At 42.5% G+C, this 60,948-nt stretch overlaps 16 protein-coding genes across 16 annotated transcripts in view; 8 read left to right on the top strand and 8 right to left on the bottom strand.

The window, feature by feature from the left end:
* Positions 1 to 1,742: 1,742 nt before the first annotated feature.
* BDB00DRAFT_769795 (Pkinase-domain-containing protein) lies at positions 1,743 to 3,411 on the top strand (the record flags this gene model as incomplete). The annotated part of the gene is made up of 8 exons (XM_053119837.1): positions 1,743 to 1,855; positions 1,968 to 2,049; positions 2,124 to 2,214; positions 2,307 to 2,471; positions 2,548 to 2,731; positions 2,809 to 3,003; positions 3,089 to 3,223; positions 3,291 to 3,411. 8 exons carry the CDS (start codon positions 1,743 to 1,745, stop codon positions 3,409 to 3,411), a joined length of 1,086 nt encoding a protein of 361 aa, XP_052976154.1.
* A 19-nt stretch (positions 3,412 to 3,430) lies between these two features.
* Positions 3,431 to 5,820, top strand: BDB00DRAFT_918642 (serine incorporator/TMS membrane protein; the record flags this gene model as incomplete). The annotated part of the gene is made up of 9 exons (XM_053128729.1): positions 3,431 to 3,755; positions 3,835 to 3,877; positions 3,970 to 3,993; positions 4,076 to 4,183; positions 4,266 to 4,369; positions 4,457 to 4,683; positions 4,775 to 5,300; positions 5,370 to 5,531; positions 5,610 to 5,820. Exons 1-9 carry the CDS (start codon positions 3,652 to 3,654, stop codon positions 5,818 to 5,820), a joined length of 1,509 nt encoding a protein of 502 aa, XP_052976153.1. The 5' UTR covers positions 3,431 to 3,651.
* Positions 5,821 to 6,022: 202 nt separating this feature from the next.
* Positions 6,023 to 8,498, bottom strand: BDB00DRAFT_769779 (Oxysterol-binding protein-domain-containing protein; the record flags this gene model as incomplete). The annotated part of the gene is made up of 6 exons (XM_053119836.1): positions 6,023 to 6,285; positions 6,372 to 6,867; positions 6,952 to 7,026; positions 7,085 to 7,186; positions 7,276 to 7,604; positions 7,694 to 8,498. 6 exons carry the CDS (start codon positions 8,496 to 8,498, stop codon positions 6,023 to 6,025), a joined length of 2,070 nt encoding a protein of 689 aa, XP_052976152.1.
* Positions 8,499 to 9,696: 1,198 nt separating this feature from the next.
* BDB00DRAFT_840478 (uncharacterized protein) lies at positions 9,697 to 11,013 on the bottom strand. The gene is made up of 5 exons (XM_053124771.1): positions 10,800 to 11,013; positions 10,523 to 10,717; positions 10,246 to 10,446; positions 9,897 to 10,033; positions 9,697 to 9,809 (listed from the first exon to the last, which is right to left on the bottom strand). Exons 1-5 carry the CDS (start codon positions 10,831 to 10,833, stop codon positions 9,777 to 9,779), a joined length of 600 nt encoding a protein of 199 aa, XP_052976151.1. The 5' UTR covers positions 10,834 to 11,013; the 3' UTR covers positions 9,697 to 9,776.
* A 1,560-nt stretch (positions 11,014 to 12,573) lies between these two features.
* Positions 12,574 to 13,650, top strand: BDB00DRAFT_790716 (carbon-nitrogen hydrolase; the record flags this gene model as incomplete). Its single annotated transcript, XM_053120985.1, has 2 exons — positions 12,574 to 13,433; positions 13,557 to 13,650. The coding sequence occupies 2 exons, from the start codon at positions 12,574 to 12,576 to the stop codon at positions 13,648 to 13,650; spliced, it is 954 nt and encodes a 317-aa protein (XP_052976150.1).
* A 190-nt stretch (positions 13,651 to 13,840) lies between these two features.
* BDB00DRAFT_840463 (nucleolar protein 14) lies at positions 13,841 to 17,228 on the bottom strand. The gene is made up of 5 exons (XM_053124770.1): positions 16,796 to 17,228; positions 16,564 to 16,698; positions 14,830 to 16,464; positions 14,358 to 14,750; positions 13,841 to 14,282 (listed from the first exon to the last, which is right to left on the bottom strand). The coding sequence occupies exons 1-5, from the start codon at positions 17,093 to 17,095 to the stop codon at positions 13,893 to 13,895; spliced, it is 2,853 nt and encodes a 950-aa protein (XP_052976149.1). The 5' UTR covers positions 17,096 to 17,228; the 3' UTR covers positions 13,841 to 13,892.
* An 885-nt stretch (positions 17,229 to 18,113) lies between these two features.
* Positions 18,114 to 19,021, top strand: BDB00DRAFT_790714 (ricin B lectin domain-containing protein; the record flags this gene model as incomplete). The annotated part of the gene is made up of 5 exons (XM_053120984.1): positions 18,114 to 18,177; positions 18,252 to 18,289; positions 18,360 to 18,431; positions 18,513 to 18,878; positions 18,956 to 19,021. 5 exons carry the CDS (start codon positions 18,114 to 18,116, stop codon positions 19,019 to 19,021), a joined length of 606 nt encoding a protein of 201 aa, XP_052976148.1.
* Positions 19,022 to 24,208: 5,187 nt separating this feature from the next.
* On the top strand, positions 24,209 to 25,432 carry BDB00DRAFT_769815 (G-alpha protein; the record flags this gene model as incomplete). The annotated part of the gene is made up of 3 exons (XM_053119838.1): positions 24,209 to 24,326; positions 24,399 to 24,735; positions 24,829 to 25,432. The coding sequence occupies 3 exons, from the start codon at positions 24,209 to 24,211 to the stop codon at positions 25,430 to 25,432; spliced, it is 1,059 nt and encodes a 352-aa protein (XP_052976147.1).
* A 247-nt stretch (positions 25,433 to 25,679) lies between these two features.
* On the bottom strand, positions 25,680 to 29,198 carry BDB00DRAFT_931609 (uncharacterized protein). Its single transcript, XM_053129044.1, has 11 exons — positions 29,129 to 29,198; positions 28,895 to 29,044; positions 28,625 to 28,796; positions 28,329 to 28,529; positions 28,221 to 28,239; positions 27,456 to 28,148; positions 27,188 to 27,362; positions 27,049 to 27,123; positions 26,880 to 26,974; positions 26,413 to 26,776; positions 25,680 to 26,344 (listed from the first exon to the last, which is right to left on the bottom strand). Exons 1-11 carry the CDS (start codon positions 29,154 to 29,156, stop codon positions 25,746 to 25,748), a joined length of 2,571 nt encoding a protein of 856 aa, XP_052976146.1. The 5' UTR covers positions 29,157 to 29,198; the 3' UTR covers positions 25,680 to 25,745.
* Positions 29,199 to 30,386: 1,188 nt separating this feature from the next.
* On the bottom strand, positions 30,387 to 36,318 carry BDB00DRAFT_875847 (male sterility protein-domain-containing protein; the record flags this gene model as incomplete). Its single annotated transcript, XM_053127409.1, has 14 exons — positions 30,387 to 30,734; positions 30,828 to 31,346; positions 31,417 to 31,569; positions 31,656 to 31,813; positions 31,883 to 32,109; positions 32,197 to 32,887; positions 32,984 to 33,113; positions 33,168 to 33,293; positions 33,352 to 33,402; positions 33,487 to 34,773; positions 34,858 to 35,048; positions 35,108 to 35,297; positions 35,404 to 35,610; positions 35,764 to 36,318. The coding sequence occupies 14 exons, from the start codon at positions 36,316 to 36,318 to the stop codon at positions 30,387 to 30,389; spliced, it is 4,833 nt and encodes a 1,610-aa protein (XP_052976145.1).
* A 5,622-nt stretch (positions 36,319 to 41,940) lies between these two features.
* Positions 41,941 to 42,135, bottom strand: BDB00DRAFT_747469 (uncharacterized protein; the record flags this gene model as incomplete). The annotated part of the gene is made up of 1 exon (XM_053118564.1): positions 41,941 to 42,135. A coding segment is annotated over one exon (195 nt), but the record flags the coding sequence as incomplete, so codon positions are not given.
* A 2,582-nt stretch (positions 42,136 to 44,717) lies between these two features.
* Positions 44,718 to 45,828, top strand: BDB00DRAFT_884332 (l-3-hydroxyacyl-coenzyme a dehydrogenase; the record flags this gene model as incomplete). Its single annotated transcript, XM_053128319.1, has 3 exons — positions 44,718 to 45,364; positions 45,449 to 45,590; positions 45,667 to 45,828. 3 exons carry the CDS (start codon positions 44,718 to 44,720, stop codon positions 45,826 to 45,828), a joined length of 951 nt encoding a protein of 316 aa, XP_052976143.1.
* Positions 45,829 to 45,924: 96 nt separating this feature from the next.
* Positions 45,925 to 48,021, bottom strand: BDB00DRAFT_875844 (ubiquitin carboxyl-terminal hydrolase-domain-containing protein; the record flags this gene model as incomplete). The annotated part of the gene is made up of 4 exons (XM_053127408.1): positions 45,925 to 46,399; positions 46,509 to 47,188; positions 47,281 to 47,535; positions 47,629 to 48,021. 4 exons carry the CDS (start codon positions 48,019 to 48,021, stop codon positions 45,925 to 45,927), a joined length of 1,803 nt encoding a protein of 600 aa, XP_052976142.1.
* A 2,634-nt stretch (positions 48,022 to 50,655) lies between these two features.
* BDB00DRAFT_840436 (Sec34-like family-domain-containing protein) lies at positions 50,656 to 54,677 on the top strand. The gene is made up of 17 exons (XM_053124769.1): positions 50,656 to 50,877; positions 50,966 to 51,267; positions 51,354 to 51,519; positions 51,616 to 51,786; positions 51,881 to 52,018; positions 52,102 to 52,226; positions 52,305 to 52,425; positions 52,487 to 52,578; positions 52,646 to 52,785; positions 52,870 to 53,040; positions 53,117 to 53,379; positions 53,459 to 53,548; positions 53,616 to 53,736; positions 53,805 to 54,013; positions 54,086 to 54,140; positions 54,200 to 54,324; positions 54,422 to 54,677. The coding sequence occupies exons 1-17, from the start codon at positions 50,749 to 50,751 to the stop codon at positions 54,569 to 54,571; spliced, it is 2,568 nt and encodes an 855-aa protein (XP_052976141.1). The 5' UTR covers positions 50,656 to 50,748; the 3' UTR covers positions 54,572 to 54,677.
* Positions 54,678 to 57,740: 3,063 nt separating this feature from the next.
* BDB00DRAFT_918610 (uncharacterized protein) lies at positions 57,741 to 58,972 on the top strand (the record flags this gene model as incomplete). The annotated part of the gene is made up of 4 exons (XM_053128728.1): positions 57,741 to 57,930; positions 58,067 to 58,282; positions 58,369 to 58,703; positions 58,835 to 58,972. 4 exons carry the CDS (start codon positions 57,741 to 57,743, stop codon positions 58,970 to 58,972), a joined length of 879 nt encoding a protein of 292 aa, XP_052976140.1.
* A 1,099-nt stretch (positions 58,973 to 60,071) lies between these two features.
* Positions 60,072 to 60,948, bottom strand: part of BDB00DRAFT_840428 (alkaline-phosphatase-like protein) — a 2,849-nt gene continuing 1,972 nt past the window's right edge. The window contains exons 10-12 of the mRNA XM_053124768.1: positions 60,864 to 60,937; positions 60,554 to 60,789; positions 60,072 to 60,491 (exon numbers count right to left, since the gene is read on the bottom strand). Of these exons, the coding sequence (XP_052976139.1) occupies positions 60,135 to 60,491; positions 60,554 to 60,789; positions 60,864 to 60,937 (667 nt within the window). The 3' untranslated portion in view covers positions 60,072 to 60,134. The remainder of the gene's footprint in view (positions 60,492 to 60,553; positions 60,790 to 60,863; positions 60,938 to 60,948) is intronic.

Raw genomic sequence — 60,948 nt, 5'->3', positions numbered from 1 at the left:
TCGAACTTTGAAAGAAGCCAGTCGCTCTCGACGGGCAATCCAACACATTTGGAAACCGCGTTCTACTTTTTCTAAAAGCACGTAATGTATAGCCTCTTTTGAATTTCCCGTTCTTCTTGTATAATTCACGCACACAGCTGTTGTTTATCAGTATTTTTACAGCTTACACCCTTTTACATTTGTTAATTTTATATATTCTTTTCTCTGAAAGCAGTCTTAATCCTTTTTCAAATTATTAACACAAGAGCGGGCTCGAGATTTCATATTTTTTTATGGAGCAAAGCGGTACGGACGTTGATCGAGTCAAAAGTGCACCGGCAGCGGCAGCATCGGAAAGGACAGCCATTGCCACTACTACGACAAACGACTCGCCGAAATCAACGACGTCTCATATGCCAGAAGAAAAACCACGGGAATCTTCTGAAAAGCAAAAACACTCCTCGTCCTCACACCGATCCGAAACCAAATCGAATAGCAGTGCTGTTGGGGAAAAACGATCGAGAGACGATCACGATCATCGAAGTAGTAGTCGTCACAGAAGCAGCACTTACAGAGACGAAAAGCGGAGGAATTATGGAGACGACGGTTACAGGAGCAGCCACCATTCGTCATCACGGCACGATTCACGGCACGATTATGAACGATCGTCGCGTAGTAGCCGACGGTCATCTCGTTCACGACGATCAAGTCGAGAACGAAGGAGTGGCAGCACCAGCAAAGACCGGTCATCCTATAGTGACCGTTTTCATGATCGTTATCACGACTATCATTATGGCAGTAGCAGCAATCGAAGAGCATCAGGAGAACACCATCATAATTCTTCGTCGTCTCGTGGATACAGTAGCAGCAACAAGCGTGAGCATGATAAACAAGAAAACAGTAGCACTACTACTACTGCTTCTGCTGATAAGAAGCCATTACTCACTCCATCTGAAGCTCTGAACGGAGACAATGATTCCGCTCCCGTACCGCCATCACAAACGTCAAGCACTGTGACGACAAGCGGTACGACGACAGCAGCAGCAGCAGCAGCGCAAACACCACAGGCACCAGCTGCAGAAACAGGTGCTACATTACCAACCGCTCCTGCCGCGTTCTATCATCAGCAACCACCTCAACAACCAGCTGCACACCATCATCAAAATCAACATCACCATTATCAACAGCATTGGAACTATTACGGGAAGCACGACGAACATTCACAACAGCATCCATGGTCATCAAATGCGCATGAATCCGCATGGGCTGATTACAATACACAGCACGGATACTCAAGCGATCATTATCACCATTATGCATCCTATTACAGACACGACCCTGCATCGCAAGCTTATTACCAGCAATATTACCAGCAAAATTACTACGCGCCTCAACGCGCACATGGAATGCAACAACAACAACAGCAGGCAGCGACCGCGCCCCCTCCACCACCACCACCACCTCCTCCTCCTCCTCCTCCACCTGGTTCACAACCCGTACCAGGATCCTCCCAGAATAATCACCATCATCATCCCCCGACACGGCCATGGCATTATAACAACAACTATCCAGGTTCTCGGAGCACCGAAGATTCGAGAGTCCCTGATACTGGTAGATTACATGGCACTGCCGTTGCTACAAACACATCCAGCAATGCTACTATGCGACCAGGAAATAGTCCTCAGCAATTGACAGCATCACCGGAACGGATAGATACAAGCAAAGATCGTCGTATGCCACAACGACCTCTGAGTCCAACTCATATGGGTGGTGTGCCTGATTCGGTGTTGGACGATGTTGGCTATCCTTCTCGGACAGAGGATGATCCAGCTTCGTTATTTGAGAAGATCGGCCAAGTTGGAGAAGGAAACTATGGGTAAGTCATTATGTCTCAATGTGTCTTTGTAGATGGTTATGCGTCGTGTACTTTTTTCTTCTTCTTTGATAAAAACACCCGTTCTTCATACTAATCAATATTGCATACTCAGCAAGGTGTATAAAGCAAGAAACTGTAAAACTGGTAACCTGATGGCATTGAAGCGTATAAGGATGAAGGGTGATAAAGACGGAGTAAGTTATTTCTCGAATATCCGATGTTAACGACGATAAACTTGGTTGCCTTAGATGACTGATCTTCTCTTTAGTTCCCGATAACGGCTATGCGTGAGATTAAGTTGCTACAAAGACTCAAGCATGAGCGGATTGTCGAACTGCAACAAATCATGGTTGCACGGGGTAGGATTGTTGACGATTACCTTGAAAGAACGTATGCGTTTGTACGCAGCAATATGACCAAGGGTTAACAGCTACTTTAAATTGTTTGATAGGTTCGGTTTATATGGTCATGGAATATATGGATCACGATCTATCTGGTATATTAAGTCATCCTAATTTCAATTTTGAACCGGCACATGCGAAATTCTTGGTGAGGCAGATGTTGGAAGGCCTTGCCTATTTGCATCAAATGGGTATCTTACATCGAGACATCAAAGGTAATAGGAGGCGAAATGGGTGGAGGGAGGATGTCGAAAAATAGCACTGATAATAATCATATGTGTATATTTTAAGGCTCGAACTTGTTGGTCAACAACAAAGGAGAGCTAAAGATTGCTGATTTTGGACTTGCTCGAGCATTTCAAAAGAATTCATCCAATGATTATACCAACCGTGTGATAACATTATGGTATCGACCCCCTGAACTACTACTCGGTGCTACAGCATATGGACCTGCTGTTGATATCTGGAGCGTTGGGTAAGTGACTTTAAATTAGGAGGCAGAGGTGGGATAGTTATTGCAAAAGTATACTCAACCTACTATATACATTTTAGATGCATTATGGTTGAATTTTTTGCACGCAAGCCTGCTTTTAATGGAAGCGACGAAATTACACAGCTGGACTTGATATATCGAACCATGGGCACGCCGACTTTGGAATCATGGCCAACAATAAATCAGCTTCCGTGGTACGAGCTGGTCCGACCAAGAGAACAATACCCCAATAGATTCAAGGAACTGTATGAAAGGTTAGGAAATAAGAATTAATATCATAGACATATCAACTTTCATACTGCTGGATCAACACAATTAACCATGGCATATCGTCTTCAGCATGCTCTCGCCAGGAGCTTTGGAATTATTAGAAGCCATGTTATCCATGGATCCACAAAAACGACCTACTGCAACAAAGGCATTGGAATTCAAATATTTCACACAAGAAGAGCCGGAAGCTGTTGCTCCAGAAAAGTGAGTTTTTATTTTCGTCTTACTGCTATCGTTGGTAGAAATGGACAAATGTTAACCTTAAATCTAGCTTATTGGATATCCATGGTGACTGGCATGAGTTTGAATCCAAGCAACGGAAACGGGCATCAAAAGGTGCACCCGAGGTCCCCATGGCAACGTCTCGTAGCAGCACCCTTAAAAAAACTTGAATGTATAAAAAGATATTATAATCCGAGAATTCTTTCATTAATATGTTTTTTGTGTGCTTTGCGGCTCTTGTAAATAGCGAGGTATATAAAATATTGCCAATTTGCTCAGCCGGCAGTAGTAGTTTTGCGATTGATGCAGCACCCGCAGGAAGTGGGACGGAGTAACGATGAGCTTAAAAGAAGTCGTTATGCTAAATTTGGGAATTATCTGTTTCTTTTCACTTACTACATACAACAACAATGGGAGCTGCATTGAGTTGCATTGCATTGCCAGCGCTTGGATCAGTTGGAACATGGATAGCCAGTTGCTTTTCGGCTGCAGCATGCTCGCTTTTTTGTAAAAGGTTAGACAATCAAGTTGGAAACTTTATTATGCATTCACTTTTAATCGTTCTTGGCATTTACTGCTTCCTATGCTTATAGCTGCAACTGTAACAATTCTATCGCCACACGCATCGGCTACGCTGTACGTAAAAGAAAAACGAGACTTAGAGACTATCTGTTATAAACTATTTTCAATCGAGGAAATACTAACGTACAGTTTTATCGTATCAACAGATTATTTTCCTATTGAATTCAATCGTGAGTGTTTTCACTTTCTCTGCCTGAACGTTTAATATCTAGGAAGCTCATGGTTTATGCATAAAAACCAATGTACTGTTAGCTCGCTTGGCTCATGTTATCCAATTGGGCAATCAAACAACTACAACACCTTACACTTGACTATATGAAACTGGAATGTGCCGGTGGGACTTGTTATGGTATCATTGCAGTACGTATTTTCTCTTTATGCATGGGCAAAGAAAGAGAGTGAAAGCCATGTTTCTTACAAAAGAACCATACAATATATGTAGGTGCATCGAGTATGCTTTGCACTAGTATTGTTCCATGCGCTACTAGGTATCGTGTTACTTGGCGTTCGAGATAGCCGGCAAAAGCGAGCAAACCTTCAAAATGGGTGAGTCTACAATGCATCATAATTTCCGCTTCTTAGGAAACCGACAAGGCCTTTATCTTGAATTCTTATTCTTTATAATTATCGTAGATGGTGGGGACCAAAAGTGCTTATTTGGCTTGCATTGTTGACTGCATCGTTCTTTATCCCTAATGGCTTTTTCATGGTATGGGGCAATTACTTTGCTTTGATCGGTGCAGCAATTTTCATCCTGTTTGGCCTTGTTTTGCTGGTTGATTTCGCCCATAGTTGGACAGAACGATGTTTGGAAAACTATGAAATGAGCGATAATAACCGATGGAAGTACATCTTAATTGGTAAGACAAATTGGACAGACGAATATGGATGACTGGTAATGCTCTTTTATATTGAACCACATCGATTTGATTGTTGTCGAATTATATGTAGCTGGCACTCTATTGATGTTTTCAGGTGCTGTCACCTTGACTGGCATTATGTACGGGTTTTTTGCTACCAACGGCTGTTCTTTGAACCAATTTTTTGTCACATTAAACTTGATTCTTTGCCTGTTGGTCACCATCTTGTGCATTTCACCTTCGGTCCAATCCGCCAATCCTCGCTCTGGACTGTCACAAGCATCGATCGTTGTCATCTATTGTACTTACTTGGTCTTGTCGGCTGTCGCAAACGAGCCAAATGACAAACAATGTAACCCTCTTCGACGATCTCAAGGCCCACAAACAACATCTATTGTTCTCGGTGCTATCTTTACATTCTTGGCCGTTGCTTATTCTACTAGCAGGGCTGCTACGCAGGATAGTGCACTCATGAATAAGGCACGTCGCCAAAATTATGAACCCTTAGAAACTGAAAGCGCTGTCCCATTGATGGCTAATCAGGTTGAAGCTGGTGCACAGAGAATGAGCACTGATGGTTCGGCACGTGCTCGTTTGGTCGCTGCTGTGGAGAGCGGGTGAGTTGACTGCAAATAATGCCGTAGCTGGAGGAAATGGATATCAATACTTATGCTCCGCGTTTATAGTGCGCTCCCACGTTCAGCATTGGATGAAGATGATGACGACGATGATGACTACGATTTTGATGATAAGGATGATGAGCGATATGGGTCTGTCTACAACTACTCGTTCTTCCACTTTGTCTTTGCTATCGCTGCCATGTATATAGCCATGGTTCTGACCAACTGGTAACGACCGATCACTTTCCTTTGTTATAGTAGCCTCAGTGGCAAAGCGAATAATGACGAGACTTATATGCATTTAAGGAACACGATTTCCATGGAAGATGCTGAGGGCCCAAGTAACAACGACGATGGTGACTTTGTCCGAATTGGACAAAGTTACACTGCAGTTTGGGTCAAGATTGTCTCAGGCTGGTTGTGCCATATCTTTTATGGATGGTCACTTGTTGCACCGGTCGTTTTGCCCGACAGATTCTCAGTAAGTTGGTTAACAAAAAGAATATGGGAACAATAGTGGCTGTATATTTGCGTGCAAGCTTTTTTTAATCTTGTTCTCTATTCTTTAGGATTACTAAATTTGTCTCTGTTTTAAGAGGATTGGAGGCAGAGGAGGAGGAGGAGGAGAAAAGGATGGAGGATGAAGGAAGTTTTGCTTGTACAGTATAGTTTCTATAATATATCAAAAAACCAGGTATACATTAAAGTTGTTATTATTTTTACCACAATTCGAACATATCACTAGGCCATTGGCCTGATTCACGAGCTTGCCAATACTGTCCGGTATATTGGAAAGACTGGCCTTCACCTGAGGTGGGTTGACCTTCACTAGGTGGAATAAAAAGAGGGTCTGCATAATGATCAGGCTGAATAGTAAACCAGCGTGGGTTCCATGCAATCCCTTTGTCAGCAAACTCTTTTCGGCGTTCACGCTGCCTTTGCTCTATCCGTTGCTTCTCTGTGTCTGCCTCATCAGCCAATCCTAATTTTTCGTGTTATTAGTTTTTGTTCTATCGTGGTAAACATATTATGCTGTACAATAAGGAGGGTGGTGTAATCTCTTCCTACCATTTTCATATAAGCGCTGATCAGGTCGATATCGAGTATCAGTGATAGGCAGCTTATTACGTTCGATATCCGTAATTTCATTTAATTCGACACAGAACCGGGTGAATCCATAGTATTTGGTGTAATCTTCAATTCCAGGTGGGTTTGCAGTCCACAGCACTGAAAGTTTGCGCTTGTTCATGTCGACTTCCTCGGCCAGCTTGTCGCTCCACTTGCCCACAATACGTCTACACTTTTTGCCTTTGGCATCATAGAACGTCGCGACCACATCATTTCGGTTCGAAGGCGCGCCAAACAGACCACCGCCAGTACCTTCCTTGAATGCCACAGTAGCATATTCGCCAGTTGTATGGTTTGTTATTTGCATTTCACCAGCTGTCTCCAGATACTTTTCACCAGCAATCATGTTCCGCATCCAGCTGGATGGCTTATTATACGTAAAGTGGTCATCGTGGCCCGTCAACGTGACATGGAACACACCTTCAGTCATGAATTCCTGTTTTTAATCATAGCACGGGCGTGATTTTAAGCATACTTTGGTCAAATATTTAAAATTCCCTTGCAAAATGCAAATGCTTACCATAGACTTGCCCCAGAATTTACTCTTAATTTTGGTACATTGCCAGTATTTGTAGGCCTTTGCTTCGGCATGAGCCTAGGAAAAAGAAGTTAATAGTGTTCATTATTACGTCAAACAGACAGGAAAGACTTACAGCGATAATTAACGGGTTGTGTGAGACTTTCTCGGCTACGAAACGGAAGCCTTTATCCGGTCGTATGTTCTCATAAGTTTCATTCATCATTGGGTTAAACGGCTATATATAATTGATGTTAATTACTGGACAAGTTTCAAATAATGTAGCACAACTCTTTCCCTCTTGTTACGCGTGCTCAGTTTTCTTACCTTTCTGCCAGTACGATATTGCGAAGAAGCGAAGCTCGACACGGCAAAGATAGCGACATGCATAAGACGTTCCATCGAGTCGGACAACGTCGCTGCCTTGTTTAAGACTTCACTGTACTCCAAATCCTCGCATGCTCGTTGCAGCATATTAAGCGGCTCGTTCATGCTGATGGGCATAGCAATAGTGGACAAATCCTTGCCGACGTTCTTCCTAAACACGGAAAGTGCAGATCCAACATCACCAACAGCGTGCGATGGAAGTCGATTGCGACGAACACAGTCACCGGCAATGCTCAACTCCAAAGAACCTTCTGTATCATGGCCATTGACTTCAGGTTCTGTTTGATATACGTGACGTAAGTCTTTGTCTACCCTGCAATAGATAGTGTCATTTAAAATAAACCGCAGAAAAGCGTACCATCATCGTCGTCACTGCTATCTTCGTTGGTAGTGTCTTCAGCTTCTTCACCGCCGCCAAAGGAATCATTGTCATCACCTCCACTCAAGATAATATCCTCGGCGTCAAAAAATTGCTCTGAGACGGATGATCTGGCGCTCATGCTAGGATGAACACTGTCGTAGTTCGTAGGCTCAAAGTCATCCAAGTCGTCATTATGCTGGCCCGAGGAAGCGATACCGTTGCGGAAGGATGTCCAGTGCTTTTGTTGTTCTTCAGCGTTCGACTGGATTGACTTCTGGTCTCGTTCCAGCTGCTGGCTCAATGCGACGATTTTTTGCGACAAGTCCTTTGTGCCAGGCACATGCGACAGCTGATCCAGCAAGGCACGAAGCACATCAATATTGTCGCCCAGACGAATTGCGCTGTTCCTCAGGGCGGCAGCACTCTTGACGCCCTTTTCGATCGTGTCTTGCTGGTTTACTGGGTCATCTAACATGCCAGCAGCCGTGGGTAGATCATCTTGGATTTCAATGGAACCGCCCGAACGATATGCACGGAAGGCCGCGGTCCACTTGTCGTGATCTTCCGAAGTTAATGTCTTGAGGTGGTACAGCATAGTTCCAGAGTCAATATGGATAAGTCGCTGATCCGGGTTCGACGAGATCGTGGCAAGCATGATCTGGATGGATCCACGCGTCACACTGTTGGGGGATGTTGAGTATGAAAGCACGCCTGAGGGAGACAGTTGGAACCAGCGCTTGGCCCAGCCTAGTGTGTGTGTAATCTTGGCGTCAATATTCCTTTTCCTAAATTTTTCATGCATGACAAAAAACACGTTTCTTTCCACCCACCTTGCATTTTCTTGCGCTTTTTCTTGAGAAGCCAGCCAGACATGTCATTATGTTGCTGTGACAGCGTAGCTTTGACATGGGAATCCACCAGTGCTACCGAGAACGTCAAAGTCTTTGCCTTGTTTCTGGAAAATGTGTTATCTATGAGAGAAAACGTCTGAATAAGCCTCAGCTATAAAAAAGGAGGTGGGGAAATGAAGAAGGGAAAGTGGGGAACATGGTTCCTGAGCATCGATTTGACAACTTGCCAAAAACTATAACATAGTTTCCTGGTTCTTCTACAACATAGGTGCCCTCAATCTTGGTACTGCTTGAATTCATATGTTGAATCGGAATAATCTCGTCAAGACCTTGTTCCTTGAGTTTTGTTGAGGCTACCGATTTGGCACGAGGTCGACCTGCATTTGTTGCTCCAGACGTAACACTGAATTCAGACTCGTCATCGTCTTTGAGAATTTAGCAAGGGGTGGTGTGTTGTGTCATGTTAGATTTTCTAAGATTCCTGCATGGTGGACATTTAGAAGGTTCTATTATATTGGTGTTACCATGGTGTCTGCGACTGTTGCTGCTATTGCTGTCAGGAAGCAATTCGCCTGGAGGGGCAGAGAGTTGGCGTTGCTGCAATTGCTGCTGGGCACGAAAGATGATCTCGGAGGAGGAAGGCAATGGAGCCTGGCCGCGTCGTCGATAAACGCCAAAGGAGATATTGTTGCGTTTTGTGGTGAAGGACCAGCGTATGGCGGTGCCCTTGGTGGGCACATAGATATAGTGGAGGTACGAGTCTCTCGGCTGTACTTGGACGACCTCCATAAGATACAGGATTGAGATAGAGAGAAAAAAGGAGAGGAAAGGGGAGGGGCGTGTGTTTGTATTGTTTTAAGAACAACAGAAAAAGAGAGAGGGTGGGAATTGAAAGTAGCTAAGATATATATATCTTCTGCGCACGGGCTCAGCAGAGCCAAAACCTGCGAAAACGGAAAAACGAAACAGTAGAAAAAATGTCAGCAGCATCCTCCCCGAATAGGCTGCTGAAAAGGAAGACAGCAACCGCACTCTCACATGTCAGTCAAAGCTCAGCGACAAAAATCATGATAATATCACCATCGTTACCCCACCCCCCCCTACTCCACACCAGCACCATCGTCATAGCAGCAAAAAGGCAAGCGGATGTTTGAAATCCAAAACAGGCAAGCACTTTGCTCTTGGCCTGGCACATTATTTTATTAAGTCCCTTTCTTCTTTTATTATTCTTAACCGCGCTGGCGTACCACAAGCTCCAGGAACTGTATTTAATAAAGACGACGCACGGTCAGATTGACAGATAAACCACCCTTGAATAAACTCATCGTGTGTAACCCTGCTCTACTTACGTCTTCATACTTGATCTGGATCCAACCATCACCATCCGTATCGTACTGTCTGAACGAATCTGTCAGTGTCTTGACCGTGACACAGGCCTGCACAAAGTTGTCGAATGTCACGTCTCCTTTGCCTGCACTCCAGTGTCCTGTGTGAGTTGTGTTTTGTGTTTGTTCCATACAATTGTGTCATAAGTCCAACTCCTCTCTTTTTAATCTAATAGTGCATAGTGGGCAGCGGGGTGGCATAGGCATAGATGGAAGTGTTGGGTGGTGAAGGGGAATAATGATAACAAAAAGAAGGCTCTACTGAGGAAGCGACTTGCACATAACCAGACGAAAGAAAGGAAATAGAACTCACCGTATTTATCAAATTTGTTAATCAGGAGACTGATGAACTTGTCCGAAAGGTTGTATCCGAACGTTCTTAAAGCGTTGCCCATCTCACTACGATCAACGCTGCCGGAGCCATCCGCGTCAAACGTCTGGAAGCAGCGCTTCCAATCCTCAATGTACTTCCACAAACCAGAGAATTCCTGGAAATCGATCGTACCGGTTTGATCTATCATGTACAGGACCATCTACCCCTTTAGTTATCCTTTCCACCACGTTAGTACCCACCCTGACCTATTCCTTACCCTTGTCAAACATGGCCACCATTAAACGGACAGTTTCGATATTGAAGGGGCTCCAGTCACCGTTAATCAGGGCACGCTGCAACTCATCGACCGTCAATTGGCCGGAATTGTCAGTGTCGACGGCCTTGAACCAACCCCACAATTGTTGGTTGGCATTGGCTGGTGGTGCACCACCTTGAGGGGGAGGTGCTTGGCCTGTTTTATTTATAGTCAGGTATTCAGAACATGAGATGAGCACAGAGAAAGGAGTTTCATACTCGTCCTTTTTGACATTCACCATCAATCCCGAAACACTTTACCGTAGCCAGCATGTTGCTGATGCTGATAACCACCGGGTGCACCGCCCGGGGCACCACCGTAGCCGGGAGGAGGTGGCTGCTGATAGTTTTGGGCAGGAGAGCCGTATTGCTGTTGTTGATTGTAGCTCATTACTGTATGAGATGGGTTTTCAAGGGGGGAAAGAGTATGCTTAGGTTGAGGGAGAAAAAAAGTGTTCTTTGCTCTCGGGCTCTCGGGCACGCGCGCGATTTAGTGCTTGGCTAGCGGGCGCAGCATCCAATCACAAGGTTTCTTGTAGCACCTGACATGTCGGATTTGCTGTTGCATGTTTGTCTTATGGCTTTGGCTTGGTGCTACTATAAAGAATGTTGTAGAAAAGGAAAGAAAATCAGCTTGGCAGCAATGTCCGGTTACGTAGCTCTCAATGATGGAGTAAAGCACAGACCCACTTCAACAGGCACGCGCTGGATAAGGAAAATCCGTCAAACAGTTAGAGAGACGGAACTCTATTTTCGTAGCACTTGCGTCTCGTTTTGGGCTTTAATCCATTCAAGAAGTGAACACCCTTGTTGACAAAAAAGTTCTTGGTGCTAACACACTGTCACTGTATATTTTGGCACTTGATCGCATTGGTTTTATTTTGACAAGCCGAGTGTATATCAGCTTCAGTTAGGACCTCGAAACTCCTTGAACTGTCTGTCGATGACTAATTTGTATGTGTACAAATAACAGTTTGTTAAATCGTCGATCATGTTTAATTCACGGACTATCAATAATGTTGCTACTTAATTTCCTCTGCCTCTATTACGGAAACAGCTGTTTATTATGGTCAGGGCTATTCCAACGTCGGCATATGGGAAGATGATTCGAATAACTGTCGGTTAGTACGTATGGCTGGGTTGTTCTTGAACGTAGTTACGGACGATAATTTGTACTCAATAATGTTCATACTGTATTCAAATATTCAACATACATACTGCGTTCTGCAATCTTCAGTGTCCCTTTAAACGGGTGGCTGTCGTGAATTTCTTTAAGCAAATGTTTATAAAGTCAACATCACACGATCAATAACCATAGATGTATGTAGTAGTAGCCATGAACATATCCGTTACTTCGTGCATGTTCGCAAGTCGTAAACGGCCTTTTTATTATTAAGGATCTAGCATATTTGTTGTCATAATTGAGAGGTGTCTGCTTGCCGAACGACAGAAGTGACAGATTGATTGTTGAGTTCTCTGGGTAAGTGAGGATAAGTAGTTTGTTACGGTGTGTATTATCTATCCTTCGATTTTTAGTCATGTATTGTTTACTTCAGAGCGTTTCTTTAGAAAGATTGATGACTGCCATACTATTGGAATAAAGATTAATGATTAAATAAAATGTGGAGACATGATAAGCATAGTGAGCAGATAACCATTGTCTTGGGATAGAACTAGATGAATCGTCAGCTTGACTTACGAAGGAAAGAAGAAGACAGAGGCAGGTCGCATAATCAAAGGTACATTAGATCTACGTCAGTTACACCTCCGTTATTTGCAAATTTCACTATCATATATCAACATTTCCAAAAATCTATGAAAATATCAGCTATACAACTTACTGTTTATTGACTCATAACAAGCATGATCGGGCAATCTCTCAGCCGTTACAACAAAGTTTACTGGCACACTCCGCTTTTCCTGTGACAATTTGATCCTCTTCTCACCGTTTCTCACCCGTTTACGGCTTCTTCTTCTTCTTTCCTATCTTTGATACAAACGCCTTAAATAAAGATGGCGTCAACGGAACAAAAACTGAAAGTTGGTGTCGTGCAAGTTGGCACACCGCTATATAATTTGGACAAGACCCTCGAAAAACTCGAGAAATACGTGACCGAAGCGTCAGTGCAACAAGTGGATCTGCTAGTTTTCCCAGAAGCCTTCATAGGAGGCTACCCCAAGTACAGCACTTTTGGTATGCACTTGGGCGAGCGCACACCTGCAGGACGGGACGAGTATTTGAAGTATTACAGTAACGCGATTGAAGTGCCTGGCCCTGTTACCGGCCACCTAAGCGCGCTGGCGAGCAAGGCCAATATGTACCTGGTCATTGGGGTGATTGAAAAGGAAGCCAAGAGCGGCACACTGTTCTGCACCGCCATCCACATTGATCCAACGCACGGTTTGGTGGCCAAGCATCGCAAGATTATGCCTACTGCACAGGAGCGTACTGTTTGGGGGCTGGGTGACGGCACTACGCTCCCTGTCGTTACTTTTGAGCGCTCGTCCACGCTTTCGGCACGCGTATCGAGCACGATTTGCTGGGAAAACTACGTTCCCATGCTGCGTCAGCATTATTACAACAAGGGCACTCAAATTTACTGCGCACCGACCGTAGATACCCGTGAAGTCTGGACCTCCACCATGACCCACATTGCCCTCGAAGGCCGTTGTTTTGTACTGTCTGCCAACCAGTTCATGCGATGTAAGGATTTCCCTGAGGGTCATCCGTTGCCGGCAAACAGTAACCCTGAGAGCATTGCCCTTGCTGGCGGCAGTATGATTGTCACCCCTCTCGGCGAAGTATTGGCTGGTCCACTGCGTGAGAGAGAAGGTTTGCTTACCGCTGACATCGATTTGGATGATATTATCAGGTAAAATAAAGTGCACTTGAACAAACAAAAAAGGGACTAGTGTACTGCAACTTATGGTCTACAAGGCAAATTAGCATTGAATGCAAAACGTGCTAATATCTAGTATGATACATCAATATGTAGAAGTAAATTAGACATGGACAACTCTCCCACGGGTCACTATTCTCGGCCAGATATCTTCAGATTGCTGGTGAACGAGGCTGGTTTCCAGGGATGAATGGATGCAATAATATATACGCATGGCCATCTTTTAAACGGAACTTCCATATAGTGTCTCCCATGTACAAGCGCGTATACTTACACCGTTTCCGCTCACGTCTCTTAACTGGCACATACCCTTATCACGCGTTATTTGCCGTTTAATAAAGTCAGAGTTAACACATTATGACTGCTCAATACAAACGATTGGTCTAGTTACACAAAGTATAGATAATTTATTTTGTATGGATGTATTACTGTTTATCTTCTTTTTTCGCGCTCCTGTCGCTTCTTTTCGGCCTGATCACTCTCAAGGATATTCATGACACCCTTGATCATCTTATCATACTCGGCATCCTTCTGCTTACGCTCCTTTGCCTTTTCACGAGCCATAAACATATTGTCCTTGCGAAGTTCACGCATGGCACCCTTCTTTTCTTTCTTGATCTGTGCTTGAAGTTTGTTGTACTCAGATCGTTCGCGGTCAGGATCGTAATGCTTGTCGTATGAGTAGCCTTGTTCAAACTTGGGCAAGTGCTGCGCAATGGGTATGGGTCGATGCGATTGCATTCGTAATGGGGTCTTTGTGCGCTTATCCTTGCAGAACTTCATTTGTCGTTTCAGTCGATCTTGTAAAATACTTAATGATGACTGTGTAAAAATCGTCGATTTGTGCTCTTAGTAAGTACGTTCCTTTGGTACATACATCTAAAAATTAAAACTTACCTCGATATCCTTATGCCATGACACCGTCAACATTTGAGTTACTATGCTGTGCAAAGGCTCAAACACTTCTACCAATGCCTGCGTGGATGCGTATAACTGTAGGTATCGAGTCAATAATCGTAAAGCACCTTGCAATAATGATAGTCGCAGAAGATGGCTTTCGTCATGCTCGACGTTTTCGATTCCAAGCTGCTCCAAAGTCAAAGATGGAATCTCCTCGGCGCCTTCAAAGACAGAGTCTTCGATATGAAGTGATACACCGCTGCTGTCGCCAATGGGGAATGTACCGGGCAAGTCGTCGTTATTAAACAGATCTTTAGGTGAAAGAAGGACCAGAGACCGTTGCAAGAAGTTAAGGACTTCTGGAACAAAGCGTTTGGAAAATGATTGATACTATTGAGATTGGCAATGTTCAGTAAGCATACATTATCCGACTGCTTTGTTTTCCAACAGAAACATATCTTCTCGTTACCTCGTGGAACAAAAGACAAAGGAACAACCCCCGTCCAAGATCAATTTCTGATTGTACTCGACATAAAGCCAATGCCTGGCTCATGTAGATAGTGGCTGGCGTTACCACGGGATGTGTTAAGTCGGATGTAGGGAATACCTTACCAAGGCATCGTAACAGTGTGATTTCTTCAACGTCAGGAAATGCTGAGCCTTGTCGCTGGTTCATTTTTTGACCCATGGTACCGTGTAATTCCTTTAACTTGGCAACAAACACGTCTGCTGCTGTTGTCGGCAGTTGCTTGGCAATTCCAAAAGTGTGTGCGATGAGTGATTCCAACGTTTTGTGTGGAAGAGGAGTAACGGTCGATGCAATGTATCCAAGATGGTCGACAAGGACTCCAAGGAATGTGCTAAGCTTTGCCTTGTTGTCTGGGCCCAGTTTGGGATGATAAAGAACACGAATACGCTTGACAACTGTAGGCGCGTCGTCCACATTCAAACCTTTCATGATCTCTAAGAATTCTTCGTGTGTGCTTGGACATTCAAACGTGTAAGGGATTTCGCGCTTAATATCGCTTTGTACCGCTTTGGTTTGCTTGTCCTTGATTGCTTTAGCAGCTTTTTTGACGAGGCCACCACTTTCAAAATCGTTCATGTCATCGTCATCGTCACCAAACTCGGGAACCTCGTCTTCCTCCAAATCGCTGTAATCTTCTTCTTCATTTTCATCGCTTCCCTCTTCGTCTTCCTCCTCGTCTTCGTCAATTCCACTGCCTTCTTCGGCTTCGTCGTCTTCGCTATAGTCGTCGGCATTAAGAGCACCGTTTTGGATATCCTCCAGTGTCAGACCTTCACCGAGCTTACTGGCTTCATCTTCCAGGTCTTCCAAATAGTCGTCATCCAGATCGTCGCCCTCAGGTGCATTAGCGCCCTTGCGTTGGCGCTTACGGCCACGTCCACGCTTATTACCCTCGTCTTCGGATTCGGAGTCCAGGCCTTCCATACGTCGCTTCCGTGCACGTTCAGCCTTTTCCAACTTCTCCTTTTCTTCCAAAGCAATTTCTTCTTCAGTCTTGGTACGATCGGTGGCCATGGCACGCTTGTCACGAGTAAGCTCCTGGACCATGACATCGTAATCATCGTACTTATTCTTCTCCTTTTCGTCATTCTGCTCGTCGTCGTCGTCGTCCTTCTGCTCTGGTTTTTCAGCTTCAGATCTTGAGAACAGGGCCGTCTGTGACACCAAGGGCTTTCTCTTTGAGGACTGGGTGTCTAGCAATGCCTGTATGTCCTTGAACTCTTCATCCAATCCTTCACGCAGGTTTTCATCTTCTTCTTTGGCAGCCTGTCTTTCTTGTTTGTATACTTTGCTCTTCATGATGATCTCCTTCATGACTTCGGCGCGTGATTTGGGCCGATCTCCTTCTCCGTCACCGTTGTTTTCACCGGCCTTTTTGTTGTCATCGAAACCACCGAAATGCATTTGTGCGACAACGTTTCTATCCAACTGGCCACCACGTCCTTCTTCATCATCGCTCAAGCGTAAGCCAGTATCGTCAAAGTCGTCCATCTCGGCGAGCGATTGCCCATAATGCGTCAGTCCCATTTGATCGTCGTCGTCTTCCAGGTTGAACATGCTGCTTTTTGCGTTTTTCTATGTTGATATAACAAATCATAGTGTTAATAAGTTTTGCCATGGTGATCTACGCATTACACTCTCAGCCTAGAAAAATTTACTGCTTTTCTGTTTTACCTGCTTTTCTTTTGTGAAACGCTCAAGCATACGTTCTTCAGGTGTCAATTGGGGATTGTTCTCACCAAAACGCTTATCAAGAATACCACCCACATGGCCCTTGCTTTTCATTTCCAACAACAATGTCTTTTTACGCTATATACAAAAAGAATTGAGTGAGTAAGAGACACCCTCAGTTTTGTGTATGAGCTCACCACACCTCCCCCCTCCTTTTGAACATAAAAAAACCTACGTTTTCTTCACCAATCTGCTTATTTAATGCCGGTTTTCCACCAGTACCCTTAACTTTACGATTGATGACATCGAATTTGGTACGAGAAGTTTTGATTTCGAAAGGATTGAATTCGTCACGAATCACACTGAGCTTGTCAGCAGCCGAGTTCCTGCCAACTTCGGTTGGGATACCACGCTTTCTGTCCTTCTTCGATCGGCTCGCTTTTGATTCTTGGCCGACGACACCGGCAGTGGTGAGCGATTTTCTGAGTCGTTTGAGTGCCGATCCACCGGATCCCTGTTTCTTTGTGGCGGGCATGACGGAAAAGTTGATCAAAGCAGAGAGGTTGAATAAAAATTTATTTCGGGATGTTGTCAAAGAAAAATGCGGCTTTTCAAATGCAGCAGCATGTCAGGCGAGCACCAACGAGTACACTCAATCACCAAAGTTCCATCTACTAGACACTATTTATGATATGATCAGAGAGTTAGACTGGTGAGTAATGGAAAATATACAAAGGATATTATAGCACACTTAAGCCATTATGTTTCACCTGCCAAAGCTTGGCTTCTGATATATCTATCGGAAAGATGAATATGAACTGTTTAACGATGAAAGTCAAGTAAATAATTTACTTGCGGACAGGCTCTTATATCCTTTCTTCCTTTTCTAATACCTTGAAGAACTTCTCTTGCTACATAAACAGTAACATCGTCTGCTTTAGGATTGCAGTGGTAGCTCCAGCAACAGCTCCTGGTCCCCAACTTGGAGAATTATTATAAGAAGAATAATCAGGAGGACCCTGCACCACCTTTTTTTAAAATTAATATTTCTATTGAAGAATTTGTATTATATGGCAACAAGAAGGATTATCTGCTTTCGCATTTAATATCTTTAATATTCTTAGACAGTACCCATATATCTACAGTAAGCAACTTACACCGCCAGTGAAAACTAGCAACAAGAGAAGAGTCAAACCTGGTCGAAAAGGCACAAATTGACACCTGTCAAGCAAATGATTCAGGCAGGGATAAAGAACGCTGTAAATTGATGCCCGACGAAACAAAGACTAGTTGTAACAAGATGGGTATCGGAAAGAGGATGGTCCATTTTATTCTACTTGTCACAGTACTGCTACACACTGGCCACCCTTTACAATAACTAGCAATCGGAAATGATACAAAGTAATAGCTACTAGTCAGAAAAGATGTCATCTGTGCGTAGCCACTTGTAGAATATGAATTCAACTTCCACCTGCCACACTGACGTATGTGATAGTAGGAATACAATACCTAACGTTTCACTTTTTTTGTTTTCTGTCTTTTTCTTTGCCACCATGTCCGACTTTCCAGAAGGGTATTTTTACATTCGGTCACGACAAAATGGGAAAGTCATTGACGGTGAGAAAAAGGAATTTGCAAGGAGTGAAGGGGTGGGGGAAAGAACGTAAAACGTTGAAACACGGACAATCAAGCTCATTCTTTTGCTCAAGTTGACGGCGGTTATACCAAGGTGAGAGAAAGAACATCTCTCGTACAAAGAGTTTTTGCTTACTTGAACAAAAACGATTGAATCGTTACAGAATGATACCAAGATTCTGATATGGACTCCAAAACACACTGATGATCGAGACAATCAGTTATGGTATTACCAGGTAATAAGAATGTGTAGGAGTGCCAAGGGGCAGAAAAATTCCGCACGCATATAACTGGGCATTTTCTTAACAACTATATAGGATGGATTTATTGTAAACAAGAACTCCAACAAGGTGCTTGATGTACGTGGAGGAGCCCTACATGACAACACACCTGTTATCCAGTACGATCGAAAACTCGTTGTCGATGCACAAAATCAAAGATGGGGTTACAAAAGCCGGGATGGCGTGATCTATCTCCTGGCTGATCCCCGTATGGTTTTGGATATACGGGGAGATTCAGCTGACGACGGCGCCAAAGTAATTCTCTATCACCGAAAATCGGCGTCTGAAGACAATCTCAACCAGAACTGGGATCTCGTCAACGAGGTCTACTGCGAAGGACCATTGCTAAAGACGATTCAGCCTGCATCCCTCTATCCCAACTCTGAAACATTTGTCGAGAAAGTAATTAAAATTTTTATTTGTAAATGTGCTATTGTGTTTATATAATCTAATGTGTGGGATATGGTCGTATTTCTTAGCCGACATCCAAGCCCGTTGATCAAGTGCTGGCAGCATTTGGAGAAGTCAGAGAGAGTTCGCATTGACGGCGAAATCCGTAGCTTTGTCAACGATAACACTTTGGATAAGGGAGCCAAAGTGAGGCCGGTTATTCACATTGTGAGGAAAAAAGAAAAGGCATATATGTAGCACAATGAATTTAGAAAAGCTACCACCGTCAGTGATCGTCTTTACAACAAACTCACAAAGTGCTTTCGCGATATTTTTAGTGCCATTTTCTATTCTGGTTACTGTCTTTGCCGTCAGATCATTGCCCAATAATGTGGTCAAAGGGAGTTACCGTCATCATACTTCTGACAGAACGAGTCAGCAATCAATTACTTTTAAAACTTTGCCAGTTCTCTTCGTCTCATGCAACATAAATTCTGAAGCAGTGCTGTTCATGTATCTGTGTGTGGAATAAAAAATGCGGGTTGTGCTCAGTAAGATCACTCTTCATATCGACGCACTCGCAATATAGATAGCGAACTTGTTGGCTCAGCTACCATCGGTCCAGGTATCATCATCGTCGACAGTATCACGGGTGATCTTTTACTACACTTGAACTAATTGTGGCTCTTCAGAGCGTATCGTAATCATACAATAGAAAGAAAAAACCTGTAAAAAAGTTAGAAAGCTTCAATGATTTGAAAATTTGACAATATGGTTCTTCCTTGGAAACATAAGACCTATCGTTAAATCGGCCGAGATCTGACATCACCTGCAACATTATGTAATGATACTGTTCGAATTGAAATGAATGAGCTTAAACATAATAATAGAACATGGGTAATGAGACATATAAGAAGTATCTTTAGGATGATCTTTTATTCCAACAATAAAAACAAGCTTCATATTATATGATAGCTATGTATTAAGGCGGCCATGTCTATTGATCTAGCTTGTGGATAAACTATGTTTTATGATCACTGATCAAGGACGTCGTTATGTTATGTAATCGGGTCGGAGTTAGCTGGTGTGTGGCCGCGCTATGTATCTGCTGATAGGCTCATTGTTCAGCTTTTTCTTAAACTGGATCAACAGACTCGAAGCTTTCCATGCTTTACATAATACTTATGGATTGTTTCTTGCTACTGTGTTTAGTTGGTTGCCGTGGTCTTTATTTGTGTGTACTATGGATTGATGCTTAACCGACTATTTTATTACGAAGTCTTAGATAAGATATTAATGTGGCTCACACAGGGGGCATGCGTAATTATAACAAAAAACCTGATTCCTACTTACTCGGAAAATATAATACTCTACAGGTGCTAAATAGCACATGAGGTCTACGACCGAGCCAGCAATCCAAGTATTAAAGCCTGTCATTTTAAACATAGATAGCTGAATGGGTGACCTACTAGGTAAGATTGTTTTGTAAAATCTTGGAAGGAGATCGTTGATCAAAGCTCCCAAAGGGCTACAGTGGTCCCCCGCTTTTTGCAGCCCCACTTTTTGCAGATCCTCAGTTTTTGCAGATTTTTTTGGAGCACACCCGCTCATCACTTAATAAAATTGCATTTTGCAGGCCAAAAATGGGGACCTGCAATTTTCCGCTATTAACTCGGGAGCCTGGGACACAGAGTCTCGAACCAGTGACATCTACATGTAATGTTGATAGCTAGCATCGTTTTGCTATTCAGTAAGCTTTTGGTATTTCGCTTTTACTATAGTGGTGTGGAGGTGTTGATAGTGCAGTATATAAACATCAAGAGTGAGACGACAGCCTTTTATATAAGAGTTGAGTTATAATAAGTAGCCTCAGCACAGCACCGACACTTTTAATTGGTTTACTATCATTGACACTTGATTAACATAATAGACTCAGTCTGTGTAACATCTCATACTCATCCTCACTTTTTGCAGTTCCCCACTTTTTGCAGTTTTTTCCACCAAAAACCGCTGCTGCAAAAAGCGGGGGACCACTGTAACTCCTATCATAGACAGTTAAAATCGATAATGCAACATGCCATTCTATGCCATATCTCCGGATTATGACATATGCCTCCAGTTAAAACAATTTCAAACACTTCAATAAGATGAATGTTCCTCAATGGCATCGTATCCACAAACAGTGAGTTTAGTCTTACCATATATGATAGTACTTATCGCGAAACCACCGAGGCCTGTGCCAGCTGAATCAATTCCCATGGCTGTAGCCCGCATTTGCCTTTCAGGATAGACATTGGCAATATCGAATGGACAAAGTTAAAAAAAGCACATATGCAGAAAGTGCGCTAAACATTCGCAATGCCTTTTCTATATCGTATATAAATAGACTTATGTAGCGAAGGACACCAAGTCCTATGCATTTTTCAGATTGAACAACATATTAATAATAAGCGGTAGATTATTGATATGAATACTTATGGTAATACTGTTACTGTAGCGGGCGCAGTAGTAACACTCAAATTTGCTTCGAGCCCAACAACATATTAAGCAATTTAACAATAAGGTATACTTTTTAAATGAGTAAGCTGTACTGATAATGGAACTGGAGTCCTTTGCTTCTGAGACTCTAATTGATATCCCACATATATATTTTAAGTGTAGAAATTGTTATTAGATACTTGATTTACTGCCGTAATAAGTAACAGCTCAACGGTTTTTTCCGCAAAAATGCAAGTTACACTACGTACTGTATGTATGCGTTAAAACTCACTAACAACAATGACCCCATGAAATACGTATACCTCATGCAGTGTTATGCAGCCCTCTTCTTTTGAGTGAAAAGTAAAGCGGCACCCTGAATGCCGGCTGTGGATCACTATAATTATAACTCTTAACCTTATTTTTTGTTTCAAGTCTTTTTTTTCCTAGGCTACAAAAGGACGAATACCGGAAGGGGTCTCATTATTATTGATTGGAAACGAACAACAAGATGTAGAATAAGGGGTTACTATAGACGTGTACGTGTATATAATGCTCCGAGAATAAAGAATTTCCAATAACGATACGTATCAACAAGCTAATAATATTTTGTATGCAATTCATTTCCGATGATGGCGTTTTTTGCCTTTGTTCTAGCACGATCTCTTGTAATTTATTAGTAAGCCGGGTTTCTGACGATAGGTTAGGAGGGAAGAGTAAATCTAATACTCATGAACAAGCGTGCTTGATGGCAATGGGATCAAAAAAGTAAAAACTCCAATCATAATTGGTCAAAGCTAGCTGATCAAGAAAAGAGCTAAAATTGACGATGACGGTGCTAGTGTCCGGGAAGAGAGAGGATAACTCGACATATATCTATTTGCAAGCAGTTCTCAAAGTCTATACTTGCATGAAACGGCAGCAATCCAGGAGGAGGCGGCGGTGTAAGCAAATGTGCCTATTGCTACATCTAGAATGGCAGTTGCAAGAAGAGGATATTTTCCTCTTATAACTACTACGTGGTAGAAGTTGTTAGATTATATAGCACGTTCTGTCATGATCATCGCTCCCTCTTGTTCTTAATCTACATGATCTTCTACTTCCTCATCTCCCTCTGTTCTACAGTTGCTCCTCGGGTAATAAATTATATGTCCTCCTTTCCGCTCGCTCCTAGGGTGTAGAGTACCATCATCGTCACCGTTATCATCGTAATTTGCACGGTAAAGCACAAAGTGCTTGGTAAATGCATCCGAGAACTATCCCTTTACTACCGGCGAGCCTGCGTATCCGTGAGAGCAGGATCATAAGAGAAAAACCATGTTGTTTTTCCGTGTGCTAACAATCGAACCCTGTAGGCTCGATAACTAAAAATTACGCACAGTGTTAATAATCGTTATATGTAAAAGCGTAGGGTTATCGCTGCTTGAGCGGAAGAAAAACGAGAAAGAGAATGAAAGACGCTACTGAGCGAAGGGAGGGTTACGTGAAAAGGAGATAGTGAAAAAAAATGCAAAAAAAGGGACTCCTCCTCATCTTCCACTGCTCCTTACCATGATGTTTTCTTCACATTCACGCACTCTCTTCGATTCAAATACTTAATAGAAGAGGCAGTGAGAGATTCTGGATGCACTGGCATTGTTCCGAATAGGGAACAGGTTTTTTTTGGAGGGCAGCACAATGTAGGTAATTTCATTTCTCTCTCACATCCACTCGGTAGACTGGTTTAATATGAGAAGCCTCCTGTGCCGAAACAATGTGAGTGTATGCCTGTGTGTAATAAGAACGAGATGCAGGGCTTGACTCGCACACACACACACACACACACACTCACACACTCACATAGTGATACATATACATAATATCCACATCAGACCAAAAGAGAGAGACAGTTTAGCAAAAAAACGAGGTATCAGCCTTTTTACTCATGTGGGCAGGAGAATCCAACTCGGCAAGCAAAATGGATAATACAGAGAGAAAGAAAATTGACATGAGAGGGGCAAGTACACAAGGGATCTCTGCTAGGTATTGCTTTCTCGATGCCTTTATTGCTGTTGCTGTTCTAAAAGCAAACTACCACAACAAAGGTATATGCCATCCAACCTAGGGGATCGCTGATGACAACTGATGAGGCGAATGGATCGAAAAGAAAGGTAGCAGCGAAGAAGGATCGAAACCCGTGGAGCAGCTGGTGAATACTATGAGTAAGATAGTCATTGTCACTATTGGTGGCGATCCATATGTGAGTTTGTGTATAGTAAGCGTACGTACGCTGGTGTATAGGAGAAGATAAGGAAAAGAATATAGTCAAAATCTCAAACAAAACCCTACAGATGGGCATAATGCCAAGTGTATGGCCGTTCACGCATCTTGTGCAAGGGTGGAACCTCCCTTATTTTTTTCATCCTTCGTCCACAGATACCCTTTTTCTCATTTCTTTTATCTCACCCACCCCTTCGGATTACACTCCTATTTTGATCACCACATTTCTTCCGCGCTAAAAAAAGCATGAGAATCCAATGGATGCTTTCTTTTAGAACACGGAAGAGATTTAACTGGACTGCATGCCCATCTTAAGGTAAAACGAGAAGCTCGAGTTATTCGCAGCTTTTTGATCTTCCTTTCCCCATCTTTCCCCATCCCTCCTATCAACTTATGCACCCATTCAAAAGAGGAAAAAAGCTCCTAAATAGAGCAGAAAAAATTGAATAAATGCGACCTAGTGCAACGGCATGAAAAAGGCGCCTCTTTTTTACTTTCTAAATCTCAAACAATTACTACTATTCACCTTTAATTACAAAGTTATTCATACCGCACATCTACCAAAATATAATTAATACCCACACACAAGCAAACGATAAACGAAAATGGGCTGCTGTCAATCTACTGAACGTGTTCAAGAAAACAAGCGCAGTAATCAGATCGACTCGCAAATCAAGCGTGATCGAGTTAATTTGCGTTCCGAAATCAAAATGTTGCTGCTAGGTATGTACCACGGTCAACTATAAAGCTGTCAGTAATTGAAGATTGGAGGCTCATCTTTATCCATATCATCAGGTGCTGGAGAGTCTGGAAAATCCACTATTTTGAAGCAAATGAAGTTAATCCACGATGGTGGATATACATCCGACGAACGCGAAGGCTTCAAAGAAGTCATCTATAGCAACACCATCCAATCCATGCGAGTTACACTCGAAGCGATGCAAACCCTGGGTATTGTATTCCAAAACTCACAAAACGAATCCAGCCGACAATTGATTCTGGAGGCACCGCCCCAGATTGAGATGATGAGCCAAGAGCTGGTCCAAGCATTGGCATCGTTATGGGAAGACCGTAGTGTACGTGAATGCGTACGTCGCAGTAATGAATATCAACTTAATGATTCGGCAAGATAGTGAGTCTTCGTTCTTCTCTGATATTATGCGGCATATCTTTATCATAAATACTCGAGCAAAAACAGGAGTCTAACCTATAAAAAAAATTATAGCTATTTTGATTCGATTGTTCGTATTGGCGATCCAAACTACATGCCTAGTGATCAAGACGTTCTTCGATCACGTGTCAAGACCACTGGCATCACTGAAACAACCTTCGTCATCAACCAAATGACCTGCCGTATGTTTGACGTCGGTGGCCAACGATCCGAGCGCAAGAAGTGGATCCACTGCTTCGAAAACGTTACTGCAATCGTGTTCTTGGTCGCCATCTCCGAATACGACCAGGTGCTTGTCGAGGACTCCTCAATCAATCGTTTACAAGAGTCGTTGACTTTGTTCGACTCTATCTGTAACTCCAAATGGTTCACAAAGACATCGATCATTTTGTTCTTGAACAAGATCGATCTGTTTGCAGAAAAGTTACCCCGGAGCCCGCTAGCTAAATACTTTGCGGATTACATGGGTGGTAGCAAATATGAGGCAGCGTGCCAATATTTGCTTAATCGATTTGTTTCCTTGAATACCCGTGCTGATTCCAAGCAGATATACACGCACTTTACCTGTGCCACCGACACCAAGCAGATCAAGTTTGTCATGTCTGCAGTAAATGATATTTGTCTTCATGATAATCTGCGGAATGTGGGTCTTCTCTAAATCTTTTTTTTTTTGCTTTATCTTTTGTTCCCCTCTCTCATTTGTTCAGAAACAAAACTTCCCCTCACTTTTAGCTCATCCTCCAACCCCTCTTCATATATATATAATCCCTTAACTTTTTTTGTATAACACTAACATTAACACCACCACCCATATCCGCAGAGCAAAGGTATTCCTCCGGCTGGGCCTCGAGATATCAAGTGCCCTCGTCCTACTTCTTCAAATACTCCTTTCTGGTTCTACATTGAATCATTTGCTTTCTTTTGCTCTTATTTTATTGTACAAGTAATTACACATTTACATATAAATAATCTCAATCTATTCGATTATTCCCCACAATATCTTCGCGTTGCTGTTGCTCTGTTAATGATAAAGATGACAAGGATGAGGGTCCCATATACTGATTTGTGAGGAAATCAAATTCCTGATTCTGTAGTATGCCTTCGTATATATGCACAGGCACCAGCAGCTTCTCTGTCTGTGCTTCTCCTCGTTCATCCTCTTCCCCTTCCTCCTCATCATCCTCCTCCTCTTGCTCCTGCTCCTCTTGCTCCTGCTGACGCTGTTTCTGATATACATCCAGAGCCGATTGAAGTATTCGCTTGAGAAACACCCTGACCATCCCTGCAAATAAGCTACCAGTCACCAATCGTTGATCCATGGCTTCGACGATTTCAAAATCTCGTGTTGGGCCTCTCAACGTGCCATCGCGATCCTGGATCATGGCGTTTGCGACTACGCCCTTGAGCGGTAGTTGAGCAATAACAGACCAAATCCAGTCCACGTGTCCTTCATCAATCCCATTCTCTTGTTGAATGCTTTCACGTATTGTTTCAATTAATGCTTTTCCACTAGTTCGTTTACTTTCCCCGGTATTTGTCGTTTCGGAACCAATATCCACATCCATATCATCTACAATGACTTGAGTAACTACCCAGAAACTTCGTATTGGCACTATTTCTTTCTGAAGAATCGCTTACCTGCTTCTGATATAGTGTCCCAACCAGCCGGCAGTTTATCCAACAAAGTATCTACACTAGACATGCCATTTAATGCCCGTTTTCGTGGATTCCATCCCTGAGGCCGCTGACGACAATGGGCATCATCCGTACTATGATGACCACGGTAGCAGCCACAGAACTTGCAATAACCAAAGCCAACAGTATCTTGTTCAATTTGATCATCTGGGTTGATATCCGTCCTTTGTGGCGTAAATTGATTTTCACGACACCAGAGGATAACGTCCTTAGTAGATAGTGCAGCACCTGCAGATCTTAAAACGGGATCCATAGTGTCAAATGCGCATTGCTGTACCTTCACACGCAATAAGTGAGCTCGATGCCACTACCAGTAGTGTTTAAATAAGATAATTATTAGTCGTTTTTTTCCATCTGCATCATCGGAGGTGTGTGAGACAGAAAGAGGAAGGAAAGAAAAAATGGTTTACCTCCAAAGCTTTCCGACGACCAACAGACCATGAAAAATACTGTTTTGGTCCAATTGCGCAGGTATATGGCAGCACTGATATGTTCTGTTGCGATGCTAAATATATGAAAAGGATATGAATTGTCTTGAGGAATTTAGAGCAAGCAAATGGACCAATTACAAATACATACCTGGTCGGATGATGGGCAATCTGCGCACGCTATCTTTCAGGATTCCATGCAGCAAACTCATTTTTTGTTTCGATGCTGAGAATACGTTCGTATGAGACTTTATGCTAGCTCTTTGTGACAAAATAAATTTTCATCGTACCTATCGCTGCTGCCTGCTGCTTGGTATCTTCGGCGTTTAATTCTTCACGCGGTGTTGATGTTGCTCGTGGTACTGGTTTTGTAGATACATCATTGAAGTCTGTGTTTCTATCTAGCTCGATCTCGACGATCCGTTCACCACCTAGCATTTGGCGACCCGAATGCGTATAATCGAGCTATCAATTTATATTTTTGCAAAGGTTAAATAATTTCGACCTTATTCTACAAAGAAATTTACTGAACGCTTAAGAACCAAAAAGCAATCGTACCTTGACCTGGTGGATGAGATCCACGCTCTTGTTTCTCCGTTTATCGACAAAGAAAAGTTGGACACGTATTGGAAACTCGCCCCATCCCAAGCGTGTAAGTCGAAATGGTGGTTCTGTGACATCGACAACATCATGCGGCTTGTAGCTTGGATGCAAGTGAAATCGTACACCTGTAATAAACTTTGATACTTCTTGCGCTTGCGGCGGTTCGACGACGTAAACCATCCATTTATGCGTAAATTTGTTCAGAGTAGGGTCCCGCTTTTCGGGGAGGATGAATTTGCTGACATTTCCAACTACAACTTGGCGTTTAATATAAAATCGTGAGCCTGTCTCAGCGCCACCTGTGGGCGTAGATGGGGCAGATGATGATGACATTGCTGCAGCAAATGATTCCATTGGCTGTGGTTGCTGTTGTTGTTGTTCCTCTTGAGCAGTTGATGACGTTATGGAAGACGATGATGCTGATGGTTGCTGTTGTTGTTGTTGTTCTTGAGTAGCGGTATCCGGTATTGATTTCAATCCTTGTGTAGGATGAGCCGATGATCTTGGTGATGATGATGATGATGGTGATGTTGATGGTGGTGGCGGTGGTGGCGGTGGTGCCGGAGGTATAACATTTTCTCCTGTACCGTTTTGTGTCACACGATCCGATTCCAAATCCACATCCTCTTCAAACACTTTGATCGTAGGCTATAGAATGAAAATGTCTCCGGTCAACATTTGACAGATGTCAATGCCAATGCACGATCGAAAGAAACTTACGCGCTCCTTCTTCTTCATTCTAATAAGCAGAAAAATCATCCGACTGTAAGTACATAACATGTGTATCTGATCGATCGTATTCAATAAAAATTGAATCTTAGTTCGTACTTGACAGGGGGTATATGCATAGTTACTGGTCGCGACCTTGCAGGATCGTCAAGTGGCACTTCAGATTCATCCACAGGTGTTCCACAGCGTAACATTGTTTGTTCGTATGGGCCAAATTCCAGATCATGCGCCAGGCGACAATGATTCAGAAATCCTTGACGATTAGCAAAATCCTCCCGTTTACATGCAGGACAGGATAAACTAATGGTTGATAAGGAAGTTGTCAGATGCCTTCTGTTTTTTGTACAACCAGTTGCATGGCTTAATATCGTAGCCGTATATATCTATAGCTTTACCGCACATAGACACCATCTGCTCGTCGTCCATATAATACTTGGCCACTACGCGACTGCGTGGCTTTGTTACCATTAGGCAAGTATGACTGATAGAGGGCACTGGCCAAAGTGGCAGCCGAAGCAACGGCAGCAGATCGTCGCGTGTAATGTGGAGTATCGGTTGCTGCTGATTCTATAAACCATTGATGGTCAGCATGCACAATTGCTTCTTTGCATAATTTAACTAATGCAAAACTTAGAGCGAGTTGAATCGCAGTTATTGTAGGTTACCGCTTTCAATGGCTGCTTTTAGATCACGTAATGCTTCTTCTGCTTTGGTGATTTCCCTTCGAATCGTTGCTGCTTCGCGATGCTTTAAGTAAATCTCTAGATCGAACTGGTGATCTATGATATCTAGAATTCTTTTTTTGGTTGCATCGTCTGTACCGATCCAAAGAAAATGCAGATAAGAAAATAACTCTGCTTATTGTGAGCTTGTAATCCAGAAAAGTAAATGACTGATACCTCGTGGTATATCGTCAATTGAGCGCATAACAAGTGTTTACAAAGAAACCGGAAGAGTTGAAACAAACGTAAAATGTAGCCTGTGACACCGCATGGCTTTCATTGTCGCTCGCTAAATCAGGATGCTCCGTAATTCCGTTTCAGCTGTTTTTTTTTTCTTTTTCCATATCGCCCACCCAACAAAAGTCATGGGAGATTTCATATACACAAACAGTTGATATGACCCCATTTCTCACTATACTTTGGGAAAAGTAAACAATAAACAAAGTACATCTGTTTCATCTACAATACAATTGCCACGCTCGCAGTAGCTTCATTAAGAGGGAGGATGATGGGTGACCCCATGAGAGCATTAGGGGAGACGAAATGCCTGCATGTGTGTACACTGTAAGAAAGGAGGGAGAGGCGAGTAGCCCATCATACGCAGCACTGTTTTTTTATTTCCTTTCCACTAAGTCAACCGTGTACAACCCCCTCTCTCTTTCCTTCTTCCATTCTCTTTTGCAAACACCCTCCTTCAACTTTGCTCTCTTTCTTTCACTTGCACATAGTATCGTATAACCACTGCGAAGCACAATGCTTCAAAACGATAGACACCAGCCAAACGACGACGAGCCGAGACCCTCCTCAGGTGCTGCAAACACAACCGCTACTACCTCCAAATCATCACCTTCATTTTCGATACCTTGCTGTCAATCTCCACCACCAATCCAACCGCTTTCCTCGTCTACCACATCAGCATCATCTAGAAGCGTCCATAATAACACCAACACATACTACGACAACGAAGACGACGACAACGCTATTGCATTTCAACGCTATTCTGATTTCTGCGGCGATTGTGGTGTCGATGTCTTTCGTTTCTGCCACGAGCACTGGTGTAAAAACTTTCAGTAGTCCCATCGAGGCTTAGGCGCATACAAACAATGCAAGCCCAAGCCATCAACATATCTCTTTCCATATCACCACACATATTAAATACGTACATGCTTGTGCATATTACCATAATGCAACTTGATCAGTGTCATCCTACTCCGCCGCCTACGCTTTCCTTTACTCCACAGCAGCACTCTGATGAGATAGCATTGTGATCCTTGAAGTTTGTTTGTTTGAAAATTAAAAAAAAATATTACACACAAGAAAAAGAAAGAGAAAGAAAGAGAGAATTGTATATATGGGGTTGTGGAATGGCACAAAGCAAAGATAGGGGAGGAAAAACACATACAACTTAAAGAGAGAGAGAAACCCTATATAGAGATTAGTAATGTCGTAAATTATAAGCTTCAGAGACTCGCCGTAAAGCCCGTGCTTGTGCTGTAGAGGAGGATCGATCTACACTAGGGGCGCTGCTTGTACGAAGTGCATACACCAGCTGCACGAGCTTTTCTTCGTTCTCTGGTAGGTCTACTTGCCGCTTCTTGGCAAAGCTGGCTGTGTTTGCTTGGAGGATACCCTTGATCTGCTTCAAGCATTTCTGGAACACTTGTTTATTTTGGAACGTCTCGCGCTGGGTCATTGCACCCAGACGATACGTATCGATTTGCTGGCATAAATCTGCCATGTTAGAGTTGGCTCGGTTCATTTGGATCTGTGCCATGAGTGCTTTCTGTAATCATTACCATTGTTGTTGTTAAGCAGATAATTCTCAGTCAGCATATTGCGTCATGTTTTGTCAATCAACAGCGTCAACAATACTTACCATCATTCCTTCAGGGTCGACAGGGGAAACCTCGGTTTGGCCTCCATCGCTGTTCTGCCCTGAGAGCTGGATGAGCATCTCGGTAGTCGGGATACCAAGTTCATGCAAAAGAATTTGTGCATCCGGTGAAAGTTTCTCCTTGGCCTGGATCTCTGTCAAAAAGCCCAATGTCATGAACATGTCGGCCGCAGTCCGGCTCGACTCAGTCGACAAGACTTCGCGATAGATGGTTCGCCGGCCAGTGATCAAATGCGTAGCAATCCATTGTGCGAGTAGAGGCACAATACTACGTGGTAACATTGGCACCGCATCCAATGCAGAAAGTGAACAGGATGTGATCCAATACGAGTCGATGGTTGGGTATAAGAGCGACGCCAAGAAAATCAGTTGCTCGTAGCGTACGGGGTTGCTTTCCATATTGGCAGCAAGTATCAAGTGTGATGTGGTGCCAGTTTCGTCGGTTCTACTCCGTCGAATCACTTTACGTGCTTCATACATGCTGAGCACATTGTTGAATTGCTAAGGTACAAAAAGTGGAATTTCTGTAAGTATCGTGTCATTTGTAACGTTGTCTTTTTATAAAGCGTACCTGATCAATGTCCCATGTCAAAACGAACTCTCGTTCAAGCATCTGTGCTAGGAATCGGAAACGATCCATGAACTCGTCCTCGATAACCTTGTCTTCTGTGAAAGACAAATACACCACTGCAAAGAATGCGTCCAGCAGGAAAACATCAGTAGCCTAAGGTAACAAAACAAGCACACAGATTTTTAGCGGCCTATAATAACCTAATTTCCCGCATACATGCACAAAAAAAGATGTCCTACCTGATTGGCATAATACGAAAGTGTCATGACATTGTCAGCGTGATCATTCACGCGGATATTTGTATCATCCGTAATCTCTTTGCCTTCAACAATGATGTTTTTGGTTTCGTCCAACAGGCGGAACGCATACAAAACAACTGCATCCACATCTTCACCCTCTATAATATTATATGGATACGTCAATCATTACAGAAATCTAAGGCATACATCGTTTCTTTGTCTTTTACCTTGCCAATCAATTTGAAAATCTCGCATGATAACTTCAGCTCGGAGCCATTCTGCCATATCTTTCATTTTACCAAAGCAGACGCCACCAGTAGCTCGACCATAAAGAATAATACTAGCCACAAGTGATACAGGTGATACGATCAATGCCTTGCGTTGATTCGTCTGAATTTCCTCGGTAATTTTCTTCACAAGCATCGATTCTTCTGCGGGATCAACGACTGAGCCACTACGGATTTTTTCAAATTTTCAATGAATCAGTATCCCATTTCACCATTATATTGCTCTAATTCGCCCTTCCTCAACAAAATCTTACCTGCTTGAACGCTGCAGTTCCTCGGCAGCATCCTGCACACTCACGAGCGGGCCAATACCCATCAAAACACGACCAAATTTTCGTTGAACGTCGGGTCCATTCAGAGCATTGGTTCGCTTATCTTTGGCCTCACTTGGACGCATCACATTTTGCATTGGAGGCGCGGGAGCGTTTGATTGTTTTACCGAGGCTGGCTGATGCTGATCTAATAATTCATCCAGCAAATAAGGTAATTCGGGCATGTTCTCGTATGTAATGTTGATAGGTACGATAAACACGTCCTTGTGGGCCGATTTGCGTGTGAATCCATTGCCACCTGTTGAGCTGTCAATGCTCATTGTTGGGCTTCCAATGGAGCTCGGCGTGTCAGGTGATGCAGGTGGACTGCTGTTGCTGTTGCTCTCAAGACTTGCAACGCGAGATACTGCAGGTGACCGTGTTTGGTTGGATTGCAGGGTGGATTCAACAACCATCTCAATGAGTCCGTCATCATAAGGCTCTTGATATTTTCCGGTTCGACTTCGTGCTTTTTCCATGTATATCGACAGTGCCCCGTGCTCACGTAGCAGAACTTGAGTATATGCAGCCATGACAGCAGTGTTAAGTGGTGAGCGTTTCTGTCTGTCTCGCTTTATATAGTATGCACCTGCTAGACGGTAAATGTCGGATATGGGCCCAAGTTGTGCAAGTGCTGCATAGTTGATACATTTCCGTTAACTTCACTGTCGCCACTACTACTTTATCTGCTGCACGAAAAATAATATGCAAAAATTTAAACTATCCGTACCTTCATCACAGGCGAATGCAGGTACAGGCAGATGATAGCGAATAGCAATGTACCATACCAAGAGCGGATCCAGAATACTTTTCGTAACAGGCACATAAACGACACGTTTGCCTAAGGTAGCAGCTCGAATCTTTTTATCGATTAGCAACTGCGAATATCCTTAATTGTACAAACAATGACTTACTCGACGAATGCTCTCTTCTTGAATGCGGACATTATCAAACATGTCATCAAAGAGGTTCTTTAAGAAGTAGCTTGCGAACCAGACGAATTGAAGTTGTGTTCGTTCACTCATGCGCACCAGAATTTTCTAACAAAGCACTATCAGTTTTTTTGTATCATTCCTACATAATGATACCGAATCATACCATAGCTTCATTCACAGCAGTCTGTTTCTGTACGCCCGCATTCACTGTGATCTATATGTATTATCGCGGACTTGGTTAGCTTTACAGCGAATTACACATAGACGCCGGTGTATACTATATCTCTGCTTTGCTTACCTGATTGATGGCTTGATTGACACGCTTATCGTTCAAAACGACAATCTTGACGCGATCGTCATTACTTCCAACCTTTTTGCGCCATTTACCCAATACCATGCGTATCTCTTTATCCGAATTGAACACAGCACCATCCTGACACCAGTCATCCAAGCTATCATCCATGTCGCCTAACCACCGTTCATCATCCTGTGGTGTTCGTGACACTGCGTTTGTTTCAAGTGCATCCTTGACTTGCGCAACCATTCTTCCAATACGTCGAGAAATTTGATCTGCCGTAAAAACAGCACTTTGTGCGGGCCGATCAATCAGTCGTACACTGTCATTGCCTTGTACATAATCGTATGATTGCAACGCACAGCTCCATCCAGAAAGTGGGACAGGCAAACGCAGATCTGGCTCTAAGTGAATGAAATAATGGATACCGTAACTGGCGTTGAGAAAATAGTTGACCCAAAAACTGTGGTCAGCATCTTCTGGTACCAAGCAATATGGATCAAGTTCTGTCGACTGCAAATGGCGTCGTAGACCGGCGGCGTTTATATCGACAGCGTTGTTGGAGGATGGTTTGTAGAACGATTTCATTGTCCATGACAGTTTTGTCGCCTTGTCGATCTGTCTACTAAGTCGTTGTTGTGAACTTCTCTTCCTCGTGCGATCGGATGACGTTGATGCTGTAGGTGGTACGTTGCCGTTGTTGCCCATATACGATCGGATGGAGTTCATCACCGTGCGTGCTCGATTGAGTCCGCCGGCGCTAGATGTAAAGTAGCTTTGTGCGGGAGGCAGATTGATCTTGGTTGCTTTTGTCCAATATTGTCGGATAGGTTCATAAGCAATGCGCCAAGGCAAACATCGCATGTTGGCAGTTGTGATATGATACATGTATGGAAACACGGCACCCATAGGCCCCTCAATGCTCAACGGACGTACAGAGGTTTTTGATGAAGCACGGCTTTCCATGGACATATGGCTTACTGACGTTGCTTCTTCGGCAGATGACCCTGAGTCTCTTATTGCTGGTGCAGTTGAGTTGGTTGGTGATGATACCGTGGATGGCGTTGGTGTACTGCTACGTTGTTCGTTGAATGCATCTACGTCTGGGATTGGCGTATCAAAAGCACTAGATGATGGTGGTGTAATGCTGACGGCGCATCCAAGTATCATTCGTACGACGAAATCGACAGGTACGATATCAGCATTCGCATTACCGCCTCCTGGCTGTATTACTCTTACACCCCGCCCTGTAAGCAACAATGTACCGTTGGCGCCATTGACGCCATCTGCCTGTAATTTTATGGTACGCTTTTGTTAGTTTTTCCAGTCATTGTCGATAAGCAGTGGGAAGACACCGGAAAAGACGATACAAACCCATCCAACCAAAGGTTCGTTCGCACTGGGACCTATGGGACTGGATCGCATAATCGCAACTGGATATTGATATCCTCCGTTGCTCCGCTTTCTTTCCACTTCACTTATAATCAAATGCTCGACCAAGGATTTTGAAAACAAGTAAGTGTCGGGATAGTATCGTTTGTAATCGTCGAAAATAGCAGGTAGATCTATCATTAATAGTCAGTCTCTTTTCTCTTGCTGCGAAGCTCGCAAACGTATATCATACCTTCAAAACTAGAGGACAAAATAGTAGATAGAATGACGTGGGGCGACTCTTGTGAGGGTATAGGCAATAGACGATCTTCGAATGCGGATGATCCAGGCGCCATTTGCAGCGGTGACAGGTGGATAAAGGCTGTAAGTGTCATGCATTCATTTGCCAATTCGATAAGGTTAAGCGTTCCTAACACATTGACCTATCACCATTATCGATATCAAAATTAGTTTTGTTTTGCCATGAAAACTTTCTCGAAACCCTCCTCGCGTCTCCCTGTCTCCTTTTTTTTAATTTTTTCAAATTACCTTGACTGCCATATCAAGACGTTCATTTCCATCCACTGTCGCAGCACAATGCAAAACGATATTGGTATCTTTGACCAACGTCTTGCGATCTTCTTCAGATAGGCCTAACCCTGGCATGGCTAAGTCGCCTTCCATTGCGCATACTTTATCCCTTATCATTCGATCAAATAATGTTGGTCCCATGGATCGGCGTAACGCCACGAATGCCTGGAACACATAATTCCTCGTCTTGTCAGCTTCTTTTCTCATCCAAGCATAATAAAAAAAATAGATGGCCCAGGCTTTGTATCATCACCCCTTCTGACCCTCCTCACTCTCCTTGCAGCCCTCTATCATCACACGCCCCCTCTTACAACGTACCTTATTGGTCAATATGTCTTCTTTGATACGCTGAAAAGCTGAACCTGGTCGGCGTTGGCCTGTTCGCAGTAGAATGAAGATCTTGCGTACATCGAGTGAGAGTAATTTCCACAGCAACGCTTTGCCAACAAAGCCAGTTGCACCTGTAAGCAGAATTGCTTTGTTTTGATAGAATTCCCGAACGTTTAGAGACGGCTGATCTTGTGGATCGCTTTCGGTTACTGTAGGAGTTGTAGATTCAGTTGTTGGCGTTGATTCTTCTGGTGGATGCGGCGACTGGTGTTGTTGTTCTTGTTCCTGAGAAACTGGTGCGACCTGACTATCCGATTTATCGGCAGTGTGGTCGTGATTGGGTGTAGGTGTGGGTGTTTCCGGGAAATCGGCTGCTGTTGGGTCGTTTTCATACATATCATCCCTATCGAGGGCTTCCATGTTTTTTACAACGTCAAAGACAGTGGGCGATCCGGGCGGTGAAGGCGTCACTGGACTTGTCATGTTCAAGTCTTGACTCTCGAGTTCGGGATTGGTTATAGAAATGGTAGGTACTTCAGCCATCTTTTGTTCCTGTTTATTATATACACATTAAGTGAAAACGGCACTTCACCAAAGAAAGAAGGAAAAAAGGTACACGCTTTACACAGAGCAGGCTGTGCACGCACACAGCTACCAATTGATTCTTTCCTTACTAGGTTCTCCGAGGCCCCCTTCTTCCACTCAGATGCTTTCCCTCCGATCCAGTATATGATGGCCGTGACACAAGAGCAGCAGCAGCAGAAAGACAGAGCATGCACCTGTTTTCGTTTCCTGGATGAGAGGTGCTTAGGCGCATATATTGTCATGGATGAAAACAAGGAAGCAGCGCTGCTCACCATCACGACTCATAAACCTTCGTTTACTGACACGATATTATATATAGCTTTTGAAAGCAGAAAAGAGCACTACCATTTAACCACGGGTCTTGTGCGGTTACGCATCTTCTTCGGTCGTGAGCCCCGCCGCTTTGCTTTGCGTCAATACATGCGGGCCTTTCGGCTTGGGTGATTAGTTAAGAAACGATGAAGGAGAATCAATCAAATACATCAAGCGCTTCGGTATTTGGGGCCTGCGCAGTATTCAATTGCGTATTAACCCAATAGCATAAGCTGGAATTGTTGCTTTAGCTCTTTCCAAACATGCTCTTTGACAAATCGTCCTGCTTAACCGACAAAGTAGTAATATCATACTAATATATATACATCAATCAGAAGTTATCATAACATTCAGTCACTTTGAGAATAAAATATATGTTACTTTAAATGCACTAGGTCTCTGTAATGAACTAGTGAGGAGGTATGTAGCTGATCGTGTCATCATAGGAAGAATGGTCATCGGACACCAATTTAAGTACACAGAGCAGGTGTCCATATTTTGAAAGCATAATATAGCCTGAGTGTATTCAAGTACAGCGTAGTCTCCAGTGCTTGAAAACAGAAGCCCACAAAAAGAGGGTATCATTTCTATCGCACACTAAAGAAGCTGATGAATGAAAATGTGTATACGAGAGATGAAAGTAGTACGATATATAGTTTACTTTAAAAGGCTGCAAACCTGCTAACTCCATCTAAAACAAACATAACCTTTTCGTATGTAGTTATATTGGCTTTTGCCAAGTAACCTTTTGCAAGTGTTCAGAGCTTATCACAACCCAGCAAGGTAGCAAGAAGCTTATATAAGAGACTAAAGACTAATACGAGTTAAAACGGGTGCTTTCAGGATGTCGAGATATCTGTAATATACGTAGCTGCTGATAAGCAAACAAGATTAAGTGATGGTATGGTTACGCTTCTTTCTTGGTGATGCTGCTGCTGGTTGGTGATTAATGATGGCAGTGTTGTTGTTGGATTACTGTAATTGAGCTATTATCGTCAGCATTGATAGTCCTTGAGTTATCGCCATGCAACAATAATTGTAATAGGCGCATTAACATCCCATACACCACTATCAGCATCCTGTTGGCTGTTGTTTTGATTACTGTAATTTTATTCATCTGTTCGAGATATAGCGATACCTTAAGCGTGACACGAAACAAACAGTTAAATCAAATGTTCTTGAAACCTGGATAAAGTGGATTTAAAATAAATAATCTGTGTTTGTCTGGTTGTAGATAGTTTTTGAACACTCGGTGTAATTCGCTTGTGTGCCCTGCAAGATGATATCGTAGTAAAGAAACTTGAACCCGCGAACTATTTATGGGTGGTGCTTCTTTGAGCCCTTTTATTGTCCTTTCAAATAGCACTTGCTATCGGTCAACCGATGTCAAGTATTCGTGCAGAACAGTGCCACAGTTTCGGTGTTCTGATCTCTAGGGCGTAGCTAGAAACCCGGATTCACGCCTCATCTCTTTTCACAAAACCAACACCGACTGGGTTGTATCAATGCGTGTACTCTTCGGGAGGACAGACCATTACTTTTCAGAATGCCATAACTGTGATAAACATGGATCGTTAATAGGAAAGAGATAAGAGAAAGAGATTAAATAAAAGAGAAAATAAAATACAGTATGAAATTACAGTGAGAGTCAAATATCAGATGGATTTTATTGAACGAGTTCACGATTCTTTATATACTGTTGGAGATGCTGTAGAGACTTCCGTTTGAATGAACTGATGAAAAAATCGGGGACACGCCGGATATTGGAATCTTTCAAAACGAGGAAGAATGGAAAGGTGGAGTTTGGATGCCTTGATGATGGATGTTGTCTTCCGAGTGTACAGAGCTATCTTTGCCTTGAGCAGCGTGTTCCTTGATGTAGTGTCATTTTTGTCTGTGTTGGAATTTATTCATGCTTTTTGACACGTACGATTCACTCAATTCATATATTTAGATCGAAAGGAAGTGTTGACTATCTCGAGAACAGAGCAATGTTTACACAATGGTTGGTTCTGAGTTGTTCTCGATTGTGGCCCATGTTTGAGGAATTATTGATATGGTGCTGCTTATGTATAATCTATATTGGTTTATCCGTGTGTGGGGTGTTCCCTCTACTGCATTATAGTAGTTACGAAGACGGCGGAGTGGGTTGAGTTGTCCGGATCAATCTCGAAGTAGTGTGGTTTACCACAGCAACATATCGCTTTGACGTATATAGGATTTTGCATCCGACATCGATTAGTTTGCTGAAGTTGGGTAAAGTAAAGTTGACTGATATACAGCAAATAATATTACGGACGCCCTCTTATATCGCACCTAAAATCCGTATCATGTTTACCACCAAGTCGTACGAGAACCATCGACAATTGCATTCGCTTACAATATTACAGATTAAAGACTTACACTGTCAGCTAACAAACCTTTAATGCGTTTTCTCACCATTTGAGAACGCTCTAGCCTTCACACCGTGTTTCTAGCTGGCCTTGGCGAGTACGTAGCGTTAGTAGATAGCTAAAAGACGAGCAAAGTTCCAATTACTTCTAAAACGTTTCCGTGCTTCCTGGCTCATCACGAGTTTAATGGTGAGTCACTGGCCATATACGGATCGAAGAATATTTCGTAATTTTTATATAAGCATAATTATTGGCGCTATCGACGGTGGATTTAAGAGCCACGACACATTTGGCAATAATGATTACAAAGTTTTTTATTGTTGAAGATAACTATGCTGCTCGGAGGGAGAAGCAGTATTGTCGAAGGTACTATACATAATCACTTGTTGATACTTTGAGAAAGTATATACAAGCCATATACTACAGGGGAGGTTATTGATGCGACTAAGAAGACCTGGCTGCCGTACAGTTTTTTGAATAACCATAAGGAGCATCTGATCATCTCCATAGATTTCTCTTCTTTTTTCGTATATCCGCGAGAATCGTGCTCATACCATACGCACCGCTAAAGTCCTGTTCAACGCTATCATATGAAGAGCAATAAGTCGTGCTGTCACCGACTGCCACCCGTCAACTGAACGTCAAAAAACACTCTATCAACAAAATAGCAGCGCTATTCTTGTCCTACATCGCATCTTCACAGAGCTATCTAACCACGCGCGCTAAAGCATCAAACACGAATAAAAAGAAAGAAGGCAGACTAAAGTAACGGCAGCCAGCAGGCTCCATGATTAATCGTGACATTATCTGAAGCCCATAAAAAGGAAAAACATCGATTAAATTCTCATAAGTGGACTGCAGTTGAAAGAAAGCCCTTTCTGTAGCAGTTAGCGATGTGATTGTCAAAAGATGAAGAGGCAGACATGTCTTTTTACCAATAATAACACTATGATGACTGACCACAAATAGTTTGATCATGTTGTTGTTTTTTCTCCCCGGTTCCCGTGGGGGGAGGAGAACTTTATCGCCGACGGGTTGGAAAGGTCTCTAATAATTGCTGCTACAAGTAAATACATGAGATAATGAATCTCTGACAAGAGATAACGGTTCGTCTGGAGCAAAAAAATGCATTTCTCCGATACAACAAAACAGAATGCTGCTAAGTGCGATGAAGTGTCTGTTACTAAAATGGTCTTGCATTTATCCATTCCCCTCATCCCACCCTTCTCCCAGATATATTTTATTATTGACCCAGGGCCGCCGTTTTACAGTATATTTGATGTCAGTAATTTTCTATGAGCTTATTAAAAGACGCTGTTGCAAGAAAAGCACAGGCTAGTGTATAAACAGTGTGAAAAGTACTATAAAACACAATAAAACAACATACGGTGACCATGTTCCTGGATTTCCGTTATCATCATCGCAGTCATAGAAAAATTTGTATACACATCCTTCTGAAGTTCTTTCAATGCTTTCTATCTGTTTGTCATGGGTATGTAGTTAAAACAGTGTACATCACATGTATATGTGCATCCATCACTATCCTTGATCTCATGTCGTTGACTCGTCAGCACCCACATAAAGATTACCTCTAGCGACCCTGCTATATTCATTTGCTGTTAGGATACAAAATAGTGCTAATGATGTAGCATTTCGTACCAAAATGTTGTTGGTAGAACTGGAGCAAAGGACTATATGTGACAAGGCTTTATTCAGCGAAGTCCACTGCTCGATTCAATAGATCGCAGCAGCAAACTTCAGGATTCAGATAGTACACAGTCAGTATTGCTTTATAGCAAAAAGCTTTATATGTAACATTGTCCATCGGCCCACATATGACTAACTTATAAACTAGGATTCGTTTCAGCATCATCGTTATCACATCTGCGGGAGAAAACAAATGGGCGTGTAAATGCATAAAAATTTATAGTAAGATTAGGAAGCTTTGGAGATAACGAATAGCCAGATATGGCAACTTGGCTACAGTGTATGTATGGAGCTAGTTTTCGTAATAAACAAAGCAGTATGCTGGTGCATTTTATAGTTATTCAAAAGAAGCCGTGACCGAGGTGTGAGGCGAAAAAAACAAAGAGCTTAGTGTTGGAGGCCTGTACAAAGAGTAACTATTAGAGGACCCATCACAACAACAGCTATAGCCTTTTTTTCTGGGGTTATTTTCAATAGAGTGATGTTGGGAGAAGGCAAAAAGCTCGGAACCGTAACTTTGTGTTGTAGGTTAGCGTTGTTGGAAACGCCAATACCATTGGTGTAGACAGAAATGACTTTTTCTGATTCTGACCTCGAACTGCGTAACATCTGCGTTTGTTGCTGAAACAAGGTCTGCTTATACATTCCGCAAAAGAGACATAAAAACCACACACGTGCATGGGCTGCGTACTGTAGATTTGATGAAATGATTACATAAAAGAACTGAACACCGCGCCATCTCGCTTCTCCCCTTCATAAACCACAAAATACGAATAACTCATGCACTGTAGTTAATAGAGGGCTGTACAAAATGACTATCTTTTAGGGTTGCGAGTGCATATACAACAAAATAAAATTAACAATATGTAGTAAACAATATGCGATACTTGTGAAAGCGAGTGAATATTGGAAGAGGATGATAGGTGGAGCGATAATTACGAGCAATGACGAGCGTACAAGGTTGTGATGCTCCACATGCATGAATAAAATGTTTCAGTGGCTATATGCGAGAGCGAGAAAAGAAGAAGCATGATTTTTTAGATAGAAAAGGGAGGGAGTGAGCGAATGAGGTTGGGGCGAAGGAGAAAAGATAAAAGAATCAATGTTGCTGTTGCATTTGTTTTCCAGTGTTTGTCGTTGTTTGTGTTCCCTCCCCCACACGGACGATCCTCAAACAGCTCCGTCGGCCCCAAACAAAGTCATCTTCGCGCCTCTGGTGATAACGGCGGTTCCGCAGTGGCCGAGTAATTTTAGAGCCCCGTATCATGCTGCATTCAGCCGATAGCATTCGATACTCATCAGAGTTGACTCGTGTGTCACGAACATAAGAATGTGTGAGGGACCAAAGTGGCTGCTTTTGTTGTGCTGGTGAGCCTGGCTGAATGGCTAACGGGAGGTCGCCTCTGTCATCAGCCTTAGCTTTGGAAGTCATGGACCACAGCCATCGAGTATCGCTGCTGTCGTTGCTGGCCGGTTTTAAAGATGTCTCTCGACATAAAGGTACTGTCGTGGCCAAGACCTCATCTCGCTGTTTATTGGTACTGGTGCTGCTGCTACGACCATCACCAAGCGCAATTTCTGCACTGTTATTCTTTAATAATGGTAAGCTGTTTTTGGCGTCGTTGCCATCGTTATAATTTCCTTGACTACGATCTTTATTATTTTCTTCGTCAGTTTTGCTGCAATGGGGGGCGAATAAACTTTCCCTTGCTGTCAAAGATACTTGATCGGACGTTGTTGTTGTTGTATTAGAAGCAGCTTTCGTCGTCCTTTGCTGCTGCTGAGAGGTAGATGTATCAGCACTGCGTTGCTTCTTGTCGGTCAAAAGAGAGAGGACGTCGCGAATTGACTGCAGTATGATCGAGTAACCTGCTGAGTTGAATGTAGTCCATGTTTCTTCTGCATGTACAAAAGGATCAGCCGAAGTCGAACGCCCTGCTACACGAGCCGTTGCCGATGTACGCTGCTGTTGCTGGCATTGACGGTGAGAATGACGACCCTTATTAAGATGATGTTGCTGCTGGACTGATGCCGCTGACATAATGAATGACCGTTTTTCATCAATAACCTTGCCGTTATCATCGTGGCCACATGTCTGTGGATGAGATGACACCGGTGGAAGAACATGCAAAAGCGAAATGACCATTTTCGAAGTTGTTATATGTTATGAGAACGAAGAGAGAGCAAAGAAAGAAAAGGGAGGAAGAACGTTGATGCAACTGAGCATTTAGGGCTGGCAAGTATTTATATGCGTCAATCCTGTTTTTGCTTTAAGTTGATTTGTTATACACATGGGAAGCAATGGAGTTGGTAGAATAATAGCATGAGTGCGGGTTTGCCCTTTCGGCAGCGCATTCAAAAGATTATCAGTTTTTTTTTTGTTTATGATACGTACATATATGATAGTGGGCAACGTAAACATGTTTATGCGTACAGGACGTATTCCCCCACACCGAAACACATAAACAAGTAAACATCAATCCACACAGACACACACAATCCAGTTTGGAGCAGTTGCTATTAATGGAAAAGGCTGTTGGTTCTGTCAGGTCCGGAGGGGGGCACCAGGCGGTTTTACTTTACCTAATTTGTTGATTCTTATCTTTTCCGCGCATACGCCGCCCATTCACTTTTTAATTCTTCGTCGACCATCTGTGCTTTTTACGCCTCAGCATTTAACAATACTACAATCTCAGAAACAATCACACCATACAATATGAGTTGTTCCACCTACACACAGCTGATGGAGCGGTGGATCTAGTATGCCCCGAATACTTCATCGGTTGCTTTTGATATCTGCCCAAAAAGGGTGCAGCCGTCCAAAATTTCTTATCTACATTGTCAGGCGTGGTGGACAAAATGGGAACCAGGATGACGAAAGATTCCAAATGAATCAATTTCGAGGCAAGTTTCAAGCTCCTGGATCTGGCTTCCCATATTCCTCCCTGAAAAACTTAGGTACCTGCTGCCACCAGCTATTATAATTATACTTCTAGATACATACGGAAAAAAAGGGATGCTGGTATCTTATTACAGTGTGGTATATCTTGTGAAGATAAGAAAACTTTCTTTGCTTATTGATACGTTGTTGGTTTCAGATTTTATCGTTCCATATGCAGGGCAAGATCCGGAACGGGATTGTGGCATTCTTTTCATCTAGCTGCTGCATAGACCAAACGCACGCAGTGTCGTAAATAATATGATGATATCTATCTGTAGTGCATCTCCTCTTGATATTCACACTTTCTCTCTGACATTTATGATACATGGAGAATTTTTTATTGAAGCCAAAGGACGATCGTACCTACCAATAGTGCCCGTGCTTTATTCTAGATGACATTATCATACTACATCAGGTAGTATGCAACATAAACAATATGGTAGAACTTGATAGATTATACAGCATAAACCTGTCAGTTATTTTCAATTTTAAATAGAATCAAACAGCTTGTTTGCAATGTCTTTTTCTTTCTGTGCAGTACATACGCACTTTTGCCAATTATGTTACTCCAGTATATCAATAATTTTTAGCGTTGTAGAAATCATCTGAATAGTTTTACATAATAGACATGATGTGATCATGAAGAGAAAGTAGATCGCTGATACAAACAGTATAAAAAGGTAGGAACGTGGAAAATTGCAGTCAATAAAAGAAGTGCTATATTATAATGGCTATTGAGTAATGAGGTTGCTAGTTTACCTATTGTTTTGCCGATAAATAAGAGACTAGGTTTTGACAGCACGGCAAAGGGAAAAGGTTGCACAATAACGGGAATAGGCAGAACACGAAAGGGAATTGGGCTCACGTGGGAGAAACATGTGAATATAGCACAACTTGCACTAACATCAACATGATACGTTTTTCCGTAGCCTGCTCTTTCTCTCACACCCATCACTTACATACACAATTCTCTAAAAAAGATGAAGATGTTGGTAAATATCGGCATGCGCGCCTCCGTTATGGCCAATATTCAAAAAGCCGCGTTCTCGAGCAGTGCTCGCCAGCTCAAGCATATTAACAGCGTAACTGTCATTGGTGCTGGTCTCATGGGTTCGGGCATTGTTCAAGTTGCCGCTCAATCCAACTATAACGTCACTATGGTTGACACCAGCGATGCTGCTTTAAAGAATGGCCAGTCAATCATTGCCAAGTCCATCAAGCGTGTTGCCAAAAAGAAGTTTGGCGAAGAAAATACTAGCGAGCAGCAAGCTTTCATCGACAAGGCTATGTCCAATATCACTGTATCTACGGATGCGCCAACAGCTGTCAGCGCGACCGATCTTGTTGTCGAAGCCATTGTCGAGAACATTGACACCAAGCAAGCCTTGTTCAAGGCCCTCGATCAAGCCGCGCCCAGTGATACCATCTTTGCTTCAAACACTTCCTCGCTGCCTGTCACCTTGATTGCTGAAACCACTTCTGCTGATCGCCAGAGTCGATTCGCCGGTCTACATTTCTTCAATCCTGTTCCTGCCATGAAGTTGGTTGAGATCGTGCGCACAGACGTTCTCAAAGACGAAGTCTACGAGTCTCTGGTCACCTTTTCGAGAAATACCGGTAAGACACCTGTAGAGTGCAAGGATACACCCGGGTAAGCCTGCTTAGTAGGGATTTTTAGAAATGGGTGCCAGAGATGATGAAAGAAAGTATTTTACTGAAAAAGGCTTTGTAATAGATTTATTGTGAACCGATTGTTGGTACCTTATATGATGGAAGCCTTCAGAATCTTGGATCGCGGTGACGCAAAAGCAAAGGATATTGACGTGGCTATGAAATTGGGCGCTGGCATGCCAATGGGTCCTCTTGAACTTGCTGACGTAAGCTGATGCAAGGTGCTTAGGGGAAGAAACAGAACGAAGGGGAGAAGTAAAGCTAACTAGCGATATCAAACAGTTTGTTGGCTTAGATACCATGAAGTTTATTATTGATGGTTGGGCAAAAGAAGGGAAGATCGAAGAAGCTTTGGTCACTCCATCCAAGACCCTAGACGATCTCGTTGGCCAAGGCAAACTGGGTAGAAAGAGCGGTGCGGGTGTGTATGAATACAGCAAGTAAACGCTTATATTTGTACATTATATAATTAAATAATAGTGATTTGTCTATTGTGAAACACGTTTATTTTGGCCTTTTCTTTTTATGTTGTGGCATTAATTACATAGTCTTGCACGAGATGTCTTTGCTTCTTCGAATCGACTTCCTCTGGGTTTGTGGTGGATCAGCAGGGGGCGGTGTTGTAACTACAGTAGTAGCTGCATCTTCGACAGGATCTAAGGATGGACGTGTTGGCTTATTATCATGGTCATGTACAGGCACTGGTGGTGATCTAGGAGGTAGCTCCGGTGGAACGACAGGTGCATGTCGACGTGGGAGGGATGGTGGCGCAGGGTTCAACATGGGTGCTGAATTCTCCTCCTCAGCATAATGGATCTTTTGCAATATTCCAGCTCTTTCATCTTTATCCGTACCGCTGCTGCTGCTCGAAGCTCGTCGGCCATCATCGCGAGCCATTTTCTCTTCAGCCGGATGGTCACAGGCTTTGTCTAACTCGTAGAAAAACAGATAGCCGTCCTTCCCAAGCTCGCGATAAATCTCTTGCTCATGCTGGCGTCCAGTAAGCGTTTTAACCCTGTTTGAATAGACCATATCATCTACAAGGAGCAGGGAAGTTTGCATTAGGTCACACTCATTTTTGATACTACTACGAGTCCCTTCCCCAATTTAGCCAAAAAAAAAACTTGCCTAGTTTCAACCAGACTTCATTATCACGATCTACAGTTCTTGAGTACGCTATATAGTGGCCACTATGAGGCGAGCTGCCTTTATGACAGACTACGCTCCGCAGCCGCATGACGCCTTCAACCTTCCGACCGCAAGTATCACAAACAGGGTCTTCTGCATTTTGATTCAGAAATTTGTTGAAATGGATATCTGGAGGTATAATAACGCTTCGCTGGTCTTTAATGTATCGACCGAGAGCCGTACATCGATACCGTTTGAGAATGATCGGTAACACCATACGAGAATCCGGAAAGGCCCCCTGGTTTTGAGACTCGATCCGTACACCTTGCTCGCTAATGCCGCTGTAAAAAGGTAAAAGTTCGAGGACCTGCCACGCATTAACTGCTATCTCTTGCTGCCGTTGATGCTCTTTGAAGATGATATTATTCTTGGCGATCGAAGATGTGCTGATGGCACTGGTGGGTGAACCAGGAGGCGAGTGACTCTGTGCTTCGTGCCAGTCTACTTGTCGCTTGACGCCTGTGACTATGCTGTTGTAAAAATGTTCGAACAAGATGTCTTCAAGACGAAGAACCTTTGTCGTGTCGGACGGTATGGAGAGCGAAAGAACTCGGTCTGTCGTTACACGATCGTCGTCTACGTCCCTATTTGCACCATGAAATAACCGCATTTGGAACTAATAAAAGTTCCGAGCCCCCCCACATCCCATACCCTAGGTCAATGAGGATCCTAAAAAATAGGGAGAAAGTAAATGAAAGTAACACTTACTGGCAAAAATGGAAGATCAAAGGTCTCGGTCAGGAACAGGAGCAACTCGCTTGCATCCTCTTGTTTCCAAAATCCTCGCTCATTCCTTCCTCGCCAAGCTGCCTCTTCTAATGACTTGCGCAGTCGTCGCACAATATGCTTTTTAACGAGTTGGCCGTTTCGCATAATGTTTACAAAAAGTCGTAGCGATGTCTGCAAGTCTCGTTTTGCTGCTTGGCCCGAAGATGTATCGGTTGTGAGTAATGGATCAAAAGCCTAGTAGTAACGATAATATACCCTCACTGCGGTCAATATAACTTACTCTTTACCATACATACTTTCTCCACAAACCGTTTCCCTTATTGTTACCGTTAATGAAGTGTACATTGCAAATAGTAAAGCATCAATGTAGCAACTGGTTCCACCGTCGTTTTCACAACCAAGGAGCGACTCGTTCGCGGGTGGAGGTCCGTGCAGCAAGCCGTGGTACGCCTCCTCGCAATCGTTTAATTCGGCCATGGCCCGTTTCAGGTTCCAGTTATTGTCTTCCAGCAAGGAACGTAATTTGTCTTCTTCTATGGCATTCTCAAAATTCCGACTTGCATATTCTGACAATGAAGCCATTGCCGATTCTTGTTCCTTGGTGAGTGCAGCCAGCTGTTTCTTTGGCGGTTTGTTCTTTTTATTGTTGTTGTTATTTTGACGTCTGATCGACCATTTTCGAACTAGGCTGTTCTTCTTGAACAATGTAAGAGGTTTCATCGGTCGTCAATCGTCATTTTTATAGAAAAGAAAAGGAAAAAAAGGGAGACGAGTGCACGATTATGTAAAAGTAGTGAAAACTCACACACACCTGGGTCGCTCTGCACTCGTTGCCGTACCGGACTTTATGATTTCCATTCCTGGGATTCTTGTTCCTCTTCCCCTGGCCACCCGAAACCATAACAAGACTACTACTTTGTGGATGCAATATCTTTGCGTATATGTAGTACATCGTTTACTCAGGTGCTACGACAGCGCCATTGTTTGTATGTCAGCTGCCTCGTTTTTGCTGCCAAGTCGACAAAAAATAAAGGCTCTGCTATGGTATATACATCATACAGGAATACAAGATCATCAGATATTTATTAATGGTACAACAACAAAACAATGATTGTACCTGACAATAAACAAGTATGACATATATAGAAATTCGACACGGATTGGGAACGATCAGAGCAGTAACGAAGGGTGTCTTTTGCTAAGAACACCACTGAAGCTTACAGTCCCTCTTCCTCTTTTCGTAAAAAGAAAATATCGTGTCTTCACTGGCCGTCCATGTTAAAAAAACGGTTGTAATTATGTACATAAATTCTGTCTCTAGGTAGGTTCATTGTGGTTCTTTTTTATGTAAAAACAGACGAGCATTCTTGACTGTCCATGGGGTCACGAATATGTGTTTAGTGTTTCTCCATTTCTGCATGTACTGTGTGCAGAATATTGCATGTTACGCCCATGGCGTGGACCCATTATATTTGTCTTTTAAGCCGACTCAAGTGCTGCAACTTTGCTGTGAGGATGGTATACACATGCTTCTTCTAACCCGTGACCAGATGATCATACAACGGACTCATCTTGAAGTAGATTTTCAAATATAATCATAACTGATGTTGCTACTTTACAGTAAGCGATTATCATCGAATACTCACATAATATAATGAGAGAACATTACCACCGTCGTGCATGAGTATTATCGGTTGCGATTATTTAAAACAAATGGAGGATCCCGAGCCGGGCAGTATATGTTGGGAAAAGGCACATGCTCAGCGTATGGCAATACTTATGCTTAAAACAATGCCGCCAGAAATGAACTAACATTACAATAGGTAATGATATGAAACAGGCAACTCCGTTTTTTATATAGTTCTGGCAACGCATGGATGTACAATATTGAAAACCTTCGCTAGCTTCTAGTCCGCTATAAGATATTATGGCAATAATTGTAATATGTGTCTAACGCTTGAACTACTGGTTAGCTCCAAGGAAATTACACTGACTGCAGAAAGTTTAGAGATGTTTTGCTACAATAATGTCCAATACAGGCTTATGTTGTTTGTCCTTCACTCGGATTATTAAAGTTACCCCAAGACTGTGGCTGGTGATAAACCAAGGTGATGTGGGGCGTTCTCGGTATAGCCACAAAACCAACGACAGCTGGTACACGCAAATTCATACTACCTGAACTTAAATGGCCTGGAAGTTCAGCATGACAATAGTTTATAAATCTTTATATATCAAAGGGGCCTGTAAGACATGTCTGGGCTTAATAACAGTAATTCTGAATAAAAAAGCAACAACCCATAAAAATACCCAAGAGTACTTATGGCTTTCTACGTACACTGCTTACAGGGTACGTCATCCTCACTATGCGGTAATACAAAATGGGTTTAGTCGTTGATTAGAAATTGTCGTCGTGCCAGGTGCACTTACCTGAGTGAAGGCGCCGCCGGGCAACGCAGGACTCAACCAGAGCCCTGCTCCTTACTAGTGGGCTATGCAACCGATTATAATAACGAAGAAATTCATCAGAACTGATAAATTCTCACACGAATGACAACTTCTCACACAGCTTCACAGCATAAAAGCACAACTCACATGACGCTACCCTGTGCAGGTCAGTGACCGAGAGAAAGAGAAAGAGAGAGAGACAGAGACAGATACAGAGAGAGAAAGAGAGAGACAGAGCGAGAGACAAGACTACAAAGAAAAAGGCGAAAAGAACGTTAAACCATTGGTTGCAAATAAAGAATCACCAATCGTGACGATCAAACAGCAACTGCACTGACAGAATGTTAATGAATGCATACGTACAAAAAGCCAAAAAAAAGGCAAAGAATGCGGGGCAAGCGCGAAGAAAAGCAGGAAGAAAAGCCAACGTCTCGATGAGTCGTGCAGTATGCTACTTTTTTCACTAGTGTCGTCAGCAGCATGTTTCATCAATGACCACTGGGTAACTAGAGAATGGACTCCTTTTTATCGCACACAAAGGGATCCCTTTATCTTTAACGCTGCTTCTTTTGACAGAGCATACTACTACTTAGTCTACCATCCAAACATTCTATCAGTGATCAAACAAAACGTAAGTGATTATTCGTGTATCAGTTATGCGCAAATTCATTACGCATTCTAAAATGGCATTGCATAAAAGTAATGTCCTTGCACCTGTAACCCCTGCAATTGTTGTCGTAGATATTATGCATTTTGGTTCTTTCAACTAGAGACACTACTATGGCATATTACTCGATCAAGTTAAAATTTCAGCAATGTCATGCACCAGTATTTTGAAGTGTTACACGTAAAAGCTAATTCAAAGCTGCATTGGCTGTTTTAAGGATTCTTATACAGCCTTCTGATTGGCCAAAATGTAAGCCCAGGAACTTCCGCTGTGCCATCAAAGGCACTCCGACCACCTTATTAGCTCCTGCCTTTTAAGCTACCTACTTTTTGTCAATGGCGCGAGTTTCTGGGGGCATTTCGCTAGAACAGTGGGAGCTCAAGACGCAACTGACCGAAAATGAATTGCAAAGCGTATACGATTTACAAGATGCCTGTGAAGAACTCCCTCTACCAACCAATTGGGTGATTATCGAAACAAAACTTCTTATACCTACAAAAGAAGTTCATCGTGCCTGTTGAACTTTCTAACCATTCTTGGTTATTCATATAGATCTCGTCTTCACCAGCTCTAGCAAAGTCATCATCCGGTGTGCGAACTCCAGACTCTTTTTCGAATGCAGCACTGACGTCGTTGAACGCTGGCGCGCTTTCGAGCCGTCTAACTGCGCTGACAACACGCCCGCGATCGAGCACAAATCTTTTGGTCGAGACAACCGCGGCCGTTTCCGAATTTCAGACGCGGTCGGCTCACGGTATCGGATCTGATAAACCAATAGAAACTTTGCAGCAGTTTTTTGATTGGTTCGCTAATATGGAGCCAGAGATGGAAAAAGATCAAGAAGACGTCTATCGGTAAATTACAATTGTTTCAGATGTCACACAGTGCAAAATGCATATCGTGATGTACCAGCTGACAAGAAGGCTTCAATTTTATACAGAAACTATCTTTCTGTAGTTTCCTTGTATCGAGAATCATGCGACGAGTTTCTATCGGATCTTAAAGCAACGGCTGGATTGTTTGATGAACTTGACAGTGAATATGGATATGTAGAGAAACGGACACGATCGCTGCAAACAGCATGCGAAAAACTATTGAATGAACAGGTATCTTCACTAGCAATCTGATGAGGGTATCTGTTTTACTGGGCGGTGGGTGATACGAAGGCGCGGATCATCTTACGGTAAATTACCCTTTTTCAGGAACGGTTGGTTAAACTTGCCGATGCATTGGCAGAACGACTAGCTTATTTTAACCAATTGGAAGCGATCGCAAAACTGTTCAATTCGCCTGGAGACGACGTGTGTCTGCATCCCGACTTTGTACCAATGTTACAGAAACTCGACGAGTGTATTGAGTATATGCAACAGCATGTAAGAAAGCATATGTAATATAGCTTGATGAAAGGAGCCCATGATAATATCCACTTGATGATGATATAAGTAAGCTGATGTTTGTATGCTATAGCTGAAGTACCGGGACGCCGAGCTGTATCTAATGCGATTCCGACAATGTATGACGCGTGGCATGACAGTGATAAAGATGTATTTAATCACTACAATCAAGTCCCTTGGATACGATATCTACACGCAAACTTCATCCAATGTACGGAAAATACTTTTAAAAAAAGGAGAATTGAGTCTCTTGGGTAGTTTGTAGCAGGAAGAACGCTCATTTTTATATGACAGTCAGCAGATCAGCCCCTTGCACTGAGTAAGCAAACAACCTTATTCTACGTCAAATTCCGCATGATTTCCTCGACTGTTAAACCTTTAAGCATTGAGCTGGAAAAGCGTTGTGAAGGTCACAAAGAGTATGTAACTACGTATAATTGAAGCGTTTTTCGATATGAATAATGAACTTTAGGCCTTTAAATGGTTTTGTTGTATAGATATCAGTCATTATACCAGGATACACTCAACGCCTATTTTCAAACCAGGCAGAATCTACTGGGCCCTGTAATCTCAAGAAAAACACAAGAACTTGGGCCTTACGGTGATCTTTTAGCATTCGTACGTGCTAATAGTGAATACCATGTACTGATCGAATTACGTGTTAACACTGCATATATAGGCTAGAAATGGATGTGCATACATGATGAACTTGTGTATGGACGAATTTAATTTATTTTACAACTTTTTCCGGTCAGGCGATGATGAATTATAGTAAGTGTATGTCTACTTGGTTCATATGCACACTGCAAAAAGTCCCACTGAATATGCTGTTTGTTAGCTCTTTTCTTGATCTATTGACAAGTTATCTTTACGATCATCTCCGTCCACGTATCATCCATGAAAATAACATATCCGTCTTGTCAGAACTATGCAGCATATTTCAGATGTACGTTTTGCGCGACGAGACCTTTACAGAAGGTAAGATCTCTAACAAACGGTTGCCATGAGTATCACAGGAATCACTTACTGATACGAACCTCGCCTGGTGCCATGTACGTATAGGAGATCATTCCGACAATGACAGTCGACCAAAATTAGAGTTCGGCCATTTGATCCAGAACGTTCTTGAGGACTCGCAAGGACGTCTGGTTTTTCGCGCACAAACATATATCGATAATGACATACAAAAATACCAACCTAAGCAAGAAGACTACGAAATCCACGCACCACCAGGTATGTCTACTAGGCATAACTTCATTCAAGCTCCGTCGTTCTCTTTGATGATGTTTCTAAAACAAATTAGCAACAGATAATAGTATGAAAACGTCTATCGTTTTGGAAGGGTCCAAGGCAAACGCACCATTGCAAAATACAGAGATACCTGCAACTTTGCCTATTGAAGAAGACACACAATCAGACACGCAGTCGATGAAGGACCGAAGCGAGAAGCAAAATTTATCCGTGAGTACTTCCGATTCACCATTGGGTCAAGGCACGGATTCAACGCGTGGATGGTTTCCTACTTTACAGAAAACCCTGTGGATTCTTTCCAAACTGTATCATTGTGTACAGGTTAGTATCATTCGATGGCGGAAGCGTGGAAACAATGAGTGTGCTTGTCTGTACAAGTATCGAACTAACTTGGCCGTAGACTGTGGTTTTTGAAGATTTGGCTCAAGACGCCGTATCCCTTTGTAATGAATCTCTTAGAAATGCTGCTGAAACTATCACTGCTAAGAAGGTAAAGTGTAGTACGTGCCATCATTTATCATTTTAGGTAAACATAGCAGGCTTACTCTGTTTGCTAGTCTCGACTGGATGGTCAACTATTTCTTATCAAACACTTGCTGGTGTTGAAGGAACAACTTGCGCCATTTGAGGCTAACTTGATTCACTCGGGCAAAGCACTTGATTTCTCGCACGTAACTGGTAAATTGCTCTGGGCTAGCTGATAACGAACGTCATTGGTATTAATGATCTTCTCTTTATTTTGATAGACACGCTGAGCTCTTTTCAACAAAACCGGTCTCTTATCTTCAATCCAAATGCATTGATTGGGTTGGCACAAACGGGTATGCCTCGGGTGGTTGAGATCAGCCTGGACTCTAGGCGAGATATTGATCGAGAATTGAAGCGTGTCTGTGAGGATTTTATTACCGACTGCGCCCTTGGTGCTGCAGAGCCATTAACAAATTTCATGATCAAGGTAAAGAATAAGATACATTTTTTAAAAATGTTTTAACTCATAAACAGAAACCTTTAATTTCGATTTCCTTAGGTATCGACTGCGCGACCAGCCAATGTTGAAGTTCGAGATCAATCTTTTACCAATGGTAAGCGTTAGTGTGAAGTGAAACTCATTGGATGATATAAATAGCTCACTAGAAATCAGATGCTCGAGAAACTGCAGATCAGTTCATGGAATCAACAGGGGAACGAATACGGTTCGTACTTAAGAAGTTCCGTGAATATGTAAATGATCATAAAATCGAGCAAATATTGATGAAACCGATCCAGGTGAGTGAAAGGAAAAGCAACATATAATGCAAGGTACAAATATAAAGTACCGAATGATCTTACCATAATGACTCAAACATATCTTTGATAAATTCAGGCCAATATTCTCGATCAATACAAGGCCTTTATTCAAACGGTGGAGACGGATTGGAAAATACAAAATTCAGAGGATCCATTCATGTCTGTAGAAGCCATGGCCGTATGGCTTTCACAGCTAAAGGATCAATTAGACGAATTACCACAATAAAAACTATACGAAACAGCAACTTCATTAATTCTGTTTTTACAATGCTCGTTTATTTTGATAGTTATAGATTTCAATGGTCTTCTACTTGCATGGCGCTAGAAGGTGAAGGTTTCTAGAATAAAATTGAATGTAACGGTGACTTACACTTGCTTCAGGCATTAAAGTGCGCGAATGTATTGTTAGAACGTTTAGCGTATCTCTGCAGCAATAAGGTGGAACCGATTGTCAAAATGTCAATTTAGTCTGTTGGCAACGTTTTTTGCATTCGGCTATGGCGTAAAAATTACGAAATAAAGGAGATTTATGCAGCAACTCTTAATGGAGCATATACATGAATATCTTGATATAAGGAAGGGCATATGCTCTTAAACTTGAGATAATGCTCGGATATCTAGAATACTATCAAAGGATACTGACAGTGAAAACCTTCCAACAGCCAAGTAACCTCCATCTTCAAGGTACAACTGGATACACCTGTGGATGGGTACAATTCGTGGCACCACCTTCTTTAGACCAGCAAACTACCCATTTATGTGTATAGATACGTTTTGTTGATAAGCTTAGGTTCATTCCGCGTGCATGCTATCTTCCACCGCGTTTAGAATCATGTAGCCCAACCCATTATGTAAATGATGTGCAGAACGCGGACCCTTGCGAATAACGTACACAGACTCCCCAGTTGTCACGGAAATACGGAAATCATAAAGAGATATAGTGACGGGCATGTATAAGCCATCAAATGGCTATGGCTGTGATAGCGATTATAACCAGCAGAACTTTAATATGTTATTTATATCTGATCTAGAACACTGTCTAAGATTTTATGGAACCAATTGACCTTCCGTGTGGCCGGTCTTATGTATTTTGTAATGGAGAATCGATAGTACGGGTACATGCAGCTTAAATCGGCATTTCGTTCTGTTAGATAAGCGAGAATCACCAGACCCAAACCCCTATTTGGTCCATGCAAAGGGCTTCTTATAGCCGATGTTCCTCATCTGTACCAACTCTGATTCGGGCTTCCTTTTTGGAACGGCGACAAGTAATAATATGATGGAGGGTCCGTCAGGAAACCAAGCACCTCATAAATGCAGGAGCTCCTGCAACATTGCCTATTGAAAAAAATGCATTACTTTGAATACTTCTCAAGAGAGAGAGTTGAACGAAAAATGAAGTCTGTTCGTCAGCTTAATCCAAACGAAAGAAATACGGATACGTTTTGTGACAAAGACCCGACCTTTTTTTTTCGGCTTTCAACAGATGAAGATGTCTTTCTATGATAAGCTCTATATTCAGTTGTGAACTTAGTGAGCGCCAATTCACAGCAGAAATGGAAAATTCTCGAAAGGTCTACATAGCATTCTAATTACTACTATAAGTAGATGACTACTTTAGCTTAGATAATCTACTGGCAATGGCAAGGTAGGCATAGGGTGTGCGATAAGGAAGTAGAGCATAAAATGTTAGCATTTTTCTAGTTCGTATTGCCCTGTCGGTCATTCAACACCGAGTGCTTGATGCATCGCTTTATACGTTTATAAAATCTCATGCCACATAAGCCTAAGGGATTCATGTATTCAGAAAAAAAGATCAGTATAACGAAGTAATGATAGTGCTAGTAGAAGACTCAAGCGTTAGCCGAAACGTTGGTCTAAGCTGGGATGCTGCGCAATTTCGCAGTATAATACATTACTCTCTTCTTCTTAATTCGAATCAATTTATTAATGCATATACAATTACCAAGATGTACGAATAAGTAGATTAAGAAATCGGTCTGATGTAAGGCGAGGCGATGTTGCGAACGTTTTTATCGAGGGCGAAGTAAAATTCTATTATCGACTATTTGGAGAGCTACAGTGGGCATTGACGAATTCCATGACTAGTATGTAACCATTGGCATTTAATGCAACAATTAAATACAATATCGTTAAATACTTCCTTCGCAGACATTCACTGGTCGGGCAGTCTATTTTAAAACTCGCAATCCATCCATTGGCAAGGGAAAACTTAGTATGATGACGGATCGTCATGAAACTTGATAAACAAAAGATATTATATACTGCACGACATCGAGGATCAGTTAGAAAATTGGCAGTAAAAGAGGAGCTCAACAGGATTTGTCTTCAGCATACTGCGGGCTTAGATTAACAATAATACAACACACAATTGAAGATATCTTAAAACGAAGACGATAGATAATTAAGGTATAAAGCGGCGCCATTTAGTAAATAAAAGAGATGCATAACTCTTTAGGATAATAGCTTTTTCAAGTTTGCTCAGTCTGGCCTCACACCTACGTACCTCATCCTTTCTCATTATTCTGATCGAGCCAGTGTTCTTGATTAGCACGACTTACTCGAACTTTTGAATGTAAGTATTATTAATAATCCAAGATTTAAAAGTGACGTTTGGTCACGTTAATTGCTAGTATAAAATCAAAATACAGTATACATGTAATTTTGTAATTAAAGAAAACACTGTTGGCGATGATTAAGGAGAGCTGTCACTAAACAAATTGTTGACATCTGCAGGATCTTGCTAATCCTCTGGAAATATGCAAAAGGGCATAAGAAGGCGCACGTAAGAGAGGAGGGGGTGAAGCAGTAAAGCATGTGACGCCCGATGACTGATAAAAAAATATGAAGAAAGCGACATTTCAAAAAGATGTTCACCCCTCTCATTTAACTTTTTCATTCTCTTCTCCCTTTCTTTCTTCTTGATTTTTCTTCCCAATTTTTTTAGATGTCAAACACTTTTCCAAGTCATAGATCCATATCAGTGCGAACAACCGTCATATTTATTCTTTTAGCGGCAAGTATCCCTCAGCAACATGTAATCTGTGTACATGCCGCTGGTGATCATGAACCTATTGCTGCCTCTTCACCAGAGTTTTGGGGACAAATCGCAGCCATTATCGCTCTTGTCGTTTGCAGCGGTATCGTCGCAGGTAAGCGGTGACTATAGCAAGCAAACATAACCATTGAGAATTTCACAATTAAAGAGTCTACTGAAATTAAATATTATCGCTCCTTCTTTCCCAATATCGATCGTTTATATTAGGACTGACACTCGGTTTGGTAAAGAGATGAATAGTTGCGAAGTGCACAATAGTGCCTAGAAAATAACTAACGTATTTTGAGCTGTTGTTTTTGGTTTACCCTTATACTAGATGTCGCAGGATACGACTAATTTGGCAATCCTTTCTGCAGCCGGTACTACAAAGCAACAGAAGCATGCTGCACGGATTATGCCGATCCGAAAAAATGGTCATTTGTTGTTGACAGCATTGCTACTGACCAACACTGTGTTAAACGAAACGCTTCCTATTCTTTGTGATGGCTTATTTGGCAAAGGCATGTGTGCATGTATTATGTTATTACGAAAAACCGGGGATTAAGGCTGACAATAGCGGTGCTTTTGGGACAAGGTATACAGCACCAAAATGTACTTATTATGATATGTTTCTTCTTTGTTCATATGTTACGGGTCTGATAGGTTATGTCGCCGTAATCATCTCTACTGTACTTATTGTCCTTTTCTCGGAGATTCTGCCGCAGGCCATTTGCTCTCGCCATGGTCTCGCCATAGGCGCATTCTTTGCTGTTCCTGTACGAATACTTATTGGATTCTGGTACATACTTGCTTGGCCTATTGCAAAGCTTTTGGATATTGTACTAGGCAAAAATAGTGGCGTTATATATGGTGTTGCGGGTATGTCGAAAACCGAGAGGGATATATTTACATCCTTGTACGATTGAAGGATATGTGCTTAAACAGACATCATACATTTTCAAAAGAGCTCCGAGAACTGATCAACCTTCATGGTGGATCACCGCCTTCTTCACCGTGTAATGATCAACATGTTAGTGGTCCCTTACACAACAGCACAGTACAGGTGCTTCGCAACACGTTGGATTTGTCTTTATTCTCAGCAGGCGAACTTGTGAATCCAGCTCGACAGCCATTTATGCTTCATATTGACACACAGTTGGACAATGAAATCATGAATAGCATCCTGCAAAGCGAATGCACTGCTATTCCTGTGTACAGACATAGAAAGACAAGTGATGGTGTTGATGATGACATTAACGGTGAAGCCCACCGAATCATCCTCGGTGTTCTGAAAACCAAGGTCTAACGTATTCTCAGATAGTTGAGATTTCAACGAGGGGAGGGGAGCGAGAGAAAAACACCATCTTTTGTTTTTAATCAATTATTGTTGCTATTAACATCATCGATCGCTTTTTCTGTTATGCAACATAGTATCTTTCGGTATTGGATCCAGCGGATAAGACACCATTAAGGAAGATTACTCTCGAACCTGTTCTGCAAGTACCTTCATCGACACCGGCCATCAAACTTTTGCAAATGCTTGAAAGTGATACCAGTATGTCTGTGTAATTAGAAGTGATTCTTTAATAATTACACAGCTTGTTAATCTATTTTATCCCGCTATATATAATTTCTAGACCGAATGGCTGAGGTGTTTATGCCTGTTGGCCCAGCAGTAGCGGATTCGGACGCTGCTCCTATATCATGCGCTTGTTCATCGAGGGAGCATAACATCAACGATGCGCGGTCCGATCATTGTAGCGAGATATTAAGCTCAGAAAAGAGCTGTACGTCATGCTGCATCACCCGCAAGGTTCGGCACCATGAACGGTCTGCCACAAACGACAACAAAGGAGTCGATAAGCAGGACGGACAGCAACAAAATGAAAAGGAGACGATCGCAAATGGAGTAATTGATCATCATCATCCACATATGGTGCCAAACATGCGTGATGATGCATCGTACTTAACGTCTTGTTCGTCTCAACGAGATTTTGCTTATCCTTCCTTTGTGCAGGATGCAATTATAATTGGCATGGTTACTTTAGAGGAGATTCTGGTAAAATTAGTCGGTGCACTCTGTGAAGATGCAGCCCTGTTGACGAATGTATTAATACACGCGGAGGCGGATAGCAGTGATGATGACAAGATCGGGGCTAACAAGGATCAGCAGCACCTCAGTCAGCATCATGAGACAACACAAAAGTATACAATGGTGCACAAAATTACGTTAAACAATAAGGACTGGAGGAGCCGATCAGCAGCCAAGAACAAAAAAACTGAAGCAAATAGCTGTCATAGCAACAATAGCAGTACAACAGAGTCTACAATTATTTCAAAAACCAATTCCCTCAGTAGATTATAGTACTAAGACGTGTTACGATGTTCTATTTTTCTTTTGTTAAACCCAATCCGTAAATATATAATAGTTTAACGTATCTATACACTTACTACTGTTGCAATCCATCATATTGTATCCGATATAACCACGACAAAGCAATCTTTCAAAGTCTTGGTCGGTCTTATGTATCCAGACGTCCATAGTTTTATAGTATCACCAATTCACCACTACTCAGGCGTGGGGCAAGTTTCTAACTCATATCAGCGCTATATATGCATTCTCATATGAAATGCTTAAAGGCAAAGTTTTACTGTATATACTATATTTATTTGAAGTTATGTACGTATTATTTACTTATTAAATATTATCATTTACTATCTTACAATCCTGCTAATTTCCAAATCTATTGTAAAATCCATATTTGACCCAGTCGATTTCTCGCTTAACTAACTCTTCAGGCACGGGATGAGCATTCTTCTCTAGCTCTTCATTTGTAGGAATGGTATGACCAACGGAATCGTCAGATCGTGGAACCAGGTTAAATAACCGGGTAACTTCCTTGTCGGGAACTTCGTCGTAACGTGCTTGACAACCCTTAGCGTCTACATACAGTTGTCGCTTTGCGAGTGCGGCACCAGATTCGTCCAATGGGGCAGTATCAAATGGATGCTGCTCATTTGCGACTGAGTAATATGCAAGGCAGTTGGTGAAACTGAACTTTGCGATGCTTTCATAATGGGCGTCGTACTATCAACCAGCATTAAAATTACTTTTTGCAAATGTGTATCATATAATGTTTCGTCCACTACCTTTTCATCTAAAGCATCCTGCAATGTTTGTACATGGGTGTTATTCGAATGGATTACAGGCCATGGGTTACGGCAAGTGTGAGCTCGACATGCTTTGAGAACAGAGAGCAAAGCATCAAGACGATTGACAAGCTTGGTATTAACATTATTCGACTTGTAAAGGTTGTTGGTCTCGTAGGGATCTTGCTTCATATCATAGAGCTCCCTTTCTCCGGTGCACCATACGGCATATTTGTCTGCATATCAAATGTTAGAGTAGCTGCGGGTTTTAGGTGATTTTCATATAGCACTGGTCCCTTCTTATGCTTACAGTTATATCTATCTGAAATTACGCGCAGAGTCTTGTATGTATTCCAACCATCCATGGTAGTAGGACCCGTATTCCTTTTATGACA

Source organism: Zychaea mexicana, assembly GCF_025766255.1.
Source record: "Zychaea mexicana strain RSA 1403 chromosome Unknown BDB00scaffold_79, whole genome shotgun sequence".
Taxonomy (NCBI): domain Eukaryota; kingdom Fungi; phylum Mucoromycota; class Mucoromycetes; order Mucorales; family Lichtheimiaceae; genus Zychaea; species Zychaea mexicana.
The sequence above is the reverse complement of the archived record's forward strand: the minus strand, read 5'-3'. Positions and strand labels throughout refer to the sequence as shown.

Excerpts from the sequence above, each read along its gene's own strand:
- BDB00DRAFT_840478 (XM_053124771.1), bottom strand. The coding sequence starts at position 10,833 with ATGCTGGCTACGGTAAAGTGTTTCGGGATTGATG. Across the intron at positions 10,034-10,245 it reads TAACAAATTTGATAAATACG|GACACTGGAGTGCAGGCAAA; the intron begins GTGAGTTCTATT and ends CAACTCACACAG. Across the intron at positions 9,810-9,896 it reads TCCAGATCAAGTATGAAGAC|TTCCTGGAGCTTGTGGTACG; the intron begins GTAAGTAGAGCA and ends TATTAAATACAG.
- BDB00DRAFT_840463 (XM_053124770.1), bottom strand. The coding sequence starts at position 17,095 with ATGCCCGCCACAAAGAAACAGGGATCCGGTGGATCGGCACTCAAACGA. Across the intron at positions 16,465-16,563 it reads GTTTCACAAAAGAAAAGCAG|AAAAACGCAAAAAGCAGCAT; the intron begins GTAAAACAGAAA and ends ATATCAACATAG. Across the intron at positions 14,751-14,829 it reads TTTGTCTTTTGTTCCACGAG|TATCAATCATTTTCCAAACG; the intron begins GTAACGAGAAGA and ends CAATCTCAATAG.
- BDB00DRAFT_931609 (XM_053129044.1), bottom strand. The coding sequence starts at position 29,156 with ATGCGCTCAATTGACGATATACCACGAG. Across the intron at positions 27,124-27,187 it reads GCAGCAGGCAGCAGCGATAG|CATCGAAACAAAAAATGAGT; the intron begins GTACGATGAAAA and ends ACGTATTCTCAG. Across the intron at positions 26,345-26,412 it reads GGACACTATATCAGAAGCAG|ATGATATGGATGTGGATATT; the intron begins GTAAGCGATTCT and ends AAGTCATTGTAG.
- BDB00DRAFT_840436 (XM_053124769.1), top strand. The coding sequence starts at position 50,749 with ATGGCGCGAGTTTCTGGGGGCATTTCGCTAGAACAGTGGGAGCTCAAG. Across the intron at positions 53,549-53,615 it reads AAACTATCACTGCTAAGAAG|TCTCGACTGGATGGTCAACT; the intron begins GTAAAGTGTAGT and ends TCTGTTTGCTAG. Across the intron at positions 54,141-54,199 it reads AGATCAATCTTTTACCAATG|ATGCTCGAGAAACTGCAGAT; the intron begins GTAAGCGTTAGT and ends ACTAGAAATCAG.